Raw genomic sequence first — 71,846 nt, 5'->3', positions numbered from 1 at the left:
TGATAATTCAAATGTGGGTTTTTCTATATGCATAGATAGAGATATACAATTCTATAATAAATCATTATGATTGCTTCACTAGTAAAAAGTTGCTTGCCTGAGCATTGTGTCAGTATCTTAGTTATGTTCTCCTGGCTGACAGATGTGGAATGGTGTGGAACAATAAGACACTGTCACAGTATGCTTATGTAGCACTTTCTGTTTGAAAAGTGCATTTAAAGCCGAGTTGTCAAAAAGTATCTTGAGACAGATGCATATTAATAAGAATTACCAGATTTTGCTGGTTCATGGTGACTCTTGTTTTCATTTCGTAGAAGGACAGTGATTAATGAGAACTTTGCATGTGGGATACAATTAGGGAAGAGAAGCCCAGCTTTTCCAATACAAGCAATATTTTTCCATACAAGACATCAGGACTGAGCTCTTACTCATCAGCCAGAGAGTTTAGAGTGAGGGATAAAGTAGAAGTGGCTCATCTGTTGGAAACGAATTGCCGGAAATCACTGCTCCAGGACTGGATCTGTCATCTGCATGATATATGAGCCTTCAGAGGCAGAGGCAGATGTCTCCTGAAGATATCTACAACTAGCTATTCTAAATTAGTTTGATAGCAGAAAAGCCACAATAATTCAGCCTTTCAGGACTGCCTAATCACAGTTCACTCATGTGACTTTTCTTGGGCAAAATCCTCAGTGTGTGCCTGCTTTATTCTTCATGGGTAAAGGTCCTATCAACTCCATTATCTGTTTATGGGAAGATTGCTGTAAAATAACTACAGTGGTAAAGCTGACGTGAGTAACACAGCCATACATAATTTGCACTCAACTGCAAGGATCAACTCCACCTGAGTTTCAGGAACTCCTCATTAGACCCCTGAATTTGAAGCATTCTTCTTTTCCAGACTTCTGGAGAAGCAGTACACAGATTTTTACCATGATTCTCATCAGGAAGACTTGTCCTTCAAGAAATGTGTTTCAAAAAACCACTGCAGTACTTAGCACCTTTCCCTCAGTGACTGTTCTGGTTTTGCTGTTCTGCCAAGTAAGACAGAAAATGCAGGAAAAAAATTCCACTCTTCAGGGTATGTAGTTGGCAAAGGCAGCACAAGCTTTCTCATACAAGCTTTGGCACCAAAGAAAGGAGGACAGAGCTAAATAAGGTTTTCCAAGAGCTTGAGCTATGCTGACAGAGAACAGACTGTACTGAAAAGTGACTAGTCCTCAGGACTTCATGCATTTTCTGAAGAGGCCATAAAAGAAATACCTGACTCAAACATATTTTTGTCTGAAATTTCTTCACCCTTTGCACCTATGATTCTTTGGGGCATTAGACAATCGTACATAAATGTCTCCATCTTTCAGGCACTTGCTCCCTAGGTTTGCAGGGTTTCATCTGCACAAATACTCTGAAGGAGCCACCTTAAGCTCTCTGGGCTGGACTGAATTTAAGGAATATACAATATTACCCAAGTAATGCAAAAGCTGCATCAATCAGTATTTACTTTGGTTTTGCTTTCAAATACAAGGCAGATACCGTAAAGATTCCTCCAGGAAAAAAAAAAAAAGAAAAACTACTTTTAATTTACTTTTTTCGCTTTTAAGTATAAATAAAACTATTATTAAATACTACTGGCATGTAATGACAATAAGATAAAAATTTTTCATGAGTTCTCTTTTCTTTTTTTAATTTTTTTTTTTTTTTGCTTTCTGAAAAGTCATTCATTCTTCTCTATCATTGTAAAGTTTCAAAGCAAATAAATCTGCATCAGCTGTATGAGAGATAAAATACTGCAGGATCTCTTAAATATGTTTAAGAGGGATTATAAATATATACTGGTACATAAATATATACTGATACATAAAAACATCTAACCATAAACTCAAAATACATAGGAACTTTAAATTAGCTTACTATATCCTAAAGGGATTCTATGAAAAATAGGAAATACGAATCACATCATTTGATTATATTTGTTCTGAGAGTACCAGAGGAACAAAGAAAACCTATCTGCAAGAATGTTTTAATAAAGCTTATTATTTACACAGCTGCTTAAAGAGATCTGTAATGCTGCTCATCTGAAACATCACATTCATGTTCTCACTAATATTAAAACAGAGCTAACCAGGTTTTCTCAAATATAAATCTGAATAACAACAGTGACATCGAGTGGTGATCATTGTTAATCGCTGTTTCATACTGACAGAACTCCCACCTATGCCTCTCCGCTGTAACAATAACTATAGTTCAGTGAATTTCCCACTGACTAGTAAAGGGGAAATATACAGTGCCAATGTGCAGATTGCAAATAGTATGGAATTGTAAATCAACTGGCATTACTTGTACAGGAACTATAAAGGTGAACTCATTACAGATTTTAAGCATGCTGTCATACATTTTAAACAGAATCGTGAAATCATAGAACAGCTTGTGTTGGAAGGGACCTTAAAGATCTAGTGAGTTACCATTCACTACATCAGGCTGCCCAGGGCTCCATCCAGTCTGGTCTTGAACACTTCCAGGGATGGGCCACCCATACCTTTTCTGGACAAGAATAGACATCCGCCTTAGCATTGATGTCAAGCTTTGAGAAACACTGACACTGAAAGCCTAAATAATGTTTATGAATGTGTCTAATGTTAGGCACGTGACCAGTACCAAATTTTGTGCTTTCTTTCTAGCCCAAGAAGTGCTTCCCTACCACTCAGTCTTGGCACTTGCTCTGTCCCCACACAGCCTCTATGTGGACATCATGCCCACAGGTTCACACACCTTGGGCTCCTCAAATATCTCATACCTGTGCAAACTGACCTGTACTGAATGGGTGCCAAAGCACAATCAACAGGTCACCTCACTTGGGTAATCAGAGGACCAGCACAACAGTGAAGGCTTTTATTCTTCAAAAGCTAAACAAAGTGCAGCAGTTGGAAGTCTCTGAGACTACCTGAATAATTAATCAGGCACATAAGCACACAGTTTGCTGAAGCCATATGCTTGGCTTTTTGCAAAGCCAAGAAGGCTTTGTTGGGCATCAGGAGGGTGAAGATCAGCAGTCAGGGTTACAATGAACGCATATTGTTGTTTATGATGCTTACTGAATCCACAGCATATTCCTCATCTGTTGTCTTCTTCTTCGCTCTGCTCCCAGTGCCCATGACCACATCTCACTCCAGTTATAGGAGGGAGAGGAGATTCTTTCATATATGTATACCTGATGATGAGATTAAGTCACAATGGGACAAATGTTAGCCCCACCAGTTTATTACAAATCCCAGTTGCTTAAGGAGGTAGGGAAGGGAAGATGGGCAATAGAAAAGAGATAGAAAGTAAAAGCAAGGAGTTTTTGTAGAAAGCAAGAGAGAGTCAGCACCAGGATTCCCATGTAGCTCGTTGTTCAGACACTGATCTTCAGTAGTTAGGGCTTGTCAGAGGTTGTGTTGTTCAGTTGACAACAGCAAACAATGACAGTACAAACTTATTTGTATAAGTCCAAAGTGGTCATGTCAGCTCTCTTTGGTGTGACAGCCTCTGGTTTTTGGACCTCAGCAGGAACTACTTTGTTTACATTTTCCAGGCCTTGCCAGCAGATAACAAGGAGCAGGAAGGCACCAACTTGTATCTTGCCTTCACAGGATACAATGATATCACACCCCAATCTCTCGTACCAAGCTGGGGTTATTTGGTCACAAGCCAGATCTTCCGCCAGTTTAACCCTGTAAAATTGTTCACAAAGTGATGCTGATTGCCACACGGTGACACCCAACACTCACCTCTTACATAAGTCAGAGTCTTATTGCAAACAGTGCCTCAGAAAGTGAGATTTGAGCCAAGAAAAAAAAAGGGTTTAGGCACAGCATGATGCAACTTACACTAAAATTCCCCAGCTTCTTCAGTTCTCTAATACCATTTTCATTTCTATGCTTAAAAGTGCCATTTCCTCCTTACTGTCTTTGCTATTTACATATTAGATTACATACGACAAATGTCAAAAATCACTGGAGCTTTTCACATACTTGGGAGTACATGAGTAGTTCTCATTCAGCACATCTTTCAGGTAGTAATACACTCAGCTGAAACACACTTCCATACATGTTTATGGAAAGACTGCAGATGTAGGCATCTGCAAACTCTGCCTTTAACAGCAGATCCTCCTCTATATCTAGAGGTATGTTGAGGAAATGTGCTAAGAGTCTGATACAAATATTTTGGTCTTCAGATTTAAAGGAATTTTGTCCACATGTTGTGCAACAGCTTCTGCATGTGGTTAGAGACTTGAAAGGAATTTGAAGAACAAAGCAGAAAATAAATTTATTTTAATATGGTCTTAATAACAGCCCAAGTGGGCAATCAACACAATCCTCAAAGGGATGCAGTGTGCACAAGATGTCCAGGTTTTACTGTTTCCTTGTTCTGATTCCCTCAAGCCATTATTCACTAATGTGAATAATAAAAAATAAATAAATAAATAAATAAATAAATCCATAGCATTTCTCTAAGAACACCACTCAAGAGCATTTCACTAGTGGATATTCACAAATGGGATTAAGCAGTTGGAAGTCTTATTAATATTCATGGATCACCTCCTCCAAGATAAAGAGTGATCCCTCTCAGTGAATAGGAAGTCAAGCAAAAATGCCCAGAGGCATGCTGGAATGAGCAAGGAGATCCTGACCAAACTCAGATGTGAAAAACAGTCATAAAGAGATTGAAAGCATGGATGGGTAGCCTGAGAGGATCACAGAGACACTGGGCATCCAGGAATGAGGTTAAGAAGCTAAAGCCCAAATGAAATGCAATCTAGACATCTAGGATGTCATGGGCAATAAAAAGGGCTACTGTAAGTACACCAGCGAAAGAAGACTGGGGAAAATATGCTCCCCTTTGCTAAATGAAACAGGAGACCTGGTTACGTAGGACAGAGAAAATGCTCAAGTACTTAATGCCTTTGCAGGGCAGTGAAGATGTTAAAACTATTGGAGCACCCCTCCTACAGGGAAAGGCTGAGAGAGCTTGGATGGTTCTTTGAAAATCAGAAGGCTGGAGAACCACTCCTGCAAAGAAAGACTGAGACTATCTGGGGTTTTTCAGCCTGGAGAAGACAAAGGAGACCACACTGTGGCCTCCCAGTAATTAACAGGGAATTTATAAACAGGAGGTAGACCGACTTTTATGGAGTCTGATTGTAATAAGATAAGGGAGAATGGATTTAAACTAAAAGAGGGAGATTTAGGTTAGATGCTAGGATGAAATTTTTTACAGATTCCTCAAAGAAATTGTGAATAACCTGTTCCTGGGGATGTTCAAGGCCAGGTTTGACAGGGTTTTGGGAAAATCTGCCCATGACAGCAGAGATGGAACTAGATGATCCTTAATGCCCCTTCCAACCCAAGCCACTCTATGATTCTATGATTGTATGATTCATCAATGACTATAAATATGTGAAGAGAGAGTGCCCAGAGGACAGAGCCAGGTTCTGCTCAGTGGTGCCCAGTGCCAGAACAAGAGGCAATGGGAAAAAAGTGGAGCACAGGGGCTCCCTCTGAGCATCAGGCAGCACTAATATACTACAGGTGCCTAGCACTGGGGAGGAGAACCCCCAGAGGCTGCCGAGTCTCCTCCTTGGAGAGGTTCAGAAGCAGCCTGCTCTGTGTGTCCCTGCTAGAGCAGGGGTTGGGTCAGATGGCCCTGAAGGCCCTTGCAGCCTCAGCCATTCTGTAAATCTATGAACTTGCTTCTTAGGAGAACAGTTCCCAGAATGGCAATATAACTGCAAATATCAACTGTTCTCTTGGCCAGTATCTACAATACTTTATTGATGTTTTTAAGCTAGGGATGAAAAGGATTTACATCCTGCAAATTTCCTTTGGTGTTCATCTTTGTTTTGTATGTTCAGCACAATTCCTACAACATAAATTCTGTTGTTTTTAATGCTATGTCCTAAACTTACTTTGAGTTGATGCTCTTAAAACTCATAATTTAGCAAACTTCTGAAAATTTATTTTATCAGAAATCCACTTAGATATGATCCTAAACTAGAGATTTTTATTTTTTGAAAATACTAAAACAGAAACATGCTTCTAGCTTACCAAATGTGAAAAAGATATTCTCTTTACCACTAATGACCACAAGGTGTCATGTGAAAAATACAATAAGCACACTAGAAAAACTAGGGGAAAACTTGTACACTGCTCTTCTAAAAGGATGAGCACTGCCTGAAATTTCAAACGGTTTTAAAAAGTAATTTAAATTTTTATGGGAGATTGTTACAAGATTTAAACAAGGAGCATTCATAATGACTGTGGGAAGAAGCTCTTAAGCAAACCTAGATTGTCTAAAAGTTTATTTCTGAATTCATGTACTATTGTGCCACACCAGAGAAGATTTGAGCTTGTTCACATAGATGTCTGAGTACAGTGAAAAATTTCAGCTAATTCAGCTTTCTTTTGTATGACTTAATAACAGCCGTGAGGGCATTAGCTAATAGGAGCCACCGTCTTTAAGATATTCTTCTTGAATTTTCCTTGAGTTTTCCTTGAATTCTTTCTGGTATTTAAGAGAGGATTATAAAAAGGAAGGGAATAAGGTAGACAGTGATAGGACAAGGGGGAATGGTTTTATGCTCAAGGAGGGAAGGTTTATGTTGGATGTCAGGGGGAAGTTCTTTACAGAGAGAGTAGTGAGGTGCTGGAACAGGCTGCCCAGAGAAGTTGTGGAATGCTCTGACACTGGAGGTGCTCAAGACCAGGCTGGATGGGGCCCTGGGCAACCTGATCTAGTGCCAGATCTGGAGGTTAGTGGCCCTACCTGTGGCAGAGATGTTGGAGCTTTATGATCCTTGGTGTCCCTTCCAAACCAAGCCATTCTATGGTTCTACAATTTAACTTCTCCCAAGCTGTTATATTTGTGCTTAAAATATGCCTTACATCATTCCTAGATGACACACATTAATTACGTATAGAAACAGGAAAAGAGGACCATGTGTTTATGCTGAAAACCAAGGAAATGATTAATGTGTTTGATTCATCTTGGCTTATTATTTCTAAAACCATAGACCTTCTTCAGAATAATCATAAGGAATTGCGTGCTATAAAATATACAAGATTGAACTACACCTACTAACAAAATAAAAAGGCTTTGATTATTAGGGAATGATGTTGAATGTTGTAGTCAACAAACTAGGGGAGTTTGTTGACTGTTGAATGTTGTAGTCAACAAACTAGGGGAGGGGAGAGGAGGGGAGGGGAGAGGGAAGGGAGAGGGAGGGCAGAGGAGTGGAGCTGGCTTAATCATTAGTTTTATGCAAGAAAAAGCATATCTATTGGAGATGGTTCAGAATCCCAGAATTTAAACAAGATCTGAACTTGATCAAAGCCTGAAGAATTTCAAGCTTGGATGTGGAAGTGGTGGCAGACGTTTCTAATAAGAATTCAGTCTTATACAGTACTTAATATGCACAATTCTTACAATTCTTACCATTTCAGTGATAAGATACATCTTAACTTGATTTCAAGGCATATACATGCTGTCAAATTAACATGACTTTTTTTTTACCCTTTCTGAAGTGCCAACACAGAACACAAAGGCAAATGCTTTTCAAATATTTTCAGCCCCTATTTCATCACCAGATTCTACACATCCATTTTATTTTCTAGACTTCTCCAGTCTCACAGCCAATTAATGAGTGTTACTCTTCGTGACCCTGCCATGACTGACAGTTTGACAGCAATTTGGAGAAAACTGTAGCTACCCAGGCAGCAGGACTGAGTTCCAACAGATTATGTACTTCTGGGAACTGTAATTATCAACCTGGAACATTTTTGGCACTCTACATGTCCAAATTTGTATTCCATCAAATCTGCAGCTCTTGTTTGGATTTTAAAAGTGGAGGAAAAAAAAAAAAGTTTTTTTCTCTAAATAACTGCTCAAATTAAATCTTCCAGTTTGCTATCAGCTTAAACCATTAAGTTTTTAGCAACCTTTTGTGGGAAACATGAAGAGCACTGGCATTTGAGAAACTGAAAATTAAAGGCTACAACTCAGAAGCAGATGGTGAAAGCTGGAGAGTTTGAGGATATATTCCACCTAAATGATGACCGTAGCCTGATCCTGAATGTAGATCAGATTACTATAGACTATTTGTGTAGGTAAATTCAGAGTTGTTATGGAATGTTCCCAGGCACTCAGTCTGCTGTCAGAAGGTTGACATGTTAGAATAATCCCTTTGGGCTCTTCCAACAATCCCCATGCTTCAGAGGATACAGCTTTGAACTAACAGGTTTTTGGTACAGATTCCCAGTTTTGGATGGATGAGAGTCATCCCACACTAGATGGCACTGATACTGAGGAATGGTCTAGGGAGCATTCAGTTTATTAGTATGGATGAAATATAAGGAGTGCTAGGCTCCATGAGATCTCAAGAGAATCCAAGACAGTCATAATGAGAAGGCCACAGAGAAAGAAGTACTGCAGTGTTATTATGTTCAAGCAGAATCCATCAAATCTTCCCCTCTTTACCTTCCTCCTACTATACTGAGTTTTTATCTCTAAATCATTTCCACACAGACAGCTTCACTGGGATCGTGAAGAGCTGAAAAGAAATATCAAGAAATATCATTTATTTTCAAGACAGGAGTTTACCCTGACATTGTATTTGGGAGGTTTCATCACCACATGGGCACCCCACATCTGAAGCACAAGGAAATAATAAGTGACTCAGAAGTACTGCTTCCTCCTCCCTCCAAAGTGCCAGGAAAGTTCCCAGCAGCTCTTCCCCTTTGCTCAGTCAGCTGGATAGTATCAACATGTTGCAATAGCTGGGTAAGTGTACTTTCATGCAGATCTCTTAATACAAAATTATGTAAACAGTCACTTAAACAATACAATAATTTCCCAAAGAATATAGGTGTTCTGACCTTCAGGCACAGCCCTAATGATGTATGGCACGTGCAAGCAAGGAAGAGTTAAGACTAGTCTGAAACCATAACAGGTGACTGCTAAAGATATCCGTTTCCACAATGCTTCCCTGCTGTAGCCCTCACTATCAATGGATCTGTGTGTGTATATCATTACTTCACAAGGGATAACAAGATCCCAAGCAGAATCTGAACACCTGATGTTGTTTCTGAAACCACATTTCAGAAGATCTCAGGACAGGGAACAATTTCTCACTGATAAGAACAGGCACAATTGAAGAACTACCAAACTCCTTAATTTCTTCTATGTGGATAGTACAAAATACTCAGAGAAAATATGCCTTAGAAAAACCTATTCTAAAACAAATATGCATCCTCTTTTCAATTAGGAGCTTGGAAACTCCACAAAAAGCAAAGACAAAGGTGCAACTATAACTGAATGAAAACTCATTTTCTAAACCACAATCCTTTATTCAATTCTAAAATTATATATAAAATTCAGGGCCTATTAAGAGTTAAGAGAAAAATAGCATCTCTTCCTCAGATGTTTCAGAATATTTAATAAGTAACTGGATTTGTCATGTTTAAGTCCAACACTGAAAATATAGAAAAGCTGTATGACATACACAATGGCTTTCTGTGGAAGTCATGTACTATTGCCATGCTTTTATATTACTTCATATGCTCATCTAAATAGTTTTCTCTAAGTGATACAGATTAGTGTACTTAAGATTAGCATTATCCTGTCCTCAGGTGAGTCATATGCAATAAATCATGATAAGGGATATTAAATGTTATATGCTCACAGAAAATTACACTAGTGACCCAAGTGTACAGTTATCCTCAGAAGGAGTAGCCATTTTTGCTATATCATTTTAATCACTTACCATTTAATTTTTCACTACCTTACTAAAAATATGCAGCTTGCTATAAAATTCTCCCCAGATTTTGTAGGCAAGGTAATACTTTCATTTCACAGGGCCTGCCATTTTAAATCCTGCCATAAAATCCTACTTGCAAAAATGCTGCCACTATCTTATTTGCAAATCTTATTCACAAAAAACAAACATCAACAAAAAAAAAGTTTTTTAAAAAAGCAGAGGAGGATTATGACAGGACCAAAGCAAGGCTGAATGTAGGAGGAGGGGCAGACAGTGAACATCACTGTTCTAGAGAAGCTATTGGTAGCTGTCCTGTCTGAACAGTGCACCACTTTGTATGGAAACCACAGGAGAAGAAGATGGGGCAGGTAGGAGGAAAGAGATGATACACAGGTAGATCTTTTCCAGTTAGGTCACATACTGGAGACATGTCCAGATTGAGATCAATCCTCAATCCCAAAACACAGTCAGAGACTAAGTGTCTGATACAGACCATTGATTTTGACAGTCTTATGGTTAATCAGATTAGAGAGGATTGTTCAGTTGTCTCAGTGGAATTCACATTTTTATTAAACCCCAAAATATACATTTCAGATAAATGACCAAAGAGGCAAAGCTTGAAGCATAAAGGCAGTGCAAATTACATTTTAACAACTGTACAAACCAAATGTTACTCTTTCCAAAAAATTCAAGACAGTGCTGAAAAGCAAATATTTGAAACCATGAAAAACTGAACCTTATTTATTGAGAAAATTACCACCCTTCAGTTAGGATTAAATCAGCTTTAAAGAGTGCATCACAAAAACCTTGTATTGTTCAATCTGAACATCTTGGCCTGACAACAAGCAGAGCTGTACAACGTTCTGTGCTGTTGACGCAGTGAATATGGTGCATTTTAAAAACACCACCACTTAATTTGGTGTTTAATATCCAAAAAATTAAGGTACTAAAATTCATCTTGCTGGAGGGAAATATTATAACAAATAGCTTTAGAAAATCTCATGTATTAGTCAAGACATGCGTCTGGTGTGCATTCTTATGCACATATGTCTGAATATAAGGGGACGCATTCACTGAGCATTGGAGACCTACCATGCAGATGGCAATAATGTGTATGAGTCCCACAGATGCACGCTTTCCAGAAAAAAGCACCTCTTCTTATTTACTACCCATTTTTCAACATATGTTTACAGCAAAAATCTAACAGCTCTTTCCAGTTAATACTGCCTACAAGGAGGAATATCAGAAAAGAAATACGACCTCAATCTGGTAAATGTGTACCAGTCTAGCAGTTATTTTTTATGCTACAGAGATACAAAGCATGAGACACACTTTTACAAGCCTATCTCATCATTTGCTGAAAACACAGTAGCTGCACACCTTTTTGCAAGCTGAAAACTAAATCCACAAAGAGAGCTGTCACACCTGTAAAATCAGTTGCACCAAATACTTCCTAAGTTCAAGAAAAAGAACTGCATTTACTACAATATTGATCAAGGCATAAAGAAAAATACAACAAAAATACTCTCTTTGTTCTGGACTTTCTCCTTATCTTTGTGGAAATTCCCATGTGAAGGGAAGAGGCAGCCAGATTTTTCTGAATGCAAATGATCAATATGGGAATTCTTAAGAACTATCAGCAAGTTAAAAACTCATAGAAGAAACCACCAGGCAACTGATTACTTGCTCCGTGGTCTATCATTTAGAAACAACAAAAGCCTGATCTACCTCAGGAAGCTCACTTGAAGAAGGATTCCATCTACAGACATAGTGAGGGATTTTGAATCTTGTCTTTAAGAATTAAGGAGTATTTTTTATTACTATATCCATTAGATAACAAGAATGTGAAAGGCACAGCTTGCTGTATTGGGTCGTTTATCACCTGACTCGGTCAGACAGTGAATTACAGGTTATGGTACTCTTCATTCAAAACCAATGTATTAGGGAAAAAAAGAGTTTAATGCACAAATAACACATTAAAATATTATCATAAAAACTAGCAGCTACTTCTATTAGCGGTTCTATTATTTATCTTCTCTATTGCCAACTGTACATTTTTATATCAGAGTTTAATGGGTTTGAGTTTTGCTAAGGGCTTCTGCACCAAGAATCATGGAATCATAGAACCATATCATCATAGAACCATAGAATCACAGAATCATAGGGGTTGGAAGGGACCTCAGGAGATCATTGAGTCCAACCCCCCTGCCAAAGCAGGTTCCCTACACCGGGTCACACAGGTAGGCATCCAGGCAGGTCTTGAATATCTCCTGAGAAGGAGAATCCACAACCCCCCTGTGCAGCTGTGCCAGTGCTCTGTCACCCTCACCGTAAAGAAGTTCTTGTGCACATTCGTGCGGAACCTCTTGTGCTGCAGTTTCTGTCCGTTCCCCCTTTTCCTGTCTCCATACACTTCTGAAAAGAATCTGGCCATGCCACTTTGTCCCCCACACCTCAGATATTTATAAACCTGGATCAGGTCCCCTCTCAGTCTTCTTTTCTCAAGGCTAAACAGACCCAATTCACTTAGCCTTTCCTCATAGGGGAGATCCTCCAGGCCCTTCACCATCTTTGTGGCCCTGGGCAGGACTCTTTCCAAGAGATCCCTGTCTTTTTTATACTGGAGAGCCCAGAACTGGACACAGTACTCCAGATGAGGCCTCTCCAGGGCAGAGTGGAGGTGGAGGATCACCTCCCTTGACCTGCTGGCCACGCTCTTTTTAATGCATCCCAGAATGCCATTGGCCCTCTTGGCCACGAGAGCACACTGCTGGCTCATGGTCAACCTGTCATCCACCTGAACACCCAGGTCCCTCTCTACAGAGCTCCTCACCAGCAGGTCATTCCCCAGCCTGTACTGGTGCGTGCAATTATTCCTCCCTAGATGCAAGACTCTACACCTGCTTTTGTTAAATTTCATCCAGTTTCTGACTGCCCAGCTCTCCAGCCTGTCCAGGTCTTGCTGAATGGCAGCACAGCCTTCAGGCGTGTCAGACAACCCTCCCAACTTCGTATCATCAGCAAACTTGCTGAGGGTGGCCACTATCCCCTCATCAAGGCCATTGATGAAGATGTTGAACAAGACTGGACCCAGCACAGACCCCTGAGGGACACCGCTGGTTACAGGCCTCCAAGAAGCAAAGCTGTTATACTTCATCTGACAGCCAGCCCCTGAAACAGGATGAAGCACCCACCTACTCTTCCATGCTCAGGCTCTGGAAACTAAACTCCAACTTTCTTCTTGCCAGGATCGCTCAGACAGATCAAGTGAAGGTGTGCCTGACCAATCTGGTGGCCCTCTATGATAGAGTGATGGTGCTGGTAGACAAAAGGATGGTTACTGGATGTCATCTACCTGGACTTCTGCAAGGCCTTTGACATGGTCTCCCACCACATCCTTATCCCTAATTTGGAGAGATCTGGATCTGAACAGTAGACTATTAGGTCAATAAGGAATTGTTTGGAATGTCACAGCCAGAGGGTTGTGGTCAAGAGCTCTAAGTTCAGGCAGGGGTCGGTAAGGAGTGGTGTCCCACAGGGGTCTGTCTTGAGACCAGTACTCTTTAACATCTTTAACAGTGACATAAATCATGGGATTAAGTGCACCCTCAGCAAGTTTGTTGATGACACCAAGCTGAGCAGTGTGACTGATACAGCAGAAGGAAGGGATGCCATCCAGAGCAACCTTGATAAACTTGAAAGGTGGGCACTTATGAGGCTAATGAGGTTCATCAAAGCAAAGTGCAAAGTTTTTGCACTTGGGTCATGGGAATCTCAGATATGCATACAAACTGGGAGAAGAACTCCTTCAGAAAGACCTGGGGGTCCTGGTTGATGAAAAACTTTAAATGAACCAGCAGTATGCACTTAAAGTCCAAAAGGCCAATCAAGAGGGATGGCCAGCAGGGCAAGGGAGGTGATTGTCCTATTTCTACTCTGTTCTTGTGAGGCTCCAGCAGGAGTACTGCATCCAAATCCCAGGCCTCTAACAGAGGATGTGGAGCTTTTGGAGAGGGTACAGAGGGGGGACACAAAGATGATCCTAAGGCTGATGCACCTCTCCTGTGAAGGTAGTTCATAAGTTCATAAGTTCATAAGGTTGGAAAGGACCTACAAGATCATCTAGTCCAACCATCCCCTTATCACTATCCCTACCCAACTACTAAATCAAATCCTTTAGCACCTCATCTAAACGCTTCTTGAACAGCGCTAGGGATGGTGCCTCAACCACCTCCCTAGGCAGGCCATTCCAGTGCCTGACCACTCTTTCAGAAAAAAAATGTTTCCTCAGGTCTAATCTAAATCTTCCCCGGCGCAACTTCTGGCCATTCCCTCTCGTCCTGTCATTATTTATCAGGGAGAAGAGGCCCACACCCTCCTCACCACAACCCCCTTCAGGAAGTGGTAGAGTGCTATAAGGTCTCCTCTGAGCCTCCTCTTCTCCAGACTAAACAATCCCAGCTCCCTCAGCCGCTCCTCATAAGACTTGTGCTCCAGGCCCCTCATCAGTTTTGTTGCCCTTCTCTGAACACGCTCCAGGGCCTCAATGTCCTTCTTGTAGTGAGGGGCCCAAAACTGAACACAGTACTCGAGGTGCGGCCGTACCAGAGCTGAGTACAGGGGGATGATCACCTCCCTGCTCCTGCTGGCTACACTATTTCTAATACAGCATCGGCTCATGTTGAGCCAAGCATCAACCAACACCCTCAGGTCCTTTTCCTCTCTACATTCTTCAAGCCATTCTGCCCCAAGCCTATAGCATTGCATGGGGTTATTGTGACCAAAGTGCAGGACCCGGCACTTGGTCTGATGGAACTGGGCTTGTTCAGCCTGGAAAAGAAAAGGCTGCAGGAAGACCTCACTGCGGCCTTTCTATATTTAAAGGGAGTTTATAAACATAAGGGAAATCAACCTTTTACATGGGTAGATAGTGATAGAACAAAGGGGAATGGTTTTTAAACTAAAGCAAAGGAGATTTAGATTAGATGTCAGGGGGAAGTGACATGTGCTATTTACATGTGCTATTGATTTTTCCTAAAGATTGCTCGGCACTTTTTGCATTTAGTAAACATTGAGAAAAATAAAGCTTAGATTTTTTGACGTGATAAACCACTGAAACTAATTAGGTCTTGTACTGATCAAGAATAACAGTTATGAAGGTATTTTTCAACAATGGTTAAAACTGACTGACAAAAAAGAAAAGCAACTGCCCATCTTTCAGACATGAAGCTGTGAACCGATCTACAGAAATTAAAAAAACCAGCAGGTATTGTTACATGGCTTTCCTGTATGCCATTGCAATGTTGTTTGTATGATAGGTGTGCAATTAATCTAAGAATCAGAACACCGTACACACAACTTTATTTGTACTAGAATTTCTTTGTATTCTACTTGAAATTTATGCCACATCGCTTGAATGATGAAATCTGAAGGCAGTTATGATGTTATCTGACATAATGCCTTTACATTTACTAAAGGCAAAAAGAGGAGTTTCCCAAAGCAGCAATATTTTACCCTGATTTTTTCCCTCAGCAGCCCCTCCCACTGAGAACTTCAAGTCCCCAGTTTATCTTTTTAAAACTTCTGCTTTGGTGTGCCAACAGCTCATAAACAGCTCACCACAGTGCTACTGTAAGGAGTCAAAGGGAGCACTCCTCTTCCCACTCCACCCTTACAGGCAAGCTCATCTGAACTCTGGCTACAATCCTGAAGATCTGTAGAAAGCAGCAACTTCTACTCATCCTGTTTTTATACAATATCTTAATTTTTTAGTATCGGGATACTCATAACCTCTTAATGGAAAACGCCTGATATATTTACAAAGTATTTTCCTAGCACATGTTCACAGTGTATGTTCGCTGTGTCTTATTTTCTATTACTAACAAAATCTTATACATCAAAATTGCAATAGCTTGACAAAGGAGAGGTGCTTATAAGCTGTCTGATAGGGACAGGACAAGGAGGAATGGCTTTGAACTAAAAGAGGGGAAATTTAGGTTGGATGTTAGGATGAAACTTTTCACTGAGAAGGTGGTGAGCCCCCCAGGACAGGTTGTCCAGAGAAGCTGTGAATGCCCCATCCCTGAAGGTGTTCAAGGCCAGGTTGGATAGAGCCCTGAGCATTCTGATTTGCTGGGTGACAACCAGGAGGTTGGAACTGGATGGTCTTTAAGGTCTCTTCGAACTCAAGGCATTCTATGATTCTATGAAATTGTATTACCAGCACGGTAAACACAGAGAGGTGTGTATGTAAATCAGTGGCTAAAACTTGAATACTGCAAAGACTGCCAGGAAATTATGCTTCTAGAAAACGATGTGCCTGAAGGACATGGACCACATAAAAGCTGAAGACAGAGTACTTCAGGATATGCTTCCTATCAGCACGTTAGCTGCGGCATTTAGAGAGTATGAATTCTCCACGGTGTTAAGAAAACTGGAAACATACAGCGAAGTTTTCCTAAGTAAATGTTCCAGACCTAGAGACAAAAGGGAGAAACAACTGCTGCTCCTTCAGTCACGTGCCATGATGCATCACACAGGACCACAGTCTCGACAGCTGTTTTTTTTTTCTTTTTTCCCTTGGTATTTGATCCCTGTCCACTATTGGGAGGAAAGAGGGAAGAAAGCCACAGGCGCAGCCTATATCCAAGCGTAAGGGAAGGCGAGCTGTCTGCTGCATTTACACCCTGTTTGGTAGGATGGCTGCAGAGCTTCCACTCCCTTGTGGAAAGCTGTGAGCTTCTAACTTGAAATTAAATCACTTCTAATGAAGGATGCTTTGCAAAACAGCTCCACCCACGAGCGAGGGCGACGATCGCTTTCTGGTGATTTCCAAGCCGCCTTTTTGAAACGCCGTGAAAAATCAGCACGGGACAGCACCGGAGAGGCGGCGAAGCACCTGTCCTCAGGAGCGCCTTCTGTAGCAGAAAACGGACGCGCCCCTGTACTGAGCACAGCGCAGTTAGGCCCAGCCCTTCGTAACGCCTTTGTCCGCCTACACCGCCGTTCGGGCACCTCCTCCCCACAGATGGCCTCGCCCCGTCCGGGAAGCCCCGGTGCTCTCGGGGACGGGAAGGCGCTCCTCCTGCGATTCGGCGGCTGAAGGAGGCTGGGAGGAGGCGGACCGGGGTGGCGGAGCAGCTGGGTTGGGGCGCAGCGGTCACGCAGCGCCCGGCACAGACGCGGCGCGGCCGTCCCCGGGAGAGCGGGGCAGCGCGGACCGGCCCGAGCCCCGGCCCAGTGCGAGGATGAGCGGCGGGGCGGGAGGCGGCGGGGCGGCGGCCATCAGCAGCGCGCTGCCCGCCATCCCCTCCAGCAAGCTGCCGGATCTGCGCTTCCTCAGCCGCGGCGCCTACGGCACCGTGTCCGCCGCTCGCCACGCCGACTGGAGGGTCCCGGTGGCTCTCAAGTGTCTGCAGGGGCCGCTGCTGGACAGGTAGCGGAGCGGGTAGGGGGTGTCTGGGGGCGGGGGAGCGTCGAGCAGCTCTGTTACTGCCTCTCTGCGCTGTTGGGAAGGGCGGTGTGAGAGCTGTCAGGGTCTGTGTTGATGTGAGAGAGAGGCAGCGCGAAACGCTGGGAGGTTTCTCCAAGACCAAGCTTTTCTTTGTCTCGCAGTGCTGAGAGAAGCTGATGTAAAGTAGTAGGTGTGTGGAGACCTCTGTGTGCGAGTAGTTCTTCAGCTTGTAGCAATTATGACTACCTCTAAATGTCCCTTCCGAGCCCTACAGTGATTTTCCTGGAAGTGACGGCATGTTTCCTACAGGAGCTGTTACTCTGTTGGGGAATGCAGCAGGGAACAATTTTTCACCCATGCTTGCTCTCTTCACCCTCTATAGTGGCATTTTCCCCCCATATCAGTGCTAGTTCACCTCTCCTTAGGGTGTTGCTTTTGTTTCCTGTGTAGGTGTCTTTCATCTTTACTGCCTTAGGTTTCTTTGATCTAGTTCTAGGCAGTTAGGAGGAATAGCTTCACTCAGACATTTGCGTGTTGTGAGTATACCCACACTCAGCACTGTGGCACGGGCGTAAAAGCTTTTCAGCTGTTCCTCGTTTGATACTCAGGGTGTTTTAGTTTCCCTTGAAAGATTGCTAATGAGCCCAGAAGTCTTCTGATCTTGTGACCCAGTTGCTGTGAGCAATTTGGTAGCTTGGAATGCCAGAGTATACTCAGGGCCTTATCTCTCGTATCTTGCCAAAATCTCAGCTGTGTTTTTAAACAGGGGTATTATGTTCTCTGTTGTTAAATTTATCGATGTTTCTCTAATTTCTGTCACTGCTGTCAGCACTGCCAGCCGGGAGCTGCTGTGGGCTGTGCTGGTGTGGGTGTTACGCAGTGCCCTTGGTGACGAGCAGGCAGGTGTAGTGAATTCCACGCACAGGGATAAAGCTCCAAGTGTTGCAACCTGCTTCTTCATTACAGCAGAATCCCATGCAGATGTGCCTCGTGGTCTGGGAAAACCCCTGACTTTCTCAAACCTAGTTTGTGCTAGAGAAAGAGAGAGAGGAAGGGGACTGAGCCTGTTGTCCCATGTTTTTCCTCAAGCAGGCCTTTTTACTTGAATCACTTCCTGGACTTTCCCATAACAGATGTTTTTTTTTTCTGTCACATAAATAAGGACTGACAGTTGGCCATAGTTTAACATACCTCTAACGTACCTCTTTTTCTTTTTTTCTTTAGAATCCTTCTTGATCCAAGTATCCTTGTTGCTGGATGTTTGAAATAGAAAACATCCCGAAAAAAATTATCCTTACCTCTTCTAGAGATAGAAGCACACTCATTTTTAAATGCAACTTGAGCTTCTCATGTCCATAAGCTGGAAGGTCTGAATTTGTAAAGGTGGTTCAAATTCACACTTCTGAGTAGGTTTGTCTGCAACAAAGAACATTCAGTCCAGCAAATTTAGGTGTCCAAGTATTATGAGAGTGGTCTCTGTTCCCTGTGCAATCAAATGTTTTTTTCCAGAGGGCAATTCAAAGCAGGGGCACAGCTGAAGGAACAACTTAAGCAAAAACATAATACGGTTGGTCATTCAGAAGCTGTTCCTTTAAAGTATTATACTTTACACGGAATGGGGAAGCTGGATTGTATTTCTTGTTTGTTGGAAGCATGGTTGAGATGTGTTATGGAAAGAGAGATGCTTGTGTGCTACAACAAAACTTCAGAAGCTATCTGGTTTTTGTGTGTGCAGATTCTGTGTTGTCTTAGAGCATCGTGTTATCAATGAAGGCATAGTAGGAATCAAATGGTGAAAGGTAGTGCTGCATATAGATCTGTTGCTTTTTGGAGAGACTATAGCGAATCTTGAATTTGCTTAGTTTCCTAGTATTGGTAAGGTAACCTTACTTGTTGGTTTTGTTTTTAAGTGATAGAAACCACCTTCTAAAAGAAGCAGAGATATTGCACAAAGCCAGGTTTAGTTACATTCTGCCAATTTTGGGAATTTGCAATGAGCCTGACTTTCTGGGGATTGTAACAGAATACATGGCAAACGGATCCCTGAACCAGCTTTTACATGGGGTAAGTGTCCTCACATTATTTAAGTACAGGTTGTTTCAAATACTATTCCATACTTAAGGGAAGTACTATTACTATAGTGTTCCATTATTAATGTTACTAATTTAAGGACAGTCACTAGTAATTTTTTGTTGCTCAAGTAGACCTTTTGTATCACAAAAAGGCAGCCAAGCTTAGTAATTGGTCGTTTTATTGCACTTTTTCCTTTAATGCCATGATCTATAGGACAGGCTAAAGGATGAATTACTGTGTAAAATCACTTTTAATATCTCTAATTAGAAACTGAAGTGCTTAATTCAGATTTCAGAACTATTGGCAGTCACAAAAAGTTGACTGTTTCTTGAATTTTAACTTTTAAAAAAATACTGAAGAGGATTTCTAGAAGTCAAATGTTGCTAACCTAAACAGATATGGGTATTTCAACTAAGAGTTATGCCAAACAGTAAGTTGACCTGTGCTGAACTCTCAGCTACTCCCACTCCCTTGGTCCAAGCATTCACTGTTGCTGACATAAAGCTCCTGCAGCTCTCAGCAGCACTTTCTGTGCTCTCAGCAGCCTCTTCTGTGTCCTTAATTGATACCTGTTTATGCCTTAGAGAGTTCAGCTATGTGTTTTTCATAAATGCATTAGTGTCAACGTAACTTTTAAGATGAGAGTTTTCCTGCCTTTTTGTTGTTGTATTTATATTTTTGAAAGTAGTATTTTGTGCTTAGTTTCACCACAGTTTCCCCCTCCCTCTCCTAGTGTCAGCTGAAGAAATTCTTGCCTTTCTTTCTGCACTGTCTATAGGTTATGGGTTTTATATAGGAGTTAATCTGTAATTCATGTTTCCTTATGAGTAATTGTGAATAATAGGGTATGTATCTGTTAACACATAATATATAGTGCTCATCAACTACTGAGTGAATGCTAGGGGATGGAGACATAGCATCACATTATTATCTTTTTCTTAACAGCTAGCCAATGTCAATGTGCAGTTAATGTAATCTATGTTTTAAAAGGTTACTTCTTGTCCAACTCATTTTCTTCTTAGAATGAAAGCTTTTGTGCTATCTTACCATGTCAGAACAGAGGAATATATTCTGTTTTTGTGGTTTTATTTTGGCAGAAAGATATGTATCCTGACATTGCCTGGTGCCTGAGATACCGCATTCTTTATGAAATTGCTTTGGGAGTGAACTATTTGCACAACATGAATCCTCCATTGCTGCACCATGACTTGAAAACCCAGAATATTTTATTGGATGATGAGTTTCATGTCAAGGTAGAGTTATTTAGTCATTATGTTCTTCAGCACCCAGAATGAGCCAAAGTGTTTAACTGCAGTAGAAGAGGAGTGAGGTCGTGGCTATGGAGAGGGGTTATAGTTGTATCCCAGATGTTTTGCCTTTATCCTTGCAGACAGAACTTAGGAAATTTTTCTTGAAAACAGTTTTACTCAGGTGTGGATCTGATCCATCTAAAAAAAAGGCAGAAATCCATAATATGAACTATTTGCAGTATAGAAATTCATTTAAAAGTTGGTTTTAAGATTAAGAAGAGTAGATTTAAGTTTAGGAAGAAGTCTTTTGTGGGGGGAGTGATGATACTCTAGAACAGGTTGCCCAGAGGTGCCCTGTCCGTGGAGACTTTCAAGGCCAGGGTGGACCAGGCTCTGAACAACCTGATCTAGCTGTGGATGTCCCTGTTCATTGCAGAGAGCTGGGCTAGATGATCTTTAAAGTTCCCTTCCAACTCTGAGGATTCTGTGATTCTTCATGGTCATTACTCAGTAGCAGCAATGCTTTCTGATGACAGCTTTCCCTGGTAGCTGTGTGTGGCTCTTTCTGAGGAGAAGATAGAAAGTTTTCCTGTCCAGGATGCTGAGACAAGTTAGTTACAATGTTTCTGACCTTCGAAAACAGAACTAATGTTAACACCATTTGATGGTTATCATGCAATATGAACATATATATTCTATTAGAGTAGTGTAAGAGTGTGTAAAACGTAACTCTTGAAGTTTGAACATATTGAGAGGTCGCTTTTAACGCTTGCTTGCTTTAGGAGCTTCATATATGAAGAAGTAATTTTAGTTCAAAACTCCAAGTCAGCCTTTTTGAGTATCACTGTCATTATGTGAAAGTGAGATTAAATGAACTTATGGAAAAACAATTATGTGCATATGTAATTGCAAGAGTGTCTTTTTTTAGAAGAAGTGAAACTTCTATTTTTAAAACTGGTAGAAAGTACTGTTCAGAGTGAGAAATAAGAGATGTCTTAATTCATAAGCTTCAGTGGTTACTGTGAGATTTATCTTTCTGTCAGTCCTTTGAACAATTATTAAAGATGCAGTGCCAGTCCCAATTGCACAAAGGTTTTCCTTGGCAGCAAAGCAGTTTAAACAGTTTTCCCTTCGCTCCCTCCTTCCCTCAGCAGCTCACGCCTCCTCCCACTCAGCTGTGCCAATATCACCATCTCTCAAGTTTCTGGATAAACCTGTCTAGGAACTGGCCCAAATAATCCACAAAGTCCAGTATTTTTAATCTCTAGCAACACTGGTGCAGTCTGGTTCTCTGCCTGACCACATATTTATATATATTTTATACATATATTTATATATATATGTATTTATATATATATTTAACAGTTGCTTTGCTCAGAGCAGTTTGGGTGAAGCATAATTCTCTAATTTAGGACAGCTGGCAAGAAATTGAATGAAGTTTATCATATATGGTAAATGGGAAAAAGTATTGCATGTGTATAAAAATAACACCATTCATAGACTGTTTCTGACTGTACCAGATATACTTGAATGAGCAAGATGATATGACCAGCTACAGCAAGGAAGGCTTGGTGTGAGTGAGCTGTAGAGGGAAAAAAAAAAAAAGGGTATTGTTTATGTTATTCAGAAAGTTTGTTTCTATTAAGCACTCACAGAAAAATGTTCACATCTTGAAAATTATTTTACTCTAGTATAAATGCTGAAAAAACCTGGAGGTCATTGCTGGTGTTTTCCTTTGCAGACAGGTTTAGGGGGTTGAGTTTGTTTAGCTTGGAGAAGGTTCTAGGGAGACTTCACTGTGGCATTCCTGTTCTTGAAGGGAGCTTGCAAGCCAGTGGTGTACCAATATTTTACACAGCCTAATAGCAATAAGACAAAGGGGAATGGCTTTAAACTAAGAGAGGGGAAAATTTAGGTTGAATGTTAGGAAGAAATTACTCAATAATGGGGCAGTTTAGCAGGTTGCCCAGTGAGGCTTTGGATACCCCATCCCTGTGTGTACTGAAGGCCAGGTTGTATGGGGCCCTGGGCAGTCTGATCTAGTGGGTGACAACCCTGCTTATGGCAGAGTGCTTGGAGTTAGGTGGTCTTTAACTTTCTTTCCATCCTTAGCCATTCTTTGATACATAAAATGTGTATGATGCCTGAAACACGCTGCTAATAGTTTTATTTTTCTATCTGTGCCGCTCTCCACCCATAACCTGCTCATGTATCTTACTCTTGATTTGTGGATGTCTGGGAACATAAACTAAGCAGTTAATTCTTGATGTAAGGTGACTTCTGTATGAGGGGACAAAGAGACAGAAGGTCACCTCCCCCTGGAAGGCCTTTGCTGACTTTTTGCAGCACAGAATTTCAGGATTCCAAATTTGTTAGTTTTAGATTAATGATTCTTAGGTTTGAGGATGATGTGGGCTGCCCTGTTGTTGTTTTTTGTTTGGTTTTTTTTTTTCAGTAAATTCAATTGTCCTTGGGTATCTGCAGGCTAAGTTGCATGTAGCTATTATGATCTTCATTAATTTTGTGCTTTTTACAGTCAGTGATCTAGAAATACTCAGTGACTTTGTTGCTTGTTTTCCATGAAAGAAAATGATTTGGGACAGACTTCCACAACAGATTCCCCAGCCACAGAGCATGTGAACCTTCTTTAAAAGAACAGGACAGGGCAGTGCTGTAGGAATTACATGAGTCATGAACAGGGAATGTTTTCTGAAGTGAAGCTGGTGTTTCCTGTCTCTAAAGCAACCACATACTTTGTGTCAGGTTAAGGATTGCAAACAACCAGTTCTTTCAGGTGTATTTCAGGAATTTGTAACAAGGGTTGAGAGATAAATCTGGTTTTCAGAACAACTGCTCTGTCCTTTCCAGATTGCAGATTTTGGCATGTCAAAATGGCGTGTCATATCCATGTCACAGTCACGCAGTGAAACTTCCTTGCCAGAAGGAGGGACCATTGTCTACATGCCCCCTGAAGATTACAATCCCAGTCAGAAAACTCGGGCAAGTGTGAAGCATGATATCTACAGGTAACCTGTACTGACCTCTAGGAATTTGCTATCTGAATTCACATTTGAATTGCTGAAATTAGATTTTAACATGTTTTCAGTGAGCATCTAAGCAAAATGAAAGAAAAATCAACTGGTGGCTGGAATTGTAGGTTATGCTTTTCTCTATCAAATACTGTAATGTGTGTTGCTCCAGTAATTAAAACTGTCAAAAGAGATCAAGGAGACTAGTTCCTATGAGTGAGGGTGTATGCATACAGTGTAGGGAGGAAAGAAGCTGTTCATTACCTCAATTCACACACCTTTGTAATTTGTATGTATCTGTTAACATCATTCACAGAATGTATAGGGAAGAAAGAAAAAAAAAATTTAAAGGAGTTAAGAATATAAAGAGTAGTGGAATTAGAGGAGTTATAGAGATCTCTTGGCTCTCTATTCGGATACAAAGACATCTCTTGAAGGAGTAATCCACTTTAAGAAAGTTCAGGTGGTCTTGCTTCAGTCAGCTCAGGGTCGTAGCTGAACATAGTATAGTTGTGGCTACCTGTACAAGTAAATGGAAAAATGGCTTTTAGGATGTTAAGAGTTATAGTCAGCTAATTTGAAGAAGCTTTGAGAGCTCAAAGGTTATTTGAGCAATTGTGGAAGGAATTCATGTCTTTACATAAATGGTGATTTAGGAAGTATGGATTATTTATTAATGAGCATGTGGAAATAAATAAGGCAGAAGTTTGTTAGGAAAAAAATGAAGCTGTGTGCGCCCCCTCCTTGGAGACATTCAAGTCGAGGCTGGATGGGGCTTTGAGCAACCTGGTCTAGAAGGAGGTGTCCCTGCCTATGGCAGGAGTGTTGGAGCTACATTATCTTAAAGATCCCTTCCAGCCCAAACCTTTCTATATTTCTACTTCTAAATTGGGAAGGAAACTGAAATTATTTGATGAGAGAGAAAAGAATCTGAGAAAGAGTGGAGAAATGGGATGGCAGTTCAAGGCAGGTAGGTAGAGAGACAGTGAAGAAAATGCATGACTGCAGGAAAGGTTGCACACAAACCTGTGCTAGGGTCAGAAGGAGGTGCTATGAAACAGAAATAAGAAAAGAAAAAGTGAATAGGGTAAAAGGAAATTAGCAAGAAGTGTTGTGCTGCAGTGTTACAAAGTAGAGATACCAAAATGAAGGAAAGGTGGACTGTCTGATTAATTATCTACAGCAGATAGAATTAACTGTTGATGAGAAGTTAAAGCTAATTTGCAAGGAAGGTTCTTGATAAAGAAATAATATACATAAGTAAGCACGTCTGTGGAGGAAGCTCAGATGTGCTTCCTGGTACGTATCCGTTTCTTATCCAACTCTGGAGTTTGTGTTGGTGAGAGCCATCCTCCTGCTGCTCCCTGCTTTCATGGAGACATCAGAGTGACCATCAGGACTGCAGAGATTCTGTGCAACTACAATTCTGTAGTTGTGTTTGGGCATTGAGATTTAACCTGCATGAATGTAGTTAGCTCTGTTGTATGTTCTGGAAAAGGAGCTTATATGCCCTGTAAGTTTTTTATAATACTTTTGACTAGTTACAGCTAGTCATTGATGAAACTGCTAGTATGCCTGATCTGAGGTGTCACTGTGTTTCTTAAGTTAGACCAGTGTGTCCAGGACTGTAGCAATGAAAAGTTTCTAACAAAATGTAAAGTTGGATATATTGTTTCAATAAGCGTTGGTAATCTAAAATAATGTCTTCTATACTTTTTACACTTTAAACAGTTTTGCAATTATTATATGGGAAGTGATGTCAAGGAAACACCCATTTGAAGGTAAGGCCATGTTTTCTTGTTATTTGTTTTTCTGGCTTTAGGTATAGGTTGTACCTGTCACCTGAATACCTGGGAACATCATTTTAGGGATTACTTTGTAACAATCCTATTTGTAAACCTGTTTAAGAAGTCATTGAGTTACTTCTCCGACTCTTTCAAATTATTATGTTGATGAGAAAAGATGTATTTTCCATTCTTTTAAAAGAAGAAACACCCTTATTTTGGTGAAACGTAAATATTACAGCTGCAATCTTAATTATTCTTCCTATAGTAAGCTATTTATTTTTCATATATTTCTAATGAAAGCACGATGTCTATTTTGACAGAAGTTATAAACCCCTTGCAGATAATGTATACTGTGTCACAAGGACAGCGACTAGACTTAAGTGAAACGAGCTTATCAATGGACATTCCGCATCGAGCTCTTGTCATAGGATTGATAGAAAGTGGATGGGCACAAAACCCAGATGAAAGACCATCATTCTTAAGTAAGTTTACCTTGCAAAATGAATACGGTTCTTGACATTGCCAGATTTTTGTCTTGTCTACTACTTACTGAGTAAAGATATAGTCACAAAATGTAAATGGTAAAAACATCAAAAAATAGACCTCTGTTCAGTCACAGTGTGTGATTCTTGTCTGCTTCCATCATACCTATAAACAAATCTTTATGAATAGAGGTATATGTGCAATAGTATCAAGTTGTTAGTTGGAGTCTCCTACATCTGCCATCTCAAATTTTCCTGTATAAAGTCACATGGTTTGTTTAACAACTTTTTTTTTTTTCTTTGAAGTTGATTGTTGAAGGGAATATTTCATTTATTTACTTATTTTTGGAAGAGTGAGGAGAGTAAGTGAAATTCATAGAGTGAGTACCGTGGGTTTTGTAGACAGCTGGCAAACCAGCAAATCATTGCACATCAGATGACCTATGGTGACTTCACTTTATTTTTGCTTGTCTGCATGGATAAATCTTTTTCACTGGGCCTTAGATTGTTCCATCTTCCAGGTTGAGGCCACGCAGATACCTTTTAATCTTTTCCTCATATAGTTTCTTGTCTATGAGATCAAATATAGATGCTTTCAGCCTTTTTCCAGTGAGTTACAAAATATAAAACCTAGGATTGAAGAGTGAGTTTGCAGAGGTTAGCATGGCGTGTTGTAAACTAGAAAATTGTTTTGAAATCAAACCTGGGTTTGTCATGGTTATTCAGCATATTTGGTGTATGTTGAGTCTAGACCTACTCCCCCTACCAGTTTCTCCCTAACATGAAAAACTGCTTAATATTTTTGTGACTTCTGGCTCTTGTATTCAATGGCAGTTCTATAAAAATGCAGTCTGGAAATCATCACCAGCTTTTAGTTATGAAATTCGTTCTTGCAGGGGTTGGAGCATAGTCAGTGGCATCATATACTATCTAGACTGGAAAAGAACTTCAAGATCATCAAGTCCAACCATCAGTCTGACCTACTCTCATCACTAAACCACGTCTCTTTTGTGCTATATGTGCAAACTTTGTGCAACCGGGTCTAGGGAGCCTGATTTGGCAGGGGGGTTGGACTACATGATTTCCAAAGGTCTCTTCTAACACCTACAATTCTGTGATTCTGTGATATGTAAAATCTCCCTGGTATGAAAGGAGTCTTTCATCCATCCTCTTTCCTTTAGAACCTTATTTTGACTTCTATCTTAATCCTTATATCCTCGATACAAATAATATATTTCATTATCTGAATGCTCACATTTCAGTGTTGATTTTGTTGTTGTTGTTTTTTTTTGCTTTTGCAGTATTCTACCCTAAGAATGGTCTTCAAACTCAATCAGATACATCTGAGTGCTTCCAAAAAACTTCTCTTCTGCACATAATATAATATTTGATTTGATCCAGTGCTTTGCCTTGCTGATCTTCTTGATTCTTGCTTCTCTGCTGCCATTATGACTTCTGTTCTCCTACTACCCAACTATTAATTATAATTTCAATGTCAGAATCTGGATCTCGAAGGTAAAGTAGGCTTAGAGTTCAACAGTATTTGAGAGAAAGCTGGGAGTTTTGGACTTCCAGTCGTCTGCTCAGATTTTAGTTTTGTTTTTGAAATAAACCTATGAGTTGTGTATTGCTCCTTAAAAACTTCTCTTTATGAGAAGTTTTCACCTTGAAGTGAATGCAATTACTCTTACTTGAAATGCTTTTTTTAAAATTTGTTTTTTAATTTTTACAAGTAGACAGTAATTCTGTTGTCTCATTTGAAGATTCAGAATTTGTTATTTTTAAAACCTTTATAAAATTTGATTTGAAAACTATTAGAAAATTGCTATTCAGACAGCTGAGAAGTGTTCATAACTTTTCTCTTTGGACTAGCTTTGCAGGAAAAAAAGAAGTAGACACAACCAAACAAGTTTATCATCTTAATGTTCAAAATTTGCAGTCCAAAATGAATTACATTCTCTTTCAAAGCATTTTTAACTTTGCATTAAAAATATTTTTGAAAAGTCCTTTTATTTTGGCATGAATCTGGTTTATATGGTTTTAAATCATGGACTGTTTTTTTTTTCTCTGAGTAAATAAATCTATTTATAATATTTTTTAAGTAAGAAAAAAAAAAGACATATCACAATAATTCCTTAAGTATTCTTGCTTTTGTATGTCAGTTACCCAAAATAAAATAGTAGCCAAAGTCTGTGGTCACACTGAAGGAGTAATTTACCTGAGATCCTTGGATGGATGTACAGTATGAGCTGTTTTTGGCTCTGTGCAATACCTGAATTAATGTGGTCTTTGAAGAAAACACACATTGCTTTCCCTTTACTATTGTAAAAAGAATGAGGAAGTTAGAAGTCTTTTTCAAAATTAAGGGAAGTCAAGGTCACTGTTTGGGAAATTTTTGCAATCACCATACCACAGGGAAAAAGAAAATAAAACCTAGCTCCACCCCCCTTCCCCCCTCCCCCCTTCCTTTATATATGCTTAAAATAGAAATGTTTTGTTAACCTGTCTGTTCCCATTTTAAAAAAAGACAAGACCACTTACTCCCATGTTTCTGCATAGCTCTATAATTTTGCTGATTCTGCAGTCTTGGAGCATGTACCTGCAGTTTAATTAAAATCAATAAAAATAGTCCTAGCACTTCATTGTGAAAAATGGAATCCTAAACCCTGTGTAAGCTCTCTGTGTGAGCTGATGCAGGAGAATGAGAATCCTGCTATTGAATGTGTCTTGAAAATACCAGTAAAACGAGCTAATCTGGGAGAACTACAGTAAAACAATAAAACTACAGCGAAAACAATAAAAATGCATGAATAATGATGCAGTGTCACAAGTTCCTGGTATAGTAAATGGATTTTGCTGAGTAGTGGAGTTCATAGAAAGTGCAGTAGAAGTTGTTACGAGTTGTGATACTTTCCTGAGGTTTGAGCACAGCTTCAAGGAGACATCTGTGTAATATCTACCTCGAAATTCGTAATATTTTGTTTTGCAAATCTTTTAGCATTGGGAAGCAAGGGAACTTCACACAGGCTGTCTCTTGATTATTAAATTGTCATGTGGCTTCTGTGCAAGCAGATGATGTTAGCTTCTGCCTCTGTTGAGCTTGCAGACAGTATCACTTGAATTTATTGGATGTGGACAAGTCAGTGCTTTGACTATTATCATCTCTCTTGGTGACAGCTCTCCACAACAGCTCTTCTGGATATTGCAATGGAGTCTTGTGTGTTTATTTTCCTCATATTATTCTCTGCACTTTTGCTATAGTGAGAGTAAAGAAACCCATTCTGAGGCCTTGTGTTTTAAGATCCTATTTAGCAGATTAAACTTGAGTCTGTCCTATAGTATAGCAAGTCCATTAATCTTTCCATTCCAGGAATGCAAGACTTGGAGTCTGGCACAGTCCTGCATTTCTTTTAACCAGGCTACTGAGGAAGTGAACAGGGGTGTGTTTTGGTGATATGAGACTATTGTAACATGTGAAAGCAAGGAAATTCAGCAACATAAGTAGTTTCATTATAATAAATAATGAATTAACTTTGCAAATCTAAGAAAGTTAGCTTAAGCAATATGAAAACTTAATTTCCACATTACATCGTTCAGCAAATCATCTTTTTTGTTTGTTTGTTTAGAATGTTTAATAGACCTTGAACCAGTCCTGAGAACATTTGATGAAATAGCTATCCTGGAAGCAGTAATTCTCTTAAAGAGATCAAAGGTAAGTTGCTTTTGTTACAGTCATAAGTGAGTGAAATAAACTGGCATCTTTGCTTTTCTTTGCTAAGAGAAATATAATATCTTTGGGCATTCCTTTAGTCTTGCATCTGGCTTCAACAATGCAAAAATTTAATATTATGTGTCTCTTTCAGTCACAGTATGAATCTCAGTGTATCCGTAAGAGTGGAAAAAAGGTGACTGGGGAGAAAACATCTCTAAATATACCACTGAATCCTCAGGAGGTAAATTTTGCATCTTGAATGTGGTCCATCCTTTGTATGTCAGCATCATTAAGATCTTGAGAATGTTAAAAGGGGATTGTCTTGGTAAGAGGTGATGGTTCTGCAGGTTAGTTTCCTGTGCAGTGAAGAGAGGTCTGGCATGCACTGTTTGAGATGGGATGCAGTATGTGTATAGCTGTATCAGTCTGATTATGCAGAAATAAGGCCGTGTTCAGTATATCTTTGAAGTGTGGGAAAGCTATTCCCTTGAGGAATAGCACACAGTGTCTGCAGGTTTGATTGGAACTGATTCTCTTGTGGTCCTTATGCCTCTACACAGTGGCTTAAATAGGATCATATAGATTTGCTTGTAAATTTTAGTTCTTAATGCTGTTTCTTTTGATTCTTAACAATGGTTAAACTCATGTAGAAAGTTAGTGTCAGCTTTGGATAGCATATTTTTCAGCACAGCTTCAAGGAGACATTGGTATAACATCCACCTCATAGATTCCTAGATAGATTAGGTTGGAAAGGACCTACAAGATCATCTAGTCCAACCATCCTCCTGTCACCATCCCTACCCACTAAGCTACTCAAAAAGTATTTTAATTGTGCTGTCGGTTGTGTATTTAGAGCATAGGTAAAAGAAAGTGATGGGAAAGTGCTATGTAAATGATTGTAACTTTTTATCTATTTAATATGCATTTATTTAATAAATGTATTAACTGGAAACATTTCAGGAAACATCTGCTTCCATACACTGTCATGCACTTCCTCTTCGGAGTATCTCTCCAGATATATCACGACTCACATCTCATCCCCAGTGTAATATCCTCTCATCAGGTAATACCCACAACTTCATATAAATTTAATCTTCCATTGCAGCTGCCATTGTGCCATTGTATTTGCATAGTAGATTACTGGATATCTGTTTGTGCCAGCAAAGAGATGTGCTTTATTACTGTCAACTTAGTGCTCTGAATAACTAATATATTTTAGCTTGTATTTTCTTTTCCTGTCTCTTGACGAATCCTCATAACATCACTTTTCCTATTGAAGGGTCATGAGTGCAGCAGTACCATTTATTGTGGTACTGCTTATTACCTTGCCTTATTACCTTGATAGTAATCATTTGTGAAGTACTTCTAAAAATAAAAAGGCTAAACATCTTGAGGTGCTCTTATGGCTGAGTAAATAAAAAGTTTCTAATCCAGGCTGTCCTCTAGATAATTTTTCATTCAACAAATAAAAAGGTTTCAATAAATAGAGATTGGCTTGCAAAAGTGTCTGTACATATCTCCTGTAGTTATAGTTACCACCTCTTATGAATAAAAGTTGGCATCATTCCCAGACAAAATTTAATTTTGAGGTTTTGCTGTCATCAGAAGCCATAAAAATGTAATAGCAATACATTGTGAAATTGAAACTGCATTTAAATGTTGACAGAATATAAACTTTTGTTCCAAAAGAATCCTTTGGCTTTGAGGAGGCCGCTGGTGAGAAAGCTGAAAGGACAATTGACTTTACTGCTGTAAAGCAAAACATCAAAAAGTGCTGGTACACTGGAGGTATTCCACCAAGTCCCAGGTAGTTTAGTGTCATGTTGCCAAGTCTCTACAATACCTTCAGGCATAGGGACTTTTCCACTTCCCTGGGTAGCCCATTCCAGTGCTTTACCATAACGATAAACATCAGCCATTCTTGCTGCTGATTTGTGTTAAAAATTGCCATATCTGCCTGTGGAGGTCATTTGAATAGGCTGTGATGGTGCAATTAAGCTGATTGATAGATTAGTGGTCCTTTTTGGAGTCACTGCTTAGACTTATTGTAGGTGCATAAAGATACTGTAAAACCTGCATCTACAAAACCTTCCTGTCCATTTTTTAACAGCAGTTAGAAACAGTGAAATTATCACAATGGCAGCATCTCCTGTAGGGGAAGGCTGAGGATATTTGGACTGTCCAGTCAGGAAGAAGAGAAGGCTGAGAGGTGACCTCATTGCTCTCTGCTGCTCCCTGAGGAGGAGGAGGAGAAGCGTGGAGAGAGGTGCCAGGTGGGCTCTGCTCCCTGGTCACTGATACAGAACACATGGAAGCAGCGCAGAGATGTGCTAAGGGAGGTTCAAATTGGGTATTAAGAAAAACATATTTACCATGAGGTTGCTCAAATGCTGCAGCAGGCTTCCTGGAGGTGCAGCTGATGCCCCATTCCTGTCAGCGTTCAAGAGGCATTTGGATAATGCCATAGTGACAGGCCTTAACTTTTCTTAGCTCTGATGAGGTCAAGCAGTTGAACTAGATCTTTGAAGACCCCTTCTATCTAAACATTTTTAATATTTTTAAGTTCCTTCGAGTCATACATCCATATAAACAAATACTGCCACTTTCTATGACTTGCTTCTGTGCTGATAGGTTTTTCAAAGGAAATTATTTTTCCATATACTTCTTAGTCACTGTTAGAATTCGGAGGCCTATCTGTACATCAGTAATGCTTAACATAACTAAGTGTCTAAGTGTGCCTGCTGGGCTGTCAAGATAGGAATGCCTGCAATTATAAAAGAACTTTTATATAAGCAGGTTTATAAAACAGTCAAGTACAAAGTATATGTTGTTACTTTGCCAATATCTGTATCAGATAGATTTACAATAGGAAACAAGAATCTTCTTTCTTTGCCAAAATTAGTTAGTTATTTCAGGTGAAAATCTGTTCCCAGGTAGCTGCTGGCAAGAAATGAGTTTGGCACAGTGTTAATTCAGAAGTTAATGACTGTAGATTTTGTGTTTGTATTTTTTCTTCTGGTAATTCTGTAGGAGACTTGCGGAAACTTGCTCCTTCAGAGTTAGGAAGGCTTCCAACTTGCAGCCTTTATATTTTTTTAGACAGATTATATGCATTTGTTCTTGGTTGTTGCTTTAGGCTTAAGTAGCTCTCTTCCCTTTTTTCCTGTGGCTCATATAGAGATATAGAGAGTAACCCCCTAGTGCACTTTGTTTTGCTAGATAAACTGAATGAAGTCTGTTGAAGTGCTTATTGTAAACTAAGCTTCTTTATTATCGTGGTATCATGCTAGTCCTTGCTATGCTGCTTCTATCTTAAATTACTGAGCTAAGGCTCGTAGAATTCTACATTTAATATAAAAAACGTATGACAATTGTTTTCTGTTTGAAATAAGAACTGTATCTAATATATCTTAGAATATTTTTTTCTTACGTTATGCTTTGTTACAGAATAATCTACCAGTTCTTCCTCATCTCAGAATCACTAGGCCGTATATGAGGTCTAGACCTTGTATTTATGCTACCAAATTTACACTTCTATTATTTATGTGTCAGCTAGATCTGTGTGTCCCTAGAGATCTGTAACAATCTATCCCAGCAGAGATTTTGAAAATCCTTTTCTAAAGCACTTTGACTCATACCAGTTCTCTCCTTACCCTTTCTCATTGATTTGGGAGATAATATCTGCTCCATCACAGTATGCACTGCTTACTTTCTCTGCCTTTCATGAAATAAAATGCTAGTTACTGTGAGTTCTAGTCCATTTGAAATTATGTGTTCAAGTTCATAATACATTTTAATTTATATTTTCCTATTCCTGCTCTTTGTCCTTAGAGCCATTTTCTTCTACAGATCATCATTCAGATGTAGGCTTACACTTTCAGAATTAAGCATTTGTCAAGTAGCTGTAAATCCTGATTTGTATGTGAAGCTACATCTTTTTATTGCATCTTTAGATGCTGTCATGGTTTGGTCTAGTGTTCTTGACAGGGGGGCAAAGGGATCCATAGACCCACACCTTGAGAAGGGAAAAGGTAGGGAAACAGGTCTGGATCAAGGAAAACTGTGGCAACAAGCTAAGGGGGAAAAAAACAAAACTTAATTTACTGAAAATAGTAGTGAGATGTGAAATAATACAATATAATCAAATATAAAGATGTCTCTGGGGAGAATTCATTGTGACCTTCCAGTATTTGAAGGGACTGTATAAACAGGAGGGGGAATGACTGTGATAGGACAAGGGGGAATGGTTTTAAACAGGGAAGATTCAGGTTAGAATTTAGGAGGAAGTTTTTGAGAGAGTGGTGATACACTGCAACAGGTTGCCCAGAGACATTGTGGATGCCCATCACTGAAGGCATTCAAGGCAAGGCTTGGTGTGGTTCTGGGCAGCCTGGCCTAGTGGTTGGTGACCCTGCTTATGGCAGGGGGGCTGAAGCTAGATGATCTTTTGAGGTCCTTTTCAACCCAGGCCATTCTGTGTTTCTGTGATGATAATACAATAAGATTGGAATTGAAGCTAATAAAATGAGAGAGTTTCTGAAACTGAAATCCTTACTCTTATGGTGTCGGCGAAACACTCAGGGAGCAAAGAGGGAAATTCTTGAAACACCCAGTCAGTTTTGTCTTTCCCTCCAAATTGGAAAACAGAAATGGAAAAATAAACTCATCTGGGAGTTGTAGTTCATTCTTCTCTTTTGAGACCAAAAGACTGGAAATACTAACAATCCATGGAACTGCAGCATTAATTCTTTAACTCCCAGAGTACTGCATGACGTGGGATATTGATGAAAAATCATCAAACTGTGACAGGTGTTCATCTGAATTTTTATATCTGTATCTCTTGTTCTTAGTTAACGTCTCCAAAGCTCCTTCTTGAGTGACACTTCAAAAATCTTTAATGAAAACTGTGTAGAGAAGTAGGTATATGCCATGTAGTTTGTTTCTTTTCAGCTATTTTTCTTCCTTTATAGTGCCCCTCTGCTTCTTTTTTTTTAATAAAAATCCTAAAATAGAAACTATTAGGCTCACTACCTGATAAGTATCCTTCTTTAACTTTCTTCATGAAGGTTACACAAAGCTTTCTTGAAATCATGTGCTGCTTCAAAAAACTATCAAAAGCTTTTATTCGTGTCCCACTGTATGTCAACATTGATCTTTGTATTTCTTCCCTCCACCTGAGTCTTTTTTTAATCTTTCCACCTGTTACACTACCAAAATTCATCAAAATAAATTAGCTTTCATAGTGACTCACAGCTACCTCTTCAAACACTTCACAGGATTATTTTCTTCTTCCAGTCTGCACATCAAATTTGTGTCCAGCAGAGCTCCAACAGTTCACCTCTACTGGATTTATTGTCTCAATATTCTATGGAAATAAAACAAGATCCTCAAAACCACAGCCAAGCCCTGGTTAAAGACTAGGAAAAAAATGTGCCCAGATCATGAGAGGAAGGAATAGTGTGCTGTATTTCTGTATTTGTAGTGAATTTAGGGTGTTAATGATTTTTTTTTATGGACTCATTCTAAATATTAACTGTATTTTATGAACTTAAGGAACATAGATTTATTATGGCTTTTTTTTTTTTTTTGAACTTTAAGATGAAAATTGTGCAGGGCTGCGTTCTCTCAGCTGTCAGAGCATGGATGAAAATCTCTCCACAACTCAAAGTGCCAAACCTTTTGTGCATCCATACAGTTACCTTCCCTCATCTGACAAGAATATTCCAGTTGGCACAAATTCTTCATCATGTATGCTGCAGAAATCACCTCTTTCTTCAGGTATAGCAAATACTGGTTTAATTCCAAGTCCCACATATTCAATATGTGTGTGTATGAAGAAGAAAGTAAAAATTTTTATATTTAAAGTGAAAAGAAAGCATGCTATAAATTATTCCTATAATTCTTCAGCCATCTATACAGAATCTTGGATTTACTGTGGTGGAGAACTCCTGGGGAATAAGAATATCTGAAAGTCTTCCCTGTCTAGATCCTCAGTTTGAGGAATATATGCAGGAAACTACAGAGATATTTTGACTAGACTTCAATAAAAATCCCAGAGGAAAGTGAAGTTAGCACCTCTGTCTTTTTATTACCGAGTTGGGTCATGTACTAGAACAGTTTGACCATAGAGTCTGTGGAAGTTCTTTTATTGGAAGGGTTCAAAATTAATCCAGAAAAGGCCTCCAGCCACCTGACTTATCTTTGAAGTTGGCCCAGCCTTGAGTAGGACATGAGATGAGATGACCTCCTGAAATTGCCTCCCAACTTTAACAACGCTGTGGTTCAGATGAAAAAATATTCTGACAAATTTGACAAGTATCAGAACGTATTAAATATGAAATGCAACATAGTAGTCAAGTGACTGTTGGACCAAACAGCTTTCAGATCATTTTATGTTTTGTGTCAGTAGTTTTCATCGTACTTTATAATGTTAACCAATCTTTTTTTCTTTTAATTCTCTTTGATCTCAGATTTTGTTTTGGAAACCGTACAACAGAATGTAGCTAATCAGTGGATCCAAAGTAGAAGAGAAGAAATTATTGATCAGATGACCGAAGCATGTTTGAATCAGTCACTGGATGCTCTTCTATCAAGATTTTTACTCATGAAAGAAGACTATGAACTTATAAGCACCAAACCTACAAGGACATCAAAAGTCCGACAGCTACTTGATACCTCAGATAGCCAAGGAGAGGAATTTGCCAGAATTATAATACAGAAGTTGAAAGATAACAAACAGCTAGGACTTCAACCTTACCCAGACATTGTATCTCATTCTCTAAGACTGCATTTTTAAATGTATTTGTATCTGTTTGAAGCCATGTGAATATTTCTCAATACGCAACTCCTTGTTTCTACATGGTAATTTTATATCTGTACTGCTTTGTCTTTGCTACGTGTTGGTAGAGTCTCAAACAAAGGTACTGGGTTCATCAAGATTGGATTTGGTGAGTTTCCAGTTAATCATTTGGAGTTAAGCCACAAAGCCAAAAACATGATGCTGTGGACTGATTTTATGCAAGTATTTTGTTTATATCTGACAAAGAAAAATAATTAAATTATACCTGTTTTACATATTTTCTGTTTATACGTATTCTTCCAGTTCACAGAATAGAGACAACTCAGCTTGATTTTGGTTGTTCTCCCTCCATCTGGTTTTTCTTGTAGAGGAGAGAAAAAGGCACATGCTCTATTTTTAGTCTTGTATGTTACGTTGTGTTTATAAATAAATTTCCATCCTCCAGCCATACTGAGTATTCCTCTCAATGTACCTGAGAGGAGCAGAAGGTATTTTTACAGGATTTTTATTGTGTTTTGTTTTGTTTTTCCCATTTTGTTGCCAGAACGAGCACTTCAGACCACAACCTAAGAAGAGTATGATCCAAAGAGGAGCCTGAGGGCAAGGAAGACCTTGCACAGATCATCACCATTTTGCTAAGAAAGGATACATTAGAAGGGGTGAAGCTCTATTGTCTTATATTTTTTGGTTACACCTGCTTAAATTCCTCATGATAACAGACTACGATGAGAACTGCATACAGTTTATAGCAGGGAGCCCTCAGCTGACAGGTTTTGCATATTTTTCATCTCATGCTGCTGAATCAAACTTCAGCTTTACTTTTAGTATTTACATGGTGAGCCGTAGTTTGAATTTGTACAAAGATCAAACATCTACTGTGCTTCTAAGTTGGGGCCCCTCCTGTGTGGCAGCAGCAGCAATGTGCTCAGCTCTTGGGAGGAAAATGCAGTGTCCTGACCTGCCTTAACCTTCTCTGGACAATGTCTCTGCCATCTGTTTGTTGTCTCAGGGATGGTGCTAACATGTTGAGGCACAAAGTGAGGCCATCTGAGAGAAAAGGTATGTGTTGGTTTATTGTTGTTTTTGCTTATTATTTAAAAGTCATTTCAGAAGGATTATTGACTAACCTGGGCAGCTTTAAACTCAGTAAAAAAACATTTCTGATTTTAATTTGCACATTGCAGGCTAATCATTTTTACAGGTATTAACAAATAATTTTATTTTCTGTCAGTACTATCTAAAATTTGGGGAATCAAAATCACTGGTGCAAGAATGACATTGTTTTATAAAAAGGAGCAGATGAAAGATACATTCTAAATGACAGTTGTTCGGAATCCAGCGGAGGTGTGAGATCATCTCCATTTCAGTGTGATTCAAGCTTCAGTGTTGGCAGCGTTACAGTTTTTTCAATATTTGTCTTTCTTTGTGAAGAGATCACAAGAATATGATGATTAATTTATAGGATGGAAAAGAAGGTTTGGGTTTTTTTTGGTTTTGGGTTTTTTGTTTGGGTTTTTTTTTTTTTTTTGTGGAATAAGCTTTTGGCATAAACTGGGAGTTTGCATTTTATCCTGTTTCTCTCTGGTTTCTCTCTGGAGGCTTTATAATTCTAGCTAAAACAAGGCAATGGTGCAATACATGGGTGTGTTTTTTGTGGAGCAGGCCTGCTGGTGTCTGGCAGGGACAGGCTCTGGGCTACCAGCCCTGCCTGTGGGAGTTTAGTGCCAGACCTTTGTGTTTCATTGCATGTCACATTAAGTGACATTTGTTCATTATTCCTAGAGCCTGAAGAAAGATTTGTGTAATGCATGGTAACAAAATCTTGTTTCTTAGGTGCGCGTATAAAATCCACTGTGTATTAAGGGCTTTCCTGAGTTATATTTTGAGTAACTAGGAGAAAAGCATCTTTATCAGTAACTTCTTAGAAGCTGGTAGATTACTCTTGCATTAAGTAGTGTCTGCCAGAGTTACAAACGTGAAGAGGTAAAGGCTTTGGGGAAAAAAAAAGAGAGAGAGGGTGTGCTCATTGTCCTGCCAGGTAGCACCTGATGTCTCACATGTCCACACAGCACAGGGGTCAGTGCCTGTACCTCCTTCCTATTTCTCCCCAGATAAACTGCTGTCGATGCTGCCTTCATCCTCTGGCCTAGAGCAAATACCACGATGCTTTTTATGTGTCACAACTTGGGCACAGCATAGATGTAGTGCTTCCTAGCTCTCCACACTGCACGCAGTCCATGCTGATGGTAACAGGATGTATTTAAAAATAAATAACCAAAGCAGCAACTGCCCTTTGTGTGCAGGCTGGCAGGCTGTGTTCTGAATTTGTGATTCATGCTGTTGATTCTTCTTACTGTTGCACCTTTGCAGTTCCTAGCCTCTGACATGCTTTGCAGCTTGCTCAGGTGCCTGCTGCACCTTTTCTGTCAGCACCTGCACAAGCTGCTGATCCCCAGGGATCCACACCCCATGTGGGTGGGTGGAACTGTGCAGAATGGATGGGGCAGATCCCAAAGCTGTTCCAAGTGCCACCAGTGTAACTGTGTTTGTTGCCCACCCTCTAGTCCCTTCATAGCGAGGTGAGGACCTGCTGGTAGGACACTCAGCTGAGGGAAAAGGGTATCCTGAGGCCTCTCCCTGCTTCTGTCTCTTGCATGTCAATAGGGAACTGGGTTGAAGTCAGTTGACAGTGATAAATCTGGCCTACAGAGTCAGATTTATGCTGCTGCAATCGCCATGCAGAGCCCCATGTTTTGCGCCATAACCTGGAGGTGGCTCAGCTGCAGAAAATATATGTGTATATATATATTTATTACCCCTAATCATGAATGTTTGTGTACATACATGATTATAAGTGTTCTGGCCAAAGCCCAGTACTCCAAGGAAACCAGAGGCCACATGCTAGATTAAAGATCTAGAGGTCAAAATGTATGAGAAGAGGCTGAGGTCCCTGGGTGTGCTCAGAGCAGAGCAGAGGAGCTGAGGGGAGGCCTGATGGTGGCTGCAGCTCTCACAGGGAGTGGAGAAGGGCAGAGCTGAGCTCTGCCCTCTGTGACAGTGACAGGGCCCGAGGGAACGGCATGGAGATGTGTCAGGGAGGGGTGGGTAGGGGTTAGGGGTAGGTTCTGCACCAGAGGGCAGTGGGCTTGGAACCAATTGCCCAAGGGCAGTGGGCACGGCCCTACGCTGCCAGAGTTCAAGAAGCATGTAGACAGTGCTGTCAGAATCACAGAATGGTTTGGGTTGAAAGAGACCTTAAAGATCCTCCTCCTTGAAGAAGTAGGATCTGTAAACCTGTTCTCTTCAACACATCAGGCATGGAATGATTTCATCAAGAGTGAGGCAGAGGCAGCCACGCTTTGGACTTGATAGTTTTGGGGTCAGCATGGCTAAAGAGAGGTGGAAGCTGTGTGCCTGAGCTATGCAGGCTGTGTGAAGGGTGTGTGGAGATGACAGACAAATGAGCTCATACATCGGAGCCTGCCTCTGACAAATTTAATTCCAGTAACATAAAAGAGGAACAGAACTTCTGTGTGACTGGAACACAGCACTGATTTTGACTGTGGCAGCAAGTCCAGAGCCAGCCAAAGAGCCAGGCACAGTCACATTGTTCACACACAGCTTCTTTGTCGGGAAGTTCTGGTGTGTCTGCTATAGTCATGCTCAGTGGGCCCTGGACTGCACGTGAAGTAGTTGCAGGCTCTCAGAAAGACTGCCATCTGAAAATCTGTCCATCTGGCTGATTCTATCCCCATTGGGAAATTCTCTGCTCAAATAAGCTTGCTTAATTATCCCCAAAAGAACAGGAGTTCTTAGGTTTCTTTATTTGAATAAAGGGAGAGCCTATAAGGGGCATTTCCCCTGCAGGGTCTCTCAGAGTATTGGGGGACACAGCCCTTCTTTTATGCCTGTACCCCAAACCTTATGAGCCCCATTGGCTAAGGTACCTGAGGTTCACATTTCTCAGTTCCCCTATGACGTGCCCCCTTCCCTCCCATAGGTACTGCCCTTTTTTCCTTTGTTTGTAGATACTTTGTAATCTGGATTCAGATTTTATTGTTTTACCCAACTAGCACTGTCTTTGTATCCTGTTTGACAAAGTCCATCACTCTTTGTGCTGTCATGCAAGCAAGCTTTATGTGCAAGTACTAAGCTAGCATCTCCAGCCTGCAAACAAGTTTGTGTAACAAGTTGTTCTTCTCAAGTCTTATTTTGCAAGGACATTTTATCCTTTCTTCTTTCATCTCACCCTACCACTGTGCAAATGCGCAGCAGTATTCTGTGCTTTCCTTACCTCTTCATTAGCAATTCCAAAGAGATTTTTCAGCTTTCTCACTGCAAGGAGGAATGCTGTTGATGTTTCAGAGCACTTCTTGTTGACACTAAGAGCTTTCTGCTGAGCTGTAATAGCTCGTTACCAGTCTTTTGAGGAGTAGGTTGCCAAAGTAGTAACCTAGGACAAACCATTTTGCACTTGTAATCATTAGAGCTCATATACCATTTTAGCATATACTGTAACTGTCTGCGTTCATCTTTCAGTTTTCACTCTGATGAAAATCTGGTGTCGTTAGACTCATAGAATATCCTGAGTTTCAAGTTACCCACGAGAATCATCGAGTTGATCTCCTGGCTCCACACAGGACCAGCCAAAATTGAAACCCATGTCCAACAGCATTGTCCAAATAGTTCTTAAACTCTGTCAGCTCGGGGCCGTGACCACTGCTCTGAGGAACCTGTTCCATGCCTACCACCCTCTTGCAAAAAACCCTTACCTAATATCCGATCTGGTTATTTTTCACCCTCTTTACTCTTTATACTCCATATACTGTATTATCTTTATACATTCGTCATTTGCGGCATCTGGACACCATCTGATCTTCATGATATGCTGCTACACTTCAGGAAGAACCTTTCATATTTATTCTGTACTTGTGCCAATCTGAACGGATGCGTCCATGTAACATAGAGCAAGTCCAACCATAGCTATAATTCCTGCATGTGTTGCTGCCCCATTGACACCAGCTGTGGATTTCAGTGATCTTCATGTCCTCCTCCCACACATTGCGTTAACGTGGTTCATAAAGATATCCTGACATGCCCTGTATGCTATGTTCTGTACTGTGTGAGCTTCAATAACTTACAGAAAAGTTCTGATTTCAACCAGTCAATGCAAATATTAACCTTTGTTCATCATTCAGGCTCTTAAAACTAATGCCAAATGGCATTCAGTGGCACCTTTCAAACAGGATTAGTTATAAGCGTTCCAGTTACAGATGAAACCTGTGCCAGCTAAAGCAATAAGATGCCTGATGGAAAGAGGAAGGAGATGGAGGCAGGGAATAGGAGAAAGTAGAGGGGTTGGAAGAGGTGAAGCTATATTGTCAGCTACGTCATGGCAATGGTATGAATGAAAAGGTCTTTAGAAACAATTGGAGCAATTTTGTTTCCAGTGCAGAGCAGTAATGGCTGCGTAAGCAAGAAACCAAAGGATATCACAGCCTTTTCAGGCAAGTGTACTTCCTTCTGTTGTTCTCTAAGCAAATATGTATTTGAGTAGCAGTAACAGAATCACTATGAGCAGTAAGTTGGCACAGGAGACAATCCTCACTGCAGAAGGGCTAGTCATAGAGTGCAAGGCTGTAAAAATGGATGGGAAAAGCATTATCATTATCTATTCACTTCTTTACCTTATGCATCCCATTTACTTAAAATGCAAGGTAAGAGTAATCCTCCTTTTCAAAGGAACTGGAATTTGTGTCCACAGGAGAAATGTTCAGAAATTTTTTTTCTTTTCATGCAGCCTGTGTGCTTTTATTTGATTGCTTAATGCTGATTTCTGTACTGTTATTGTAAATCTGGGGGAAATGCTAAATACAGCATAAGCATCAGGGGCAGACCAGTAATGATTTGGAAAGCATTAATGAAGAAAATGCTTTGTATTCCAGTACACAGCCTCTACAGAACAAAAGCAAATGGCTGAAGCCGACTCGACAGCATGAAGAGGAGGCAAAAGCCCCACTAACAGTAGCACAGAAAAGAACAGTTCATTGCCTAAACTAAGGAATGTGATAAATTCAGACTTAAATTTCAGGTGGAAAGTCATTCTTGAAAATAGGACTGCAGACTTACTTTCTAGGCTTTAGCCTGTTAATACTGCCCTGGCAGGAGCAAGAAAATTTAAGATGATAGAGGTCCTGAGTAAAGAACGAAGGCACTCAGCCTCTCTCTCCTAGCAGAGAATAACATGCCTGCAAAATGTCTGTTGCCAAAATGTTTCTTAATATATTGAGATGTACGTAACCACAAACTTGCAGGCAGCTGAAATTGTGCAGTCATTCCACTCAAACCGAAAAGAGCTTTCAGGGATAAATAACTGTTCTTCAAAGATAAAAAACATGAAATAACTTGGAGGTTGTTTATTCAAAATGCTTAAAGAAGCCCAACAACAACAACAGAGCTGTTTCTATGTAAACATTAACGGCGGACCTGTCTCGATCCATTACGGAGAGCATGTTTTTACAAGATGTTACTTTAAAAGGAAGAAATAGGAGGAGCACTGACTTATGATTGAAAGGTTTGGGATGTTTGTATTTTTCCTTTGGGTCATTGTGGCTTTCAGAATGGAACACACAACACGATACAGCACTCCTGCTTGTTTTCCAGTTGGAATACTGAGGCTGACTGGAGGGATATCTGTTTTTGAATACAATTATTTCCCATCTGGATTCTGATTAAGTCCTGTTACCTCAGCCCGGGCACTGAAGAGTCCTGCCCTGCTGCATCAGCTCCTCCTAAATGCCCTTTGGCACACAACAGATTTGTGCCTTACTATTGGTCTTGTTGTTCATGGGAAACAAAAATTCCAGGTTAGTGATCTTGCATTTATTAACTTGTTGATCTCTCCAAAAGAGTTTATTTTCTAAATGTTTACTTGTTTTGGTAGATATTGTGCGTCATACTGATCTTTGTTTGTCCAAAGTACTTCAAAGGGAGGACAATATATTGTTTCAGAAGACACAGGTGAATACACTGGGTAAGTTGTTTCATTCTTTCTTTATTTTTAATCTTTTTATCTTCTTTAAAAGCATGCTTAATTAAAATAAGATCTTAAGACCAGCTCAGCCTCTTTTAGGTATGATGCATCGTGTCTGAAATTGTTAGAAAGGCCACAGATATATAATCATAGTTAAGAAATCACAGAACTGTAGGGGCTGGAAGGGACCTCCAGAGATCATGGAGTCCAACCCCCTGCCAGAGGAGCTCCCTAGCCCAGGTTGCACAGGTAGGCGTCCAGGTGGGTCTGGAACGTCTCCAGAGAAGGAGACTCCACCACCTCTCTGTGCAGCTGTGCCACTGCTCCGTCACTGCACTGGGAACAAGTTCCCACACACATTTGTGCAGAACTTCCTCTGCTTCACCCCCTCATCCTATCCCCACACACTGCTGAGAAGAGTCCGGCCTTGTCCTTTTACCTCACACTCATTAGATATTTACAGACATGGATCAGATCCCCTCTGAATCTTCTTTTTTCAAGGCCAAACAGACCCAGATCTCTCAGCTTTTCCTCATATGAGAGGTGTTTCACACCCTTTGTGACCTTCCACTGGACTCTTTCGAGGAGATCCCTGTTTTGTTCTTTTGTTTGCACCGGGGAGCCCAGAAAATGTAACTGAGTTGATAAATATTTTACAATGAATAGACTAATAGAAAATACAGGAGAGTGCACAGGTAAGACCTTTCTGTCTGAAAGGAAATAGCACCTCTCCCCTCTGAAAATCTTTCTGCTTTGCCAAATCCTGCCACAAGAATATATTTATGCAGTGTCAGTAACAGGTCTCAGTGTGCCTTTTTAAATTAACAAGGAGTTAGACAGCATTCACTGGTTAATCTCCGGGAAAGTGATCTTGTCTTCAGAGTAGGTGGAGGAAGGTTTTACGGGTTCATTGTTTTTAAACTTCCTTTTTTCTTATTTTTACACAACTTTCTAAGGAATAGAGAGTAGCTAGTATATAAGCTGTCTGCTTCTGCCTCCTAATGATCTCAGTTGGGGTTGTTTGTGGAAACAGTATTCTAGGAGAGTCTGATCTTCCTTTTTGAGAGCTCACATTGATTTTAGTATTCAAATAACACTGTAATAAATATAGCAGCTAAAGGCAAGGCAAGTGAGAGGTTATTCATATTAGCATTAACTGTGCTGTCTGTGCCTATTTAGAACCAGCAGTTGGTCACTATTCAGCTACAGTAACCTGTCTGCTAAAGGTAGAAAGTATATCACCTACACTCTGTAAGCTGCTGCTTTATCTTTTTCATGCTTTAGATGTGCACTGGAGTAGCTTCCCTTTGAAATATCCTCCATGATTTGCTTTGGGGTGGGGACAGATTACTGGGCTAGAGCAGATCCCTTGTCCAAGAAAACCAGCCTCTGACCACAGGACTGTGACTGGAGCATGTTAAGTATTAATTCACCAAAATATAAGCATAAAATTTAAAAAGCAAAAAGAAAGCTGAAGTTTCCTATTGAGTGGGTTTCTTACCTTAGAGGAGATCAAATTGATATTTGTTTTTTTTTTTTTAATCTTTATTTTATGCTATACTTTTATAAAGCATAATCCTGTTTTGTTCTCTTGATCTCCTCTCACAATGGAAAATGTTTAACAGTATTATTTGCTGTGAATGCTCCTCTTAAGATCTCCTGAAGCTTATGCTTAGCAACAGTATTTTGAAGTTTGATTTACACATTTTGGCTGTGTTGAAAACTCTTGTCATCTGATTTCATTCCCTAGCAACTATTAATGCAGTATCATTGTTGGCTACTGCTTTTGTTTTACTTTATCTTATTTTTTCTATGTACTACACACAGGAAAAAAATATAGCCAAAGTGCACCTGGAGCGTATACTGAGATTTGTCACAATTTTTAAAAGGACTTTATATACATTTATTGGTTTCTAATGCAAACAGACTTTGTTTTAAAATGTCATCAGTGGCATCTTTAACATTATTTTCTGACTGCATTTAGAAAACTTTTTTAATGTTGCCTGGTTTCAGTTTGCTGTATTTGTTGATGTCATAGCTGGCTGCTGTTGTTAAGAAACATTTGGCAGTAGGGAACAATCAATGTAATGAAAAAAAAAAAAACATTAAATTATTTGGATTAACATTAAGGATGTGACATCCTCAGTTTCCAAGGGAATCTGTTGGAGAGAACTATGTTTGGTTTCAGAGAGTTCTGAGTTACTAACTAGTTGTTAACTATTTCTTGATCTAAAAGCTTGGAATTTCAAAGCAGCCTAATGGATAGATGCAGTTTATTCCCATGGGAAGTCTCTGTGAGCGATTTTTAAGTTGTCCCATTTCCAATAACCCCTAACCAAGCCTTGCTTAATCGTTTGGCAAAGGTTAATTACCTCCTCAAGATGGAAGGAATCATTCATTAGGCTGTAGATTCCTGAAGGATGGGAATTGTTTGAGAAAACCCTGCCCTAACAAACCTGCCCTGAACTAATCTATGGAAGAACTGTCTTTGATTCAGCTTCGGTTTTCAACTATTAACAAGCTGATCCTTTCCTTTCACTTCTACACAGGACTTCTGGTGGTGTATTCACACACACACACAAATAATAATAATAAAAAAGCAAAAAAAAAGCAATAACTTTTGAGGTAGTCACCTTCTGAGAATAATCTGTAGATGGTGATGCATCCCTTCTTTCCTTCTCTGCTGACCGTCTACAAGTCCTTTTCTGTTGCCCATTACACAGAGAAGGTTTTATGCTCATTTTTTTTTAGAGGGGTTGTGGAATTCCTCCTTGAATATCTTTCCAAAGCCTCACGGACGTGGTCCTGGGCTACCTGCTCTGGGTGCCCCCACTTGAGCAGATGGCTCCAGAGGTTTCTGCCAACCTCAGCCATCCTGGAATTCTGTGATTCTGTGCGTACAGCTGGGAGTTAAAGACAGGATTGCAAATAACTCAAGGCCATAATGCTTATTTATGTTCTCAAGGCCTTCTGCTTTTTCTCCAAAAGGAAAATTTTCTTCAGTTTGTGAGGAAGCCCCAGAGAAAGAATGGGACCAGCGTGAAAGTAGGATTCTGGAGCTCTGTAGTGTAGATTATTTGCCAACATAAGGCACAGGCAAGTGTTGGTAGCTGTTTCATTTAGTGTGCTGGAACACCAGTATGTTGATACCTGTCTGAAAGCCATTTGCAGAGAGGAGCAGTTTTTTCTACATCTTACAGTCCATGGGAGCCCATGAAGCCAGGGCTTTGCCTCATATCAGGAAGCTGTTATGTCCTGCTCTTCAGATTTCAAACACAAGAGTAAATGAAATATCTGCGTGTAACATTTTTGATGCCATAAAGTGTTACTATTTCAGCAAGGTTAGCTTTACCTATTCAACCATGCTCAAGTGGAATGCTGGAATACAAAGAATCTCCCTTTTCCAATTACTGTGTACCTCCTTTCTATTCTCAGGCAGCCATTCTGATTTCCTGTCCCCAGAGGATTTATTATAAAGCTCTGTTGCCTATTATAATGATTTTCCAACTGAAATCAGTCACTCATTGTAAGAACTCAGCTTGTTATACCTGTGATGTATGTCCCCAGTATGCAAGACCTCACAAATATTAACTCACAGTGGCCTTATCTTGGATTATGTACAGCCTTGAAAAATGACCTACAAGGATACCCAAGTGACAATGAACCAGTCAAGCTTGACCAGTGAGTTTTGTTAGCTTAAGCTTTTCTGAACACCAGTTCAAAAGCAGATGCAGTGGTGATGGTCCCAAGATGGGGAGCTGGTAGGATGAAGAGAACATGACATGCGAGGGTGAAGTGACATTGATGTCAATATGACAGAGCAAAGCATAAGGCTGTGGGTCAGGGTTGGTAGGAATAAAACGCTGAGCTATAAATAAGGGAAAGTATTAAACCATGGCAGTAGACTGTTGCATCTCCTCACAATGCTTGTCCTTGTCTGGATTTATAACAGCAGTAAATTCTTTATGCCTATAACAGCAGATTCTTCTCCTTTTTCCATTATACAGAAAGATTTGACAGGAGGCAGTTTCCTAGTTTTTCTAAATTTCTTAATATATTGAAGACTTTGATGAAAACTAATGAGACACTTTATTTAATGAAAGCATAGTCTTGAATAAAGAAATAACTTACAGATTGTGACCACACTGAATAAGAACAGTGCATTATCAAAGCTGTTGGGAACACTGTAGAGTAGAATAGGGAGAGAGCAAAGCTGCTTAAAAGTTTTTGTCCCCAGGAAGCCACTTTCCTGCAGTACTTCAGCTAATGTAAACTGGGAGTACAGTAAATTTACATCTAATTAATTATGGCAGTTGAATCCCTTATGCTTTGATTCTCAAGACTGTACACATTTGTGGACATAATTCAGTGTCTTGTTAAAAGTTTTGCTAATGTGGCATTTCTCAAAGTACAGAAGTTTGAACTGCTTCTTCTTCTCATTTATTTTCTTTCAAAATGTTTTTAGCCGCAGTCTTTTATTTATGGTAGAAATATTTCTCTATACAGCTTTGGTTGCACATTTTTAGAGAAAATAAACTTTTGCTAACACAAGAGGGAAGAAAAAAAAATATGCAAGACATTGTTACCGAAAAAAATAATGTTTAACTAAGCATAAAAATAATTTAATATTAAACTAAACATCAAAGTTCAGGTTTGATATCATGTATGCAAGTTATGTGTACTAATGACAGCCTATCAATTGCATTATGTTTGCTGCTTTACAGGAAAATAACTTGGTTTTATTTATCAATGAGATTTCATTTCAGGGGAGCAGATAGCCACTGGTTTTGATCAATCTACTTGTATAGCTCCATGCTCATATCATCTAAGGAACAGCTGCATTTTAAATTCTTACTCCCTTTGGGCTGTGCCAACATTTGTGCACTTTGGCTCAGACCCAGATCTTTGAATGATCCAGGAAAGCACAAAAAGCACAAGTTCATTTTAAACCAAGATAGCTGATTTTGAGAGTTGAATGCTGAAATTCTGTGTGCTGCTGTCCCAGTGGGCTGTTCAGGCAGCTGCAGTCACAGGAAGGGGGTCCTGCCAACATCTCGTGTAGCCATGGGGAGCAGAAACACAGCCAGGAGCTTCCGCAGGTATTATTAGCTCAGTTTTTTTCTTTTTCTCCTTTTTTTTTTTCTTTTTTTCCTTTTACATGAAGGAGAAAATGACTTCTTTTCCTCTTTCTTTTCACACCATCAGGAAATGTGTGTCAGAGGTAAGAAACTGGGAATGCTTATTAGGAATTTTAAGGGAGATCCTTGACTGATGGATTGGATGCCCGAAATTCCTCCCCTAGACCAGGGTGATATTCTTCAAGAGGCAAAGTGAAAAGTAAAAGGACTCACCCACGTGTAAAGAGGAGGTCAGCATAAGATGGGATGAGCAGTCAAGCTCGAACACCTATAGCATAAATTAATATTTAACTTTACTCCAGTGTTCCTCCACTGCTTTTGTGGTCAGTGAAGTGCATTTGGGATGAAAAAAAAGCATTTGATTTTTTTTTTTTAAACAGTTTGATATCTTTTAATCTTTAATCCTCATCAGACCTCATTAGTTACTTGATCAACCAGGAGACGGAGTGGCACCAAAAAAAGTGGTAAACATTGTCATAAATAATTCAGAGCTTCTAAAACTGACATACTTTACAAAGGAAATATGCACCTCAGGAAGTTTTGAATTTTTTTTTAAAGCCATCAATCTGCATTTTAATGACATGCATTTGGGATCGAATGTTTTCAGCCAGCATTGTGTAGAAGAGTTTTGTTCAGCACAAAATAACTTTGCTTTAGCTCTTAGGATTTTGAGGAAGTTTTCTTTGGACGCTCTTTAGAGTTGGGTGGATGAAGGGAGAGGAAGAATAAATGCATTTCTCTTGAGACAGGCACCAAAAAAGTCACTGTTCTACGCAAGCGTTGGTACGAGTAAGCTTGGCCCAAGGACAGGTGTATTCCAGGCTGCTATATTTTCTTTTGCTATCCCTTGCCATCTCAGCCCCAAGGAGTGATATATACGCGGGGTTGATTTATCTGTGTGACCATACAGCTGTATCCCAGTTCCTGCTGCACTTGGATCTTGCCCTGTGAGTGCTGGTGTTGGACTCTCTTGTATGAAAATGTTCTAGGAACACAGTGTTCTAATTCCTGATGAAATAAATAATGAATAATGGAACATTATTATGGCTGCAAATTTTAGGTTTCCCTGTATGGGAAACTTCACCTGTGTTAGAGCACATTTCCAGGGGAAGAGTGTCTGTTTCTTCCCTAAGATTACTTTAGCAACAGAATGTAGATTTACAATTTAAGATAAATAACAAAAGTGAAGTCAGGGTTCAATTTTAGGAATGTGAAAGAAAGAAAGGAAAATTTTAAGATTGATTACCAAGGACGGTGACCTCACATTCACCCATTCAAAAGGTACACGAAGGTGAAAGGTAGGATTATATGCTCCTGTGTGATTCTTGGACTACAAGAGGAAAGCAGGCAAAGTAATTGTTCTTTGTACCATTTGTGCCTTATACACTCATCACTTGCTCATGTCTCTGATGCTACATGCTTTACAAAAGATGTTGTCTCCTCTTGTTTTCAGGTAACTCTAACTGAAGATGCCAACATCCTGGCAAATATGCTGCAAGAAAAAATCCAAATCTAAGAATGGAAACGCTGACATGGACGATATGGCAGATGCAAGCGAAAAAATGCAGATGAAAAAAGAAATTACATTACTAAATGGAGTTTCTTTAATTGTAGGGAATATGATTGGCTCTGGGATATTCGTATCTCCCAGAGGTGTTCTAATGTACAGTGCTTCCTTCGGACTCTCTCTCATCATCTGGGCTCTTGGTGGAATGTTTTCACTGTTTGGAGCTTTATGTTATGCTGAGTTGGGAACGTCTATTGTCAAATCTGGAGCTAGTTATGCCTACATCCTGGAAGCATTTGGTGCCTTTGTGGCCTTCATTAGACTGTGGTCTTCTTTGCTAATTATTGAACCAACAACTCAGGCAGTGATAGCAATCACATTTGCTAACTATATTGTTCAACCAATTTTTCCTCATTGCGAGCCACCATATGATGCAGTCAGATTGATTGCAGCTGCTTGTATTTGTAAGTAAAGTTATGATTATTAGAAACTAATAACTATGATTGTAGGTGCCCAGACAAGTTTTTCAGAGATTTTGTTCTTTTACCTGCTGTGAAAATTCTTCTTTTCTCCCTTGAATATGTTCTTAGGGATTTATTTATAACATATAATATTATAAACAATATATAATTCATATAATTATATATTTATAATTTTATAATTATATATTTCTATAATATAAATATATGTTTATTTATGATTTATGTTTCTGTTCAGATGAGATTATTAGAGGGGAGAGGATAATTTCACCAATTTGATGGAAGCTGTGACTGCTAATTTAAAATATCTTTGTGAATCATGGGTCCAATTTGCTGTCAACGTTTAGCCTATGTCCTCTTCCCCATTTCTTGTAGATCACATAGAATGAATATAAATCACAAAGCTTATATGAAATTAAAATTACAGTGCCTTTCTAGTGGTCAGTGATAGGACTCAAGGGAAAGGCATGGAGCTGTATCAGGGAGGGTCAGGTTGGAAAATGTCAGGAAAATGTTCATCAGTGGAGGGGTGGTTGGGGCCTGGAACAGGCTTGCCAGGCAGCGGTCACAGTCCCAAGCTGTCGGAGTTCAGGAAGTGTTTGGACAATGCTCTTGGACATAGCGTTTCATTTTATGTGATCCTTTGTGGATCCAGGGGTTGGATTCAGTGGTCATTGTGGATCTCTTCCTGCTGAGATATTCTGTGATTCTTTCATTCTAGTAGGAGTTTTGTGTCTAGAACGATGGAGTAGTAATCACATACTCCTCAGAGTCAACTTTATTGAACACAAGGATAAGCATTATATTTCTATTCTCCAGCAAATGGACTGCACTCAACTTTTTTTGCCTAAAATTTGGTTTTGTTGATGGGTCATGTTCCTTTCAGACTATGATATAGTGTGATCTTTTAGAAACAAATTGTATAACTCAACCAAATCTTCCAAAGTGATGAGTATTTCTAAGTTATTGTAACATACACTGACAATTCTGAAAAGAAGTTTGCTCTGTAGCTCTGACTCCCACCAGCATGCTACAGAGGAAGTTCACTTCTGAAGAAGGCTCAGTGATATAACTTGAAGCCATCGTGACCACTCCAGTTAAAAAGACAATTAACCTTGTTCCAAAAGACTTTATCAGCTGAAAGTCTCCACTTGCACAGGGAAGCAGTTATTTATTACAGCAAAATTAATTTCCCCAGTTTTCTAGATGCATTTCATGAAGTCCTAATGCCTGGGAGAAGCAATCTTCAAATGCTGAGTTTTCATTGACTTCACTTTTTAATTATTCTTGCTGTTCAAATAGCACTTTATAGCATTTCAAGCAACTCATAAATGTTCAGTATTAAAACTTCTGTTGGAATTCTAACACTTACTGATATATACTAATGTACTGGTTTTTTGTACCAGAACAAAAGCAAAATTCTGTCCCTATTGGACAACACTGGTGTTTAACAGTGGGGGCAAATCAGGTCCTGACTGTAAATAGTTAGGTCTGTCATTACTTTGATAGCTGGCAGGCACCTAGTCAAATCTGCAGAGCTGCTCGTGACAGAGAAGACAAAAGTCCTGTGAGTGTCTGCAATTGGATGCTTATTTCCTCGCTGGGTGATTTTCATTTTAAGCAGTTACAAAATCTGTTTTCTTTCTTTCAGAACTGTAGTGCAGATGATAGGCAGGTCGGAGAAACAGAAGAATAGACCAGGAAGACTGCTGGAGAAGAAATAGCCCACGCTGATCAGTGCTTGTTGTAACTCTGAACTTCCCATGTTGCATTTAGTTGCTGCTTCCAGCAGCTGGGCATCATACCTGGTGCTGAGTGTGCCTTTCTGTCTGTTTGAACTAAGGAGCTGCCAGGCACATGAGCTGCCCATGATGCTGTGTGTGTGCTCGAGGTGCAGGGGGCATACTGGCCAAGCAGGCAGCATTACAGTTACCAATGCTTCTCACAGCCTCTGTCTGCTCACTGGGTTTAACTCATGCAACAAAACTGAATGCAAAGAATGTGGCAGAAGGAGGGAAGGAGAATGAGTTGACTCCAGTCAACCTCTGCAGCCAACTACTTTGTTATTTCCATTATGCTGTGTCAAAATCAATGCTTGAGAGAACTCTGTAAGTGCTTCTGTAACCTTCAGAAGCATGAACGTCACAGCTCCAATCCATGGGCACAGTGGCAGCATGATGAGTGAATTCAGAGTCCTACATAGAGTATCCAAACACCTTGGTGCAGGAGCTGTCCTTACTGTGTGTGTAGACAGGGTCTTGTATTGGACTGGAGAAATTCAGTGCAAACAAAGAATATAAAGAAATTCTATATTTGGATATATTTGAAATACATGATGTCAGAAATACAGTGCTCCTCTCATGCATGTTATTTTTCTCTGCAGGTTCCTTAACGTTTATTAATTGTGTTAATGTGAAGTGGGGAACTCGTGTACAAGATATTTTCACATATGCAAAACTTATGGCCCTTATCGTGGTGATATCTGTCGGCCTTTACAAAATTGGTAAAGGTAAGAGTATGTTCACTTTACTTGCATCCTTACAAATGAAGCACATGTTAATTTCAAATTGTGTGCAGGAATGTTGGATTCCATTAGACTTGCATGTGAAATATTATTTCTTCTGAAAAAGTTATCTGTCAAGGAAGATTAGGGGAATTTTATGGCTTACTAAGCACTGGTTGTTTAATTATTCTTTCATTCCACACCAACACACATCATACTCTGCATTTCTCATGCTGTATAGCAGCTAAATTAACATCACTTTGATGTAAGCTAGATCAGAGTTAGCACCAGTGTCTCTGGCACATGCTAATCAAAATTAATAGCATGTTGGTGCAATTAATAGCATGTAAAGACAAGGTGTTGCAGCTTCTCCTGGGACTGAACAGCACAGCAGAAATCCAGCAAAGGAGGAACTTGCTCTCCAGCTATGGAAGGAGGTGCTGGCAGTGGTGAGAGGGCTTGCTAATTGCTAGAAACAGGGGACAATACTGTAACACTGCACTGCTGTGTGTCATTGTGGTATGGTAGGACATCATGGGATGGATAAGCAATCTTTTATCAACAGTTACTGGACTGAGCTATATATACCTAAAAGCTAGATACTAGTTTCTTCTGGTAGTGTTTCTAATCTTTGCATATGACAGAAGTTTTTATTTTGTTAAATTGAGCTCTCCCAACTCTAGCTCTGTTACTTAGTTAATTGCAGTTTCTTTTTCCTTTCCCTTTAAATCCCTAAATAGCCGTTCTGTCTTTATTTAGTAAAGTAGAGAGATGATTTTCCCTCTTCAGTTTTGGAATTGTCTTTTTTGTTTGTTTTGTTTTGTTTTTAGAAACAAGCTTGTAAAACCAAATAGGAGTGCTTGCTTCCCCACATTTCCTGGTGTTCACCTTTCCTTGGCCCCAGTTCTAATATATCAGCTGCTATTGTACCATAAAGACATTCAGGGAGCTTTCTTGTTTAACTGTATCAGTGTACGTCAGTGTGACATTGATCTGATCAAATCTAAACAAAACTGAAAAAATGAACACAGTCCTAAGGTTGGTTTCTTTACATTGTTACCTGGATCAGGAAGACAAAGGCAAAGAGGAAGCCTTCTTGCAAGGAATGCAAAATGTGAGAGGTTTTACTCATGGCAAAGGTCTCATCTCTAATTTGTCTGAATAGAACAAAGTGCTTAAACACAGGGCTGGGAGGAAGAATGACTGAGACTTCTGGAGGAAGTTGTGATCGGGTCATTGCGCTCTTTTAAACTCAGCTGATGTTTAAATAGAAAGAACAGCTGTCATATTTTAGCCCTGCCATACTCCTTGTACTGTGCTGAAATATGCCTCTTGTTTTAAAACACTGTGAACATACCTGATTTTGAGTGGGTGCTCCCTATGTAGAAAAAGTGTGTTGATCTTGCAGCTTTACCTTCCTAAATTCTAGCAGTCTATCGTGAAAAGCATTTTGTTATGAATGTGAACGATTGGTATTTACTGCTCGTCAAAGAATGAATTGCTTTTGCGGTATCAGTGCATTTCTAACCACAAGATGATGTTGCTTGGTTTTATAGGGAATGCTTAACTTTCTTCCCTAATAGAGGTTTCAGCATGTTTTTCTTTTCATTAATACCTAAACCCACTTCCATTTATGCTAAATAGTTCACTTTGCTTCTGCAAATTCAAGCAGCTTTTTCTTCCTCTTTTCAGGGCTGCAGAGAAGGCCTTTGTGGTTTCTATTTTACAGTTTTCTGCAGGTTCTTGTCTGAACTGATTGAGCAAAACTAGAGAATTTAGAAAGGAAGTATTTTCTTGTGTCTTCTCCTAATTTTGGTGAGCAGTTTTATGGAGGATACTGTCTCACTGAGATGGGGTCTCACTCCATTAACCACCAGTTCATCTGGTGACAATACATATAGTAGAGAATGTAATATGAGACAGATTCAGGAACTGAAATTGGGCTTCTCAACTGTCTCTCCCTGGCTGAGAGAGCATAGTCCTCAGCACTTCACTCTCTCTTGATAGGCCAGGGATTGTTGCCAGGGAATGAGGAAGCTGTGAGGTCCCATGGAATTTCCCAAGTGACCTCCAAATAGCAAACATGGGAAAATGTGTAACTGTCTGAACGTCTGTACTCCATTGCTGACTGAAACTCTCTTATTTGTCAAGGGAAAATTTAACTTCTAAGAATAGTGATGAAACTGGGATGAAATTGTTTTCATTGGGGGGGTGGGGGGGAAATAGATGAGACATTTAGTGTAGTGCCTGAATCTTTTGCATGTAACAGGTAATCAGTACCTGCTGTTTTTTACAGGAGAAACAGAAAACCTCAGAGCTCCCTTTGAGGGCTCAGCAACAGACCCAGGAATGATTGCACTGGCTCTGTACTCAGCCCTCTTTTCCTACGCAGGGTGGGACACCCTGAATTATGTCACTGAGGAGATGCAGAACCCCAAGAGGTAAATACACATTCTGCTTTCAAAGCACTGGAAAGTGTCCTGGTAAGGTGTATGGGAACTGCCTGAACCACTGATTGATCACCTGAGGCAAGCACTGAGTCAGCCACTGGAGCACAGGTGAAGGCAATGCACCTGTGTGACTGGAAGGGGTGGAGTCTGGCTCCACCTCTCCCAGACCCTATTTAAGGGCTGATCAGCACTGGGGAAGGATCTCTTCTTGGAGATCCCTCCCCTGTGGAGTTATTGGTGAGCCTCTTTATTTGTTGGTTGTCTGTTTAGCATCCAGGTAAGCCAAGCAAAATATACTATCCACCTCATTATTTTCTGTGAATATTATTCTTCTGAGTTATTCACCCTACATAAGGCAGGACAAGCTGCTTTCTGATTGTTTCTGATTAGAAATTAGTCTAACCACTTTCTCTACAAAAACACTTCCAAAAGGACTAGTGAACGAGAACTCCACTCCCGCCAATTGTATCACAAGTATAATTTTCCTCCATATATGTATTTTATACCTTACACTTCGGACCAGACTTTATAAAAGGAGAAGAGCAAATCCCTGCTGAAAGAGTGGGTCCAAGTAACCTTTTGAAAATTCCTTACTTCTTCTCAATCAGACAAAACAATTATTTTCTTTTCCATGACTGCTTTTGCCACCAATAGAGTGAGACTGTTAAGTTTATGACTGTTTTTTCCTGTGGTCTTCAGTCTTTAAGGGCAAAATATTTCATTTTGCTGAAGGCAAAAAGTTAAATGAGAAATAAAGTCCACAGTAGCACTAGGGGTGTTCCATCTCCTCTTCTTTATAGGGATGTCCACCCTGTGGGAGTGGTGTGCTTCACCTCCTCAGACTGATACAAGTCCACCTTGTCTTGGGATAGGCACAGATTATGAGTCAGGAAAAATACTACAATCAAGAGAATGCCTAAGCATGCATTTAAAGTGCTCTCTTAAACTGCTTTATAAAAAAGGCAATTTTTAAAGCAGTCGGGTGCAAATATACAGATTTTCTCTAAATCTCATGATAAGGCTACAAGAAGCCAACTGAGCTGCTTATTGAATTGTTTCATATGCGTCTGAACTTCATTTTGTGACCCCGTGATTACAGAATGCTGGATTACAAAAAGTGACAGATGTATACATTTTCAAATGTTTGAATTCAGGGACGGTATCTTATTTAAATCTGAAGAACATGAAATCAATCTGCCATTTTCCTTTTGCAGGAATTTACCTCTTTCTATTGCAATTTCCATGCCTATTGTGACTATTATCTACTTGCTGACTAATATAGCTTACTACGTAGTGCTGGACATGTCAGCACTCCTCACAAGTGATGCAGTGGCTGTGGTAAGTTACATAAAATGACAAAACCAGAAGTTACTGCATGGAAGTAACTTCCAAATTCTTCTACTGTGGGACAATCTCAGGGAGTGTGTATATTGGGAAAACAACTGAAATATTTCTATGCTGAAGATTTTCACCTTGTTTTAAACCTTGTTTTCATGTAAGAGTACCAGTAGAGGTGCATTCAAAGGTCATACCCAATAAGTCTGCTCTTGTAAAATCCTCTCATACACTCTGGAAATCCTGCACCTCACAGTAATGCACTATAGAAGATACTTTCATTAAAGCCAGACAGAGAAATAGGTATGGAAAATCTGTGGTTTTAGAACAAGGTTTTTTTTTTTTCTGTCATTTTAACGTAGAGTGGGGGATTCTTAGCACTGCAGGATTGAAGCAATATTTTCAACATGAAAATATGCCAAGACAGTTTTTTTTTTTTAAACTCCATCAATGTGTTCTATGAAAGTGCAGTCATAAATAATGGATTAATGCAATCAGAATACCTTCTAAAAATAAAACTTTCGTCTGTTATTTAATTAACTTGATTTCAGCTTAGTTTTTATTAATCTTCTCTTTTTAATACATCTGTCACTTATTTTATTTTTTATCAGTTTCTGTTTTCCCAAGTCATTACCAGTGTCAGAGGAAAGCAATTGCTATGGCACAAAAATTGGGCTGGGGTGTTCTCATGAGGGTTTCCCAGAATTGCTCATATGTTCAGTGTAACAGCCTCACTGTTGTTTTCTTTCTTGCATTACAGACGTTTGGCAGTGAAACGCTTAGCTATGCTAAGTGGATAATTCCTATAGCTGTGGCCATGTCTTGCTATAGTGGGTTAAACTCATCAATAATTGCAGCATCTAGGTATGAAATATGTGACTTATTTGAAGTAATAGAAAAGGAATCACTTGTCATTAATCTGCATTCTTCACTACCACATTGTAAAAGAGACACTGTTAATCTCTGCATGCTAAATTGTTGATTTATGCTGTGATGATAACTGTGATAGAACCTATGGGCACTGGAGAACAGAGCAGCATTTACAATTCAGTGATAAAATAATTAATTCTGCCTTTGTCAGAAAGCAACAAGACATTCCTTGGCTGTCTGGTTGGTCAAGAGGGCTTTAAGGAGGCTTTTTTTTAATTTCTTTTTTTTTTTTTTTAGGCTTTTTTATGTTGGAGCCAGAGAAGGGCACCTCCCTGACAGTCTGAGCTTGATTCATGTGAAGTGTTTCACACCAGTCCCTGCTCTTCTCTTTAATGTAAGTGAAACCCCAGGACCCTGCTGGCCACAATTAGCTGGGGATGCAGACACAGGGAGTGTTGTATCTCCCTACTACTGTGCACAGCTCCCCAGCTTTCCTGCACTGAGGACTTCTTCCTCAAATGGCCAGGATTTCTAAAACACATCTTGTTTGGTGGGTTTTCTTCACTGGGAAGAGAATGGCCTGATTCTGTTATGTGCTCTCTGGCTGTACAAGCAATCAAAATTAGAAACAGAAGCTTAAAAAATGGCTATGTAACATGTAGGCAGGAGTTAAGTCTTTATATGAGTTTTCAGTGTCAGTTGGAGAAGAATATGAGAGGAAAATCTCTCCAGCCCTCCCGTAGTCTGATTTTCTAGGGCTCTAGTTAGGAGTGTTAAAGCATTTAAATTTAAATTCGTTATGTTGGATGCCTATACTTGTTGTTACTTTCTTCTGCTCTTGCAATACAAATAAATCCTGTGACACAAAAGCAGGGGAATGTAGCATACAGTATTCATGCAAATGGTTTTAATAAATAATCCATACACCTAATAGATTAAAATAAAGAAAAGGTTACACACAAGCAAAGAAAGTGGAGTAATTCAAAAGCATTTCATTCTTTTTTATTTCAACTTGTGCTTTATTTGGTGTCCTGCCTTGCCATGTGTTGCACAGTCCTCTTGGACTTTGGATAACACACTAGTAGATACTGTCTCATTATGAGTACTCCCTTAATTTCCCTTTTTTTCATGGTGAATTTTTTTCTGCTCATCAAAAGACAACTGCATACTTCTGTTTCTCATGTTTCTTAAAGCAGTCATTAAATTCCTGCTATTTTAGATCTCATTTTACCCCTTCCATGCAGAATATACAGCACACTTGTGTAAAAGAGAATTTCAGTATTCTCAGTGAGTGGATTGTGAGCAGCTCCAACAGAGAAACAAAATTAAAAGCAAGGTTTCAAACTGAAGCTGATCAGAGCAGTTGGCCCAGCCAAGGTTGGGCTGCTCATCTGTCCTCCTTAGGAGGGTTTTCTGTGGTGCTGCAGCTCAGCTTCACTTAGGCAGGACCTCTCCAGCCAGGCCTGAAGCTGTCACTGCTACATTTGAGGAATTGATACTAGCAGATTTCGTGCAGTGCATTTGTGGATTTCTTAGTTCTAATTATATCCTTCCTGCAAGGACCTGATCTCCAGCCAAATATGTTTGGAACAGATCTTTTTATAACTTTACTACCTGTTTTCTTTGTAATATGACATTTATTTATTTTCCCATTAAAATGTCTTTCTTTTTTATTTCTAGGGTTTAATGACTTTGCTTTATCTCCTTGTGGAAGATGTTTTCCTCCTCATTAATTACTATTGCTTCAACTACTGGCTCTTTGTGGGTCTGTCTATTGCAGGACTAATATATTTGAGATACACTCAGCCACGTAGACCACGACCTATTAAAGTAAGTGACAGGAAATAAGCTGTAACAGCCAGCTAGTAAACAGGTTTGTGTTACTCATAATCCCAAAATCATAACCAGTTGTGTTACAGGCTATTCATTTCAGCCATAGAAATCCTTTTAGCATAGAAGGTAAGAAATGAAGAAACAAAACCTATTTCAGTTTCCACAAGAGCATCTGTTCTGGTTCTCTTGCTGTGAGTTTGAAATAGTACTTTCAATTTATTTTTCCTTTCGTTAAAATTAAAGTTTATCTTTTTTTTTCTAAATATTAAAAGTAAATAAATCACTGGGATTCATGGTCAGTTCTTAGTCCTTTTAGTTTTGTTCACAGTGGACCTCAGTATGTGACGGGGTCTCCAGGGAGATTCATGCTGGTCGAACTTAGCATAAGAAATTCAACAAGGATCTCTCCAAAGGCCATAAATGCTCAAAATTCTGTTTGTGTAGTAGTTCAGAAGCTTCAATAACCATAAGTAGACATTCAGCCTTCCTCCTGTGTAGTGGTCGTATGCAGTGAAAAGCAAGCTTTGTAGCATCTCAAATATGCCCGGCACCTACTGCTAGAAAACTGACACAAATCAAATACTCTGAAGCACTCTCACACTTCATTTTCAAACCTTCCTACAGGATAAAAGAAGATAAAATTTTGCCTTATGCACTGTTTGGCATTGACACTACTAAAGCAAGGTAGATAATAAATCATAGAATCATAGAGTGGCCTGGGTTGAAAAAGACCTCAAAGATCATCTAGCTCCAACCCCCCTGCCATGGGCAGGGTTGCCAACCACTAGAGCAGGCTGCCCAGAGCCACACCCAGCCTTGCCTTGAATGCCTTCAGTGATGGGGCATCCACAGCCTCTCTGGGCAACCTGTGCATCATCACCTTCTGGGTGAAAAGCTTCCTCCCATTCAAAAGATAATAAGTACTTACTAGTCATATAGTCAATAATTACAATTTTATTATTCACCTGTTCTCATTTTACTCTACAGAGTTCGACATTTTTTCCATTGGGACATTTACTGCTTCAATTAATAAATGTTTTGGTTTTGTTTTTTTTTTCTCTCCACAGCTTAATCTCTTCTTCCCTATCATATACTGTTTATGTTCCCTTTTTCTGGTCATAGTTCCCCTCTACAGTGACACAATCAATTCCCTCATTGGCATTGGTATTGCTCTCTCAGGCATTCCTGCTTATTATTTAGGAGTCCATCTGCCAATTGAAAAAAGACCTAAATGGCTACAGTGGCTCTCTGGTAAGTAATACTATCTTTTCTTAGTCATAGTGCCAACATTTATAATGCTTGATCAGAGATGTAACTTTTCATAGATTATTTTTCCCCTACCATGTTTTCTTATGCTGCATACAGCATATCACATCATTTGCTTCATCACATGGCCCTGAAAGCAAAGGCTCTTGTACCTGTATGAATATGTGGATGTAATATGGTCATCTAATACCTGTGGTATTGAGCCATTTCAGAATATTGGCTCAATAAAAGCTCTGCAGGATTGTGAAGAAAAAATGCATGCAGTTTAATATCTTGGAAGAAAGAAATACCAGAACACCACTGCTTCGCTTCCTGATTGAAAAGTGGGATATCAGAGTCGGAGGTGTCCATGTTTTCCTAAGTTATGAAGTAATGAATGATGGGCCTGAAGGCTAGTTTCTATTTCTCAAGTTTAGGTAATCTTGAAAATCAAAATTTTAATATTTTTATTCAGTTTGACCTCAGATGTCGAACTGACCGTTCAATGGAGACGTTGATTGAGGGAATTTATTTGTAATTATTGATGTCTTTCTGCATCTATCCATGATATTTTCCTAATATCTGCACAGTGCTTTCAAATGCCTCAGATGTCCACATGTATGTCAAAGGTACAACTTTGTCTCAGCTGCACATTTTTCCTCTGTGTTACAGTTACAACAACAAAATGCATTCAGCTGCTGTTCTACTGTGCTCTGTCAGACCTGGACATAGACATGGAACCTACAAAAGCTAAAAGCAAATAGGGTTGCCTTGGCATTGGGACCTGCACTTGACACATCCTGTCTGGAACAATTTTTATAACCTGAAGTTCCCTCCATATCCTCAGTTCCACTGAAGCACCAGCCTCTGTACTTTGCCACCAGTTTGATGTCTGTTAATTTCAGCTTGCTTCGTAAAACACTTGCCAGCCTCTGCTTTGCAGGATTTTTTGTTTTAACCATTCATTAACAGTTATTAAACAGCACTTTGGAACTGTAAAGCACGGTATGAACAAAACTTATCAGTATATAATTACTTGGGTTCACTGCAGAAGCTTAATAAAAAAAAATTAAATTCCCTCAGATTCCTAAGAAATAGATTGATCAATGTAACAAAAATCAGACAAGGCATTTGCAAGATTCAAAACCTGAGTTGGAAAGTGAAAACCACAGTGTACTTCTAAAAATATTGCTAATTCTTAGCCAAATAAAAAATATATAGTCAGTACTGGATAGGATACAGTTGGCAATTGGTTTTGGTCAGCTGTATTTTGTGAGAAGTTCTTATTTGGCTATATTATTCTACATGCCTATTCTACATGCCTCATTCATGCCCTTTTGTGGAAGAAGTGTCTTCAACAAACAAACGATGCTCTTGTAACTGAATTATTTTTGCTTTCTAGCATTTCATTTTTCACTGTGGCACACAGGAATGCGTAACTGGTCCTAATTCTTAGCTGCTTCAAGTAGAGAAGACAATAACTGTCATAGGAAAGAAAAAAACAATCAACTTTACCAACTATAAGAACAACAGTTCCATGTCTCATCAGCTTCACAGATATGCAGCACTGTTATCCTCGTCAATTGATGCTTCCTTTCTGTAATTATATTTGAATGTAGCATATATTTTTTCTAATTCAGATTGTATCATTGCTACTCAAGTAACCCCAAGTAAGTTATTTTTTAAAATCTTATATAAGTCCCTGTAGCTTCTACTATTATTGGCTTTTATTTTTTGTCTATCCAGACAAAGAGAAATGGAATAGGGAAGAAATGGAATAGTGGCAGTGGTTGCCACTGTGACTTTCCTTCATTCCCTTCCTACAGCATGAGGTCTTTTGGAAAATGATAATCCCATGAATCTCCAGCCCAGTGCTTGCTGGTTGTTCTTCTGTGAAAACTTCTGTTCACATTTCAGTGCCATCCTACTTGCTGTGGGGTTTTCTTTTGATGCAAAGTGTAAGTGATAAAAATGCACTGAACTAAGGTAAGGTAAAGATAATAGAAATGTTTATTTTGCTCTTTGGAAGCTGTGACTTTCATGCACTAAAATCACTGAAATATCACAATCACAAAATATTTAAGAAGAAAGACCATCAAGGGTGTAATTTAGCTTGCCCCATTCAGAAAACTCCCATGTGCTCTTCATGTGCACGAATACCTATGTTACAGCATAGCATGATGTTCATTCTGCTCTATGACTTCACAGAAATGCTGCATTGTCATCCCATCTTTTGAAGGCACCCATTAATGATGACGTTGAGATCCCACAGAGAATATTAACCCCACAAGACAGTGACAAATTAAAGCTAACAATCTTTGTCTCCAGAGTTCAAAGTCACTCTTGGTGATGAGCTTCGTGTCACATCAAGAAAACACTGCACCATGCTATAAAAGTTGATCTTCACAGGACCAAAGCTACCACGTGGTTTGAGGCAATTGTGAAATGATATCTCAGGTGGTAACAGATAGTGACCAACAAAGGTCGTGTAAGAAAGGCTATGAACATTTCCATAGCAATTCTGAGCTGATAAACTTTGTGGGTTCTTTAGCCAAATTCTGTTTCTGTATGAATCTGTTAGCTTTCTGGGCACCACACACTAGCCTCCATTTCCTTTCTTTCTGGACAGGAGACAAGTGGAAGTGTATCAGTAATCAGATGCAATGCTATAAATGTGAATACTGTTATTGAAATTCTGTATAGAAATCGGAATCTCAGAAATGTTCATGTATTTGTTGATTTTTAATTCCTTACAAATAATACGTGTAAGTCGTTTTCAAATATCTAAAGCCAAGTCATAGATGCTGGAATATTTAAATAAATCACATTTGATCCTTGGCAAATGCTACAGTTGTGTGGTTTTAAAACATAAGAACAGCACTGCAAGTGAAATTTGTCCTACCTTTCATCTCATAACTGGGATTGTCAGGAGATAAATGAAACTCTAGTTTTATTTTCCCTTTATTTTCTCTTCATGCCTTAGTCCATATATGTCCAGGGTTTCCCTGTGCCGGATTCTGAACTTGGCTATATATACCAATTTGGGAGTGAGAAGCTGGAGAGCAGCCCCACAGAAGGGGATCTGGGGGTTCAGGGTAACAGCAAGTTGAACATGAGTCAGCAGTGTGCCCTGGCAGCCACAGGGGCAACCATATCTGGGGTGCACCAGACCCAGCACTGCCAGTGGTTGAGGGAAGGGCTTGTCCCATTCTGTGCTGTGTGGCCTCACCTGGAGCACTGGGTTTTGGTGGCAGAATATCAGGACATAAAACTATTAGAGAGCATCTAAAGGAAGACAACAAAGTGAAAGCTATAAATGTTTGAGGAGTGGCTGAGGTCTCTTGGTTTGTTCAGCCCAGAGAAGGGGAGGCTGAGGAGAGGCCTCATAGAATCATAGAACCACCATGATTGGAAAAGACCTCCAGGATCCTTCAGTCCAACTGTCCACCTGTCACCAGTATTTCCCGACTAAACCATGTTCTTTAGTACAACATCTAAACATTTCATGAACACCTTCAGGGATGGTGGTGTCACGCTCTGATATAAAGGAGGGAGATGAGGGACTAGCTTGGACGTGTTCGGACATGTTCATCAGCAAACTTTGAGGCAATGGTATAAAATAATAGTCTCTTACAGGTGGTTCCACCACCTCCCTGTGCAGCCTGTGCCAGTGCCTAACATCTCTAGCAGAGAAGAAATTTTTCATAACATTCAGCCTGAATCTCCCCTGGCACAACTTGAATCCGTTCCTTCTCATCCTATCAGTAGTTACACTAGAGAAGAGGCTGACCCCCATCTCACCACAACCTCCCTTCAGGCATTTCTAGAGAGCAATAAGTTCTTTTCTGAGCCTCCTCTTCTCCAGACTGAACAATCCCAGCTCCCTCAGTCACTCCTCATAAGGCCTGTGTTCCAGAACCCTCACAGCTTTGTTGCCCTTCTCTGGACATGCTCCAGGGTCTCAATGTATTTCTTGCATTGAGGAGCCCAAAATTGAATACGGTACTCAAGGTGAGATCTCACCAGGGTTGACTACAGAGGGATGATAACTTCCCTGCTCCTGCTGGCAACACTATCTCTGGTACAAGCCAGGATGCCACCTGAGCACACTACTGGCTACTGTTTTCCTCCAACCTTTCTTCATAGGAGAGTAGCTCTAGCTCTTTTATCACCTTCTTGACATCCTCCAGACCAGCTCCAAAACCACTAGATTCCTCCTGTACTGAGTGCCACAGGCCTGGACAAAGTAAATGGGGCCTCACAAGGACAGAGCTGAGGACTATCCCCTCCTTCTGCCTGCTGGCCACCTCTCTTTTGATGCAGCCCAGGATACTGTTGGCCTTCCAGGCTGCAAGAGCACACTACTGGCTCATGTCCAGCTTCCTGTCCACCAGAATGCTCAAATCCTCAGCAGGGTTGCTCTCAACAAGTTCTTCTCCCAGTCTGCACACATATCTGGAATTGCCTCCACACAAGTACAGCACCTTGCTCTTGGCATTGTTGAACCTCATTAGGTTCACATGGGCCTACTTTTTGAGCCTGTCCAGGTCTCTCTAGACAGCATCCCTTTCTTTCATTGTGTCAGCTGCACCTTGGTATCATCAGCAAACTTGTTGAGGCTGTGCTCAATCCCATCATCTTTGTCCTTGATAAATACATTGAAGAGTGAAGAATCACAGTTCTTGAGCAACAGCAAGGGAAGAGTGTCAATATCAACTTCAATTTCCGTGTCAGCAAAGAAAAATGCAAGTTGGTGTTGATAGGGGAAAGACAAATTAGTCTGAAGAAAATGTCTGGGCTCTGGATGAACCTGAGGAGCTGTAAGAATTCTTGTGTACTCTCTGGCTGCAGAGGTGTAGAAATGCATTCACACATCATGTACAATGAGTTTACTGAAGTGTAAAGCAACCTGACACAGAGCCATCACCGTGCCACATCACGGCACTACTGCAGGAGAAAGCATATTCAGTAGCTGTATGACTGGGCACTAACACACTCCCTAAGTATCTTCTCTCATAATTTACTTACACTGTTTAATAAGAGCTTTAGAATTATTATTGCAAAATCTCTGAATCCGTACTACTATATCTGTCTAGTTGCTGTTCTCTAGCTGATAAGCTCTCTACTTTTGTAAATACTCTTTTTTTTTCCTGCAGGATTTATTTTTGGTATATTAAGAGTGGCAACCAAGTATCTACGTGAAGTGCTATAGTTCTGCAATTCTCAAAAGCGAAAAAAAAAGTTGGCTAAGGGAATAAATAAAGTGCAAAACCCAAAAGATGATACAGAATAAGGAGGTAACAGTGTTTTCAGTTTCTACATTGGGAGCTCACAAGAATCATAGAATCACCAAGGTTGGAAAAGACCTCCAAGATCCTTCAGTCCATCTGCCCACCTACCACCAATATTTCCCACTAAACCATGTCCCTCAACACAAGGTCTAAATGTTCCTTGAATACCTCCAGGGTCGGTGACTCCACCACCTCCCTGGGCAGCCCATCAGTGCCTGACCACTCTTTTGGAGAAGTATTTCCTAGTATCCTGTTTGAATTTCCCCTGGCACAACTTGAAGCCATTCCCTGCAATCCTGTCATTAGTTATCAGGGAGAAGAGGCTGAACCCCGTCTCACCACAACCCCCCTTCAGGCAGTTGTAGAGAGCAATAAGGTCTCCCCTGAGCCTCCTCTTCTCCAGGCTGAACAATCCCAGCTCCCTCAGCCACTCCCCATAAAGGCTGTGCTCCAGATCCCTCACAGCTTTGTTGTCCTTCTCTGGATACGTTCCAGGGTCTCCATGTCTTTCTTGTAGTGAGGGGCCCAAGTCTGAATGCAGTACTTGAGTGTGCAAAGAAATGCAGAAGTAATTATTTAGGAATTGACATCACTGAAAAACATGAAAGACAAGTGGGCTACCAAAATATCTGCTGATTGGCAACATAGGAAGGCCAGTACTAGTGCCAGACAAAATAAGTGGAATTTGTTTGATGTGACCACAGTCTTGAAACAGGAGTGGTCAGCAATAAGCAAATGATCCATGAATCAGTCCTCTTCTAGCAGAGAGAATAAATGAGAATTAAATGGTTCACACTACAACTCAATAATAAAAAGCACAGTAGAAATGACGAGGTGTTTACGGAGCGGTTATCCAAAATGTGCTGCGTGCCAAGTGACAGAACTGAATACACTTCAGTGTACAAACAGAACAAAGACGAATTCAGCGCTATGTTTACTCAGTGCTCAAAAACGTTTATTTCACAAAGCCAAAACCAACAGTGAGCCACACCTCTTGGAGGGAGGGCAGAGTTTGAATTGGGGGAAAAAAATAAACAAGAAAATAAAAAAGCCAACCACACAAAACAAAAACATCTAGGGCTGTTGGAGAACACTCTCATCTACATGCAGAGATCAGAATAAAGAAAGGGATACACACTGTGATAAATCCTTCCTCTTTACAGTAGAAGTGCAAAGAGTAATTTAGAAACAGAAGAGTATTCTCTTTCATTTCCAGGAAATGGTTTCTCTTTCTCTTTCATTTCAAGGAAATGTTCCATTTCCTTCCACAAGAGGGGGATCGCCTTCTCTCGATGCATCCATGAAAGGGGGAACGTTTGAGGCGGGCTCAGAGCAGCAGCATAGAGCATCATGTGCGCTCCCGACCATAGCAACTGGGCTGAGAAAGGCAGGCCTGGCTCCAGAGGAGGGACAGCCACACGTTGTGGATCTGGCTGCAATCTCAAGTGAAGATGGAGTTGAAGTTCAGACATTCCCATTTCCTCATAATATTGCCTTTATGCCTTTCTCCAAAGACAGGTTTTCTAATACTGGCTATTTCTGATTGATAATAGCACATAAAAGTACCAGATTCAAAAGGATGATGAGCGATGGGCATCCTTTTCAGAACTGATACAGTAAGTATAAACAATACAGCCAACATATAATATTTATTGCATGGAAATGAAAAATAACACTCTGTTTGAATGTTGGAGCTATTCTCTGAACTCAGATTTCTCTTTGTTTTTATTTTTTTTCTTTTCCCCTCAGATAAAACATGGAAACCTCCCAGTCTCTCTGATATTTATTTTTTATTTTTTGAGTGAAGACATATAAAGACACCCTTTCAAAAACATCACACTCAGGTCAAATGAGCGGCCTGCAGACCTGCCAATGCGATGTCAGTTCATGGCCAGCCATGGCCTTTGTTCTGTGTATTTATCTCATGTTCTCCATATCTCTACTGAATCAAATTCTGCTTTAACTTCCTTCTAAAGCATCCCCCCAGGCTCTGCTCATCTAGTGGAACACCATGCTATCCTTGCCTTCTCACTCAGCTGCAGACAAGTTTATGATACCTGCCTGCTGCAGTAATGCTGCTGATAAATTAAGGTGTTCTGAATTAGCTTCTGTCAGTAAAGGCTGCAAGAGAATAATATGCACAGGAGGAACAATATCTCTACAAGCAGTTGTCAGCAAAACGTGGCAAGTGGAGAGGGTTATTAGTGCTTCATACTCCTTCTTTCACTGTGCTTATTTCTCTCTCAGGCAGAGCATCTGTATAAGTTGTAGTTTTGTGACAAATATGATTGGCAGAAATGCACGTTGGTTGGCCTATTGACCCTACTTCATGTATCTCAGTTATTCTTCCCCCAGATGCTTAAGTAGTAGCAGGAACAGGTAGTAGCAACACTGGAACAGGTTGCACAGAGAGGTTGTGGATGCCCCGTCCCTGTAGGCATTCAAGGCAAGGCTGGGTGTGGCTCTGGGCAGCCTGATCTAGTGGTTGGTGACTCTGCCCATGGCAGGGGGGTTGAAACTACATGATTTTTGAGGTCCTTTTCAACCCTTTTTCTACAATTCGATGATTCAGTAATCTATAATATAAATAATTTGTTTCAATAAAGATTCAAATTGCCATACATAAAAAGGAACCTATATTCTACCTCCTGGCTGTGAGTGAGAATGAATGGAGCAACAAATCAGTTCAATCCTGTACCAGGTAAGAAGCTGGCTGTACAACAAACTCCCAGAGACAAGGCTAAGATGTTGCTGCAGACCTCCTCTTTGCCATGGTTAGGGAACAGAGAGAGAAAAAAATCTCTCTAGAGTACTAAGAATGAACATAATTCTGTTAAGCAAGAGGCAATTATTTTCTTCTATAAAATGCTACAGCAAGAAAATCAACTGAGTACCCTGCACACTCACAGTTTAGATTTATTTCCCCAAATGCAGAAAATCGCAAGGAGAAAAGTAGCTGTGATTTATCCCCTCTTCTCTGACTTGTGCTCCTACAATTCATCAGGATGAAGGAGGAAAACATTCTGAATACAGAAAACATTCACTTTTACAAATAGCTTCACCAGTAATCTAGCTGCTGCCCGTGGGATCAGTCATGTAATGAATGACTGCCAAAACTTGTTTAAATGGTGGGAGTGTGGCGCAGAGTAGAGGATCTAGGAAGCAACTTTGGTTTGCTTTATTTAAATCATTTCAGAAGTTGACTACATGAAACACCTGGTTTTGTGAGTCATTATAAGAAACATACTGCCATACTGCAACCTGCAAGGAAACATAATGCAGAGATCATTTGAAATCCCGAAGCTATTTCAGCCTTCTTTAGCTAAACATACTCTCACAGTTACAGTATTTTAGCTTAAGTGTGAATAGCAAAGAGTGTTAACTGATAACTACATAACAGTAGGACAAGATTTAATCTGACCGATTCAGTGGTGGAGAAGTCAATGAAGATTTGTCATCTGCGTTACTTGAGGACTTACTCCATCCTTCCTTTTGTTGTTTATTTTTTATTTAAAAAAGGCAATTCTTCCTAAGCCTTTCAGTTTTCACTCTCTTACTTTCAAATGTGCAGAGTTACCAGAAGAGAATAAACAGCCCAGCAGCCCTCAGAGATCTCGGACCTGTCTTTCAGGCTGGGTGAGTCTGTCACTTCTCTGTTACTCCCCTGCACAGTAGTCCCACCACACACCGGCATGAAAGTGCTGATGCTCTTGAACACATAAGACATTTCAGGGGGTTGAGCTGAGTTTGTTCATTTGTATCTGTTGGTTTTTTTTTTTAACAAATGACATTATTTCCACTATTATTTTTTTCATAGTTTCAGAATTTCCCCCTCCATTTCCTAGTAATATGAATTCAGAAGGCATCTCCAGATTGTCCAATAGCAGTCTAGCTGCTAATCAGTGAACTTCCTGAGAATTTCTCCTCTTTTCCTTCACATCCTAGGTCATGTTGAACAGAAGCTAAATGAGTGTAGCTAGATCCCAGAGAAAGAGATTCATAAACTGTGTACAAGTACAGATACGTAATGAAGCACTGAACACTTCTGGTGTCTCAACAAGCATACCCCATGCTCAGCTCCCCAAGAAGATGCCAACAAACTGTTCCAGAAATTATCTTTCTGGATGATCTGCTGGACATTCTCTGGATCTCTGTCTTGAACTGAGTAGCCCAGGATGGGACACAGTATTCAAGTAGCACTGGAACAGTCATCATTGGAAAAATGCTTTTCTCTGGTCTTCTGCATAACTTAGAGAGATACTCAGCATCCTACAGCTGGAACAGGAACATCAACTTTCTGGCATACACCAGGATAAAAATAATCACTCTCTACAACTACCTGAAGGGAGATTGTGGAGAGGTGGGGGTTGGCCTCTTCTCCTAAGTAACTAGTGATAGGATGAGAGGGAATGGATTCAGGTTGTGCCAGGGGATGTTCAGGTTAGATGTTAGGAAATACTTTGCCAAGAGAGAGGTCAGGCACTGGAATGGGCTGCCCAGTGAGGTGGTGGAGCCACCATCCCTGAAGGTGACCAAGAAACGTTTAGACATTATACTGAGGGACATGGTGTAATGGAAAATACTGATGATAGGTGGATGGTTGGACTGGAAGATCTTGGGGGTCTTTTCCAACGTTGGTGATTCTGTGATTCTACAATTTAAGTAACCTCTATATTGATAGACTACAAAAGTTGAACATTTTAAAGCTGGAAATAATATTAAGAGATTTTGACAATCAAATTATTTCTGAAAGTCAGAGAGGAGGGCAGTTGGAGCACAGCTGTGGTCAGCCTGCTGTTCCTAGAGCTGAGGCTGCTTCTGGCCATGTCTGCTCATCACTGCCCTTCACCTCCTTCATGAAGGCTCTTCCAGCTGTGGTGACAGAATTGTGCAGAGAGCCAACAGCAAAGCAGCTGATGTGGAGCTAGGGAAGGAATCAGAACTGGATATGAAAGGATAAAATCAAGATTTCTGCAGCAGACATAGTAGCAAAAAACATACAAAAATTTTAGTAAGCCTGTTTTTCTTTTTCATTCTTCATCTTTCAACAGTTTATTTCTTATTTTCAATTTCTTTCCTTTGCCATTTTTCCCTAATCTTTCTTTCTTTTAACTCTTCACTACCACAGTTAGATTCACTGAAGAGTAAATTTACTTTACACAGCAACAATAAGAACATCATTTTCATTCCCTCCTTCTTCCCCTCACCCTAATTAAGCTTGAACAAATTCTTTATTATGTTCTCAGTTTTGCCGTGGCCTGATCATTTAACCTGCAAATTATAATTGCGGGTTTGGCACCCATGCAGACTGATCATTCTAATTGGCACCTGCTAACTCCCATCTAGTTTTCATTATTGCTTTACAATTAAGGAAGTTCAGACAGTTCCATTTTGGGAATAAACAGGATACAGTGTTCTAAAAGGAGAAGCACGGTTCATTTCCAAGCTTGTACTTCTTTCATAGAATATCTTTAACTTTAAAAAGAGCGATAGCTGAACAGCTGTGGTAAGAATTAGACCACAGTCTCAAATCTCTCTGAGCATATAGAAACAGGACCAAAAATCAAACCAGTGTTTTTGGAGCCAAAATTTGAGGTGAAAATTTGACCAAGAATACTTCTAAGAGGAACAGTTACAGCAAAAATTGTGACCTTCTGCAGTGAAGAGATGACTGACAGATGTTATAGGCATCCCTGCAGCAACTGAACTTCCTTGCAGCTTTCCATACAGTGAAGAGAGCTGCTTGAGACCTGAGCTGGTGACTCAGTTCAGGTTGGATATCAGAAA

General features: G+C 40.0%; 2 protein-coding genes across 3 annotated transcripts; both read left to right on the top strand.

The window, feature by feature from the left end:
* The first annotated feature begins 16,994 nt into the window (after positions 1 to 16,994).
* RIPK2 (receptor interacting serine/threonine kinase 2) lies at positions 16,995 to 37,152 on the top strand. The gene is made up of 11 exons (XM_065752810.1): positions 16,995 to 17,225; positions 19,154 to 19,307; positions 20,414 to 20,569; positions 23,435 to 23,592; positions 25,327 to 25,376; positions 25,703 to 25,864; positions 29,491 to 29,576; positions 29,728 to 29,817; positions 30,537 to 30,639; positions 35,175 to 35,354; positions 36,047 to 37,152. The coding sequence occupies exons 1-11, from the start codon at positions 17,038 to 17,040 to the stop codon at positions 36,370 to 36,372; spliced, it is 1,653 nt and encodes a 550-aa protein (XP_065608882.1). The 5' UTR covers positions 16,995 to 17,037; the 3' UTR covers positions 36,373 to 37,152.
* A 3,072-nt stretch (positions 37,153 to 40,224) lies between these two features.
* Positions 40,225 to 61,799, top strand: LOC136058973 (Y+L amino acid transporter 2-like). 2 transcript variants are annotated; one of them, XM_065752812.1, is made up of 11 exons: positions 40,225 to 43,241; positions 43,319 to 43,408; positions 50,000 to 50,517; positions 52,916 to 53,041; positions 55,332 to 55,476; positions 56,700 to 56,823; positions 57,581 to 57,684; positions 57,988 to 58,084; positions 59,371 to 59,520; positions 60,591 to 60,774; positions 61,441 to 61,799. In XM_065752812.1, the coding sequence occupies exons 3-11, from the start codon at positions 50,016 to 50,018 to the stop codon at positions 61,530 to 61,532; spliced, it is 1,524 nt and encodes a 507-aa protein (XP_065608884.1). In that variant the 5' UTR covers positions 40,225 to 43,241; positions 43,319 to 43,408; positions 50,000 to 50,015; the 3' UTR covers positions 61,533 to 61,799. The 2 variants fall into 2 exon arrangements, with proteins under 2 accessions (XP_065608884.1, XP_065608883.1); XM_065752811.1 differs by having other exon boundaries at positions 40,225 to 43,408.
* Positions 61,800 to 71,846: the final 10,047 nt, after the last annotated feature.

This window comes from Cyrtonyx montezumae, unplaced genomic scaffold (assembly GCF_038088225.1).
Source record: "Cyrtonyx montezumae isolate F1298 unplaced genomic scaffold, pur_monq_1.0 scaffold_8, whole genome shotgun sequence".
In the NCBI taxonomy this organism is placed as follows: Eukaryota; Metazoa; Chordata; class Aves; order Galliformes; family Odontophoridae; genus Cyrtonyx; species Cyrtonyx montezumae.
Note: the sequence above shows the minus strand (reverse complement) of the source record. Positions and strands in the feature narration are given on the sequence as shown.

Excerpts from the sequence above, each read along its gene's own strand:
- RIPK2 (XM_065752810.1), top strand. The coding sequence starts at position 17,038 with ATGAGCGGCGGGGCGGGAGGCGGCGGGGCGGCGGCCATCAGCAGCGCG. Across the intron at positions 17,226-19,153 it reads CAGGGGCCGCTGCTGGACAG|TGATAGAAACCACCTTCTAA; the intron begins GTAGCGGAGCGG and ends TTTGTTTTTAAG. Across the intron at positions 30,640-35,174 it reads GTGTAATATCCTCTCATCAG|ATGAAAATTGTGCAGGGCTG; the intron begins GTAATACCCACA and ends TTGAACTTTAAG.
- LOC136058973 (XM_065752812.1), top strand. The coding sequence starts at position 50,016 with ATGCCAACATCCTGGCAAATATGCTGCAAGAAAAAATCCAAATCTAAG. Across the intron at positions 53,042-55,331 it reads CCTTTACAAAATTGGTAAAG|GAGAAACAGAAAACCTCAGA; the intron begins GTAAGAGTATGT and ends TGTTTTTTACAG. Across the intron at positions 57,685-57,987 it reads TCAATAATTGCAGCATCTAG|GCTTTTTTATGTTGGAGCCA; the intron begins GTATGAAATATG and ends TTTTTTTTTTAG.